Here is a 63242-nt window from a genome sequence, read left to right as displayed (position 1 = left end):
GTGTGCTCCCCATCATAATCAGGAAATAACGGGAAAATCTGTTGTCAATTCAGTGTTTATAGAGAATCCTAACAAAAAAATACTATAGTAAACCGTACTATAGTACCAAAGTTAAAACTTTGAAACTTTGATTTACTATGTTGAAAACTTTGGAACTTTGATTTACTACAGTAATAACTTTGGAACTTTGATTTACTATAGTAATAACTTCGGAACTTTGATTTACTATGATGAAAACTTTGGAACTTTGATTTACTTTAGTGAAAACTTTGGAACTTTGATTTACTTTGGTGAAAACTTCGGAACTTTGATTTACAATGGTAAATACTTTGGAGCTCTAATTAACTATAGAGAAAACTTTGGAACTTTGATTAGGTACTATAAAAGCCGTGGAATTATGTTTTTGCTTTCCATTTTGTACATTGTATGAAATTTCAAGTTTAAAATTCATAAAAGCCTCAGAGATCTTTTAAAACACCCGACCCGTTCAATAAAAGAATAATGTACAAGAATTTATTTTTTTTTTTTTTTGTAAGAATTGTCCCTTTCACCGATAATAAGCAATATTTATTCAATTTAAATGTTGTGCAGATTAAACATAAGTCTTATTTATGGAGACAGAAAATACTCTAAGATAAAATTTGCGTCATTTAGAATCAAAATATTTCCTTCATTAGCTTCAGTCAACATGTTAAAATTTATTTAAATGTTCCAAATCCGCTACCGCTTCTCAAACATCTAACATCCCATTCGGGGTCACATCAGAGCGACCTTTCGATTATGAATACATGTACTAGTAAACACAAACACTTTGGCTATGTAGATTCAAGCCTCGGAAAACAATTCTCAAATTAATTCCACGGCTACATATCATCATTATTGATACTGTCTTACGTTGAATTAAAGTAATTTTGGAATAAATTTCATGTATAGTCTGCAGTCTGGCATCTGAACGTGAATAATGCAAACGAAAGAGCGCAAACTATACAAGATACCCCACACGTCATACATGTATAACACAACTTTTGCAATGCATATTTTGTTTACTACAAAACTCCTCGGGTGTTTTGGTTCGGTGGTGAAAACAAGAAACCCATCTGAACTATAAGCCAAAATTTCGGAGGAACCATTTTCTTTGGCTAATCGAAGATTCACTCTTACATGACCCCAAATAGGATGTTGTTAGATGTTTGAGAAGCAGTAGCGGATTCGGAACATCTGATTTTAATTAGATAGCATCCATCTGTGACATCAGTTTGGAATGTTATTGGTTTTACTATTAAGTAAAGTATTACAAAAACAGAATGTCTGGTTTTTTTTTCTCTGATGGCATTGGACAAAGATATGCATACTTAAATATCATTTCATGCACTTTTTTCGGTACATATTAGATGAAAGCATGCTAACCGCTTTTCAGTACTTTCAGTACTTTGATTATTGTATAATTTAAATACCTATGTGATACGCAATAGACTGTATGATGAATCTTTCACTTAACTATGCAGGCGCAGATCTCCCAGCGCACAAAACGTCTGACAACTTCGACCTTAAGCATAAAAAGTTCTGAAAGTCACGTGACTGCAGTAAAACGAGATAAAACTTTTTTTTTTTATTTTGATGTAATATCTTAAAATGTTGCATTGCAGTTCGATCATCGTTTGTAACGTTGAGTATCTAGCAAATCACTTAATTTATATTCATGTATGGATCTGTTTCAGGGTTTGACGCAAAAACGTTTACGTTTTTCTTGAAAAGGCGTAATCTGCAGGATTGTAAAAAGGTTTTATACAGAAATAAAATTGACTGTCTTCAAACATTTTTTGAACTAGACGAAGAAAATTTAACATCATTTGGTCTTGATTATGTGTTAAAATGCTTACGGGCGAAAAAGACAATACAAACAGAAAGTACAGTTTAAATGTTTACAATGCATATTTATTTAACTACTGTTTTACATAAAATAGTTTTGGCCAGTCCGTTTGTCTGCTTAATTGATTGTTTGCGAAAAACTTTGCCTATCCCATGACTATAGATTGGTTTCCGTTAGGGCTTATAAGTCTATGCCTTTTCGGAATTATAATTCAACATTTTGATCCCTTGACCTTCACCATGACCTGCCATAGGGGGAGATTAGTGTTTTACAAAAACATATGTTTTGTTTGGTGTGTTCAACATAAAAAAATACCTGTGTATTGTTGGCAAACAATAATTATAATAAAATGCATTTAGTACTAAAATTGTGAATTCTTTTATAAATTTTCATTTTCATATAGAAGTGTATTTTTTCCATATCAAATATACACTGGAGATGTTTTCACATTCTGTGTTGTTATACTTTTTTATTGCGCGTCAGGTCGAAGTGGCTACTTGCAATTACAACAGGATTCCCACTATAATAAACAATTTATCAATACAATATATGCAAGGACCAAGTTTGGAATATCATGCACTTGGTAGACCTGTCAAAAGTGAAAATGATCCTAAGGTTAACCACCAATTCACAATCGAGTCGATAGATGCATGCTTAATTTAAAGTACGCCTGAAAAAACAATTGTGTACAAATGACATACCGGTACACAAATCACTGAACGTGAACAGATGATGGTGTGGAGTCAGAGCTCTTCCATTCCAAATTTGATTTTCTTCTTTATATTTTACATGTAAATTATTTTATCAATACCACAGATTTATTCCTTTTAGTTCGTACAAAGCACGTACGAAATTTATTTTATTTCTGTTACAAATGAGATACTCATGAGCTTGAGTTTTTTTTTTTTTTTTTTATAATAAAATATCTGATCAACCATGCCATAAATAGTTTCTGTTTGATAAATCTGCGCGTGAAATGTGTCTGTAAATTTTCTTGGAGGAAGTCTGTTCCATTTTAAAGAAAGTGATCATACCGTTCACAATTAAAAGAATATTTAGTCATTTATCTTGTTAATGATGAGAATAATATGAACTGTTACCAACATATAGGAGCTCCAAGTTTTACGTATGAAAAGTCTTGATATTACTTATCAGCAAATTTATTAATCTCAGCAAAATTCGTCGAGACTAAATATTATGTATGGACGTCTCTAAACTCCAGACCATTGCAACACAAATTGATTCGGGAATCCTGTCAGAATTAAACTGAATGAAATGAATTCCCTGCCCGCTTCAATTTCTCGCTTTTAACGCCCTTTTATAACTCTTTCTCACAAAAAGCGTTCGTGCCTTATCTTTTAAAGGATTCAATGCTACCCATATTGAAATTGTTGATTTTTCATACAGTAGCTTTGATATATTTGCTGAGACCTCCGACGCTGAAGAACAGAAGAGTTCCCGTCAAGGTCACAATTAATAATTAGTCTGCCTCAATTACCGGTACTTGGTACTATGTTTCATTCTATAGCAAATTATAGTAAAACGACGGTAAATAATAGAAGTAAAAGGAATCAAAGTCGAAAAGTTGAAGAGGGCAAGAAGTAACATTCAACTCGTTTAGATCGAGACGATCTTTGTTCCAACAGGCTTTCCCCAGTGACTCTGTGTCACACTGCCATATGATTCGGCAGAAACATGGGTAAAAAGTTTAAGTTTAGACGAATAGAGCCGAGATCAAAAATCATAATCAAATTTGTATGGAATCATCATCAGATAGTAATGATTCATTTTTTTTTCAAATCATGACTCTAAGAGGAAAGATAGTGCCACTATGGAAAAATCAAAATTTTACATACGAGGAATACGTATGTATAAATGTAGGAATGAAACATATGGAGATAACGAACAGTATTCAAGATCAAGAGTCCATGAAACAATAAGATATTAAAAATTCTTTTTCTAAGAAACACCTAAGTCATAATTCACATTTTATTGTAGGCAATCTTTTGTAAATTAATGCTTGTTCTAAATACCATGACCCCATGGGGAGAGGTTGGGGTATGTTGGTCATCAAGTGTTTCCTTCTTTAACCGCTTTAGATTTTGAATTAATTTTGCTTCATTTTATAACAAAAGGTCTGCTACTTACGGAATAACGGGGCGCAATCAATACACATTGGAATTCCGACAAATTGTTTGAAGACATTGTCTCCATATTGTCAATCAATAAATCGAGTAGCTTTTCAATATCAACTTCAGAGTACTTTTGTGTCAATCAGAGAATGTGAGTATTTTATGAATATATTTTTGCAAATGACTAATGACAAGGTATGTAAATATTTTAGTTGCAATTTATTGAAAAAGCAGCTGTCAATGATTTAAAAAATCTTGTTTTTAAATTTGGACCAACTTATAGCAATGGTTTTGTCTGGTACCCAAATATCTTACAATATATTCATAGCAAGCATTTCCATGGCGCTTGGAAATTGCCGAGTAAATACCGAAACAGTTTGTTAGCTTGTAAATGAATCTCAGAATCACACTTGCATATCTTGAAAGATGTGTGCTTATGAGTAAAATTTAAAAGATACATTAATTTTGTTTTCTCCAATAACAGTGTAATGTCCTATAAAAAGTATTAATTTATTCATTGATAAACTAAACAGATTGTCGAGGAAAATGTATGTAAGAAATTCATTCTTATTTCTTATGAGCACTTCATCATCGGTTTGATCAAATCTCGCTTCGTTGTAATCCTTCTTTAAAGCTATGCCATAATCCAAGATCAAATATGAGAAAAAAATATGTTCATCAATAGTTTTAATGTTTCTTCATTGACGGTCTGGGCACCAGATATGTGTCATCTACTATATATTTCTGTTGTCCCACTTCAGCACTTTGGTCTTCATTAGCCGGTATGACGTCATAATCAGTATGACTAAACATCCGAGAGATTCGAGAATTTCGGGTATCCCTGGAATCATCCCCTTTTGTGAATTCCTGTATAGGCAAGTACGTGTTATTTTCTTCGAAAGGTTTGGCTGTGTCGTAATACACTGCATTGTCTTGAATTTTTGTGACGTCCAGGGGGTTTAAATCGGCGTACATGTTGACTTCCGGATGTGACCTTCGGATGATCTCGTATGTGTTCATTTCCTTAGCATTAAACATCGGATTCTGTATTCCTATGTTAGTACCCTGACCTGCAAATGATCATGTAATAAAACGTTAGACGGGCTTATAAATATAAGAGCATAATAAAGGGACAGAGATAAACTTTAAAGACTTTTCAATCGGAGAAATATAGGCAGATTGATTTGTTTACTGTTAGAATACATTAGTGTTTTAAATGTCATCCTTATTCGACACAAAGTGAATCCAATAGTTATTGGTTATTTATTGGATATTTCTTGATTTTTACATTTCCAAATATTTTTCCTTAAAATTCTTTGCAAATTTGAAAGGTTTATTATTTTCTAATGAAAAACCATGGGATGAGTACTAATATTTCCATTGCTATGTGATTGAAGTCAAAAAATAGTGAAAACCTTTTTTAAAAAAGGAATCGTTGAGCGACATATACATGTATTTGTGGAAAGTCATCATGAAAATGGTGTAAATATGAGTTAAAATTTTATTTTAGTGAAGATATATGAACTACAACGCTTCACACATGTATATTATCATGAAGGGCTAACGCGCTTCGAAATATATGCAAGCGTGATGCGTTGTAGTTTATTTCCTTATGAATTCTCAAAAATTATATTCCTCACTTAAATGAATGTTTTCTTTCTTTTGATTTCCAAATGCCAAGTTAAGAGATCAGTCTTCTAACCATTGCAAACACATTAAAATATCAATTTACGTTAGATACACCTAGTGAATCCCACCTTTGACGATCATGATATAACTTCCGGTTTTACAAGCATGGTTTATGAAAACTAAATCACATTAATTTTGTAGCTGTGTTTACTGATCGAATGATTATATTTAAGTTTCCACTTTAACATACAAACCTCGTGGTCTGTGATACCTCCTCCATATAAAGACGCCGACTAAGACAAGAGCGATGACTGATAGTACTCCTGTAGTGACCGCTACAGTGACGTCACCACTACTTCCGGTCTCGGATGGTCCCTTTATCACCGGGGCCTGCTGGAGATTAGCTGTAATGTATACGTATAACGAGGTGAAGGAAATGTTGGTTTCATATTGGCTCTAGAAAAAAAACAGACTTTTGATCTCGTGCAATTTCATTTTTTACAAAGGGAAAAAAATACAGCGGGAAAATAACATTGAGATTAAAAGTAGGATCGTTGAACTTTTATGACCCCTCATTGGCGTCGGAAGCAAATTGAAAGTGGGGGGGGGGGGCTAAGTGTAAGAGATTTTTTTGACCTTCTAAAAAACCTGACAAACAAAAAAGGGGGGAAACTACGGGAAGCCCGTTGGTGCCATGTACGAAAAATATTTTATCTGGCGGCTGCCAAATAATAAGTGGCGGCCGCCACTTAATATATGGCGGCAGCCACATATTTATCTCGCGGCCGCTATATAACATCTAGCGGCCGCCACTTATATATCTGGCGGCCGCCACATAATTTATATGGCGTCCGCCAGATAACACCTGGCTACCTGATGCGCACGCATGTTTTAACGTGTGATTTCAGAGGTGGATACATTTTAAAAATTAAAATAGCGACATCAATCAACCAAACTTGTAAGAGATTTATCATGAACCAACACTCCAATCCACAATTCTATCTACATGTAGATATGTTTTTGCATAGAGCACATTAATATTTGATTTGAATTGTGCAAGTATCGGTAGAGTGTCTCGGTTATTAAGAAGCCTCATCAGGGATCACGGACATAAATCAAGGTGTTAGTTTTAGGTGAGACCGGGTTATCTCGTCACCTATATTCTTGTGTTTGCTGAAAGCTATGATTGGTTTAGAAATAAATAAAGTTTTGCATTTTGGATTTCTAAGAATGTTGTTCCAATATTTCAGAATTCGTTTTTTATCATTAACTTTTTTATCGATAAGCAGCGACTGTGTCAACATCCATCTTCTTAACCCAATAACACTCACCTTTTGCAAAATAATTTATGTGGCGGCTGCCATATAAATTATGTTGCGGCCGCCGGATAAATATTTGGCGGCCGCCAGATATTATATAGCGGCCGACAGATATTATGTAGCGGCCGCCAGATAAATTATGTGGCGGCCGCCATATATTTAAGTGGTGACCGCCACATAATTATTTGGTGGCCGCCAGATATATAAGTAGCGGCCGCCAAATAAAATATTTTTCGTACGTGGCACTAACGGGCTTCCGTAGTAAACCATTGACCCAGTGCGAAAATCCTATTTCGGTTGGGGGGTTATTTCAGTACCAATTTTTTCCAAATGGTATACCAGTTTTCCCATTCTTATTCTAAATTGCGTGTCTGTGGAAAGTGTGTGTGTGTGTGTGGGGGGGGGGGCTAAACCTTCGCCGCAATGTTTCATGTCTATACCAAGTCTACCTTGGCTTACCCAAATGTGCAGTTTCAAAATATTTCATGAGGTAAAACCTTAATGTTATTGTAGTTCAAAGTTGATTGATAAACGCGAATTTATAGAAATCGATTACTTAAAAATGTTGCATGTTAATACAAAAATAAAATGTTAGAAGTTTTGATAAATAAAATGGAGTTATTTTGATTCATGATAAATTTGAATAATATAATATGTTAAGTCTTCTAAATGTATATAATGTATTTGTTAGAATGTTTATAGTTCTTTGACTCTTGTTTGATAAAAATTATTTAATTTCCTGTTTTTCATAAAGTATAACTTAAATGAATTACTTGAAGACAAAGGACCCTTTGTTGTTGTTGTTGTTGTTGTTGTCGCTGTTGTTGTTGTTGTTGTCGTTGTTGTTGTGGGACTTTCTGTGGTCGCTCTTGGGTCTGAAAAAGATATTAAACATTTATTAATACACGTATAATTTCACTGATATAGACTGGGAAAGATATCAGACCCTTCAAGGGGATGGGGGTGGGGGAAGAGGCTCTTATTCCGAAAAAAAAACAACCCAAAGATACATGTAACATGTATATCCAAGCTTAAAAATCCATTAATAAGCTTAAATTATTTTTTAAATAAATAAAAAAATTTTCATTGCAAAAAATTCTAAATAAAAAATTTCTTCACATTAACCGTGATGAAGGTAAATAGGACTTATTTATACTCGTACATTATTATACAGTCTTGTATTAAATATTTCTTCTTTTATATTATATGGATTATTTTCTTTACCATGCATCATGCTAACACAGGCAGTGAGTTTGATGGAAAGTTAATTATCAGCACTGTTTACATGTTTGTACATATGATTTTAAACATAATGACTGTTCTTATACTTTAGAATTATTTTTAGCAAACATATAGTTACATGTATGTAAAAACAAACCTTCAAAAATCCATACTCCGGATGCCCCAAAGCCGGTGGAGATTCCGATCTCTACATCAGAGAGTGGACGTCTAAGACTGAAACTGAGAATAGCGTCACCTATCCCAGAGTCCTGATATCCGACATTTATCTCTTGGTTAGCCCAACTGACCCTAAACGTCTGAAAGTTTTGGCAATCCAGAATCTGTCCACTGTGCTCTGTCCGGCAAGACCCTTGAACCCTTGTCCGGAAACAAGAACGTGAGTTGCTCCATCCCCCGAGGACTATCTCCAATGGTCGTCTGCCGGCAGACCTCAAGGCCACATGAGCGTCATTACAAGCCTGAACTTGGAAGGTCAAGGACGTCGAGTTCGTAACGGGAATTCCGTACTCGGTCAAGTACATGTATTTGTACCTGTTTGGTGTGGAGATTTTTATTTCATTTTTTCCATGAACTTTGTCTGGAAAATTAAGGAAATATATGATCCTTATTTTAAGAGGGCTGGTTTGGTTTTGGCCATCTTTAAACTCTACTGATCTCCTCTAGAAGAAGAGCCCCATATAAAGATAGACAAAAATGATGAGATTTCAAAATTAAAACGTTTGAATTTTTTCTTGATTGTTGACAGCTTAACTTAGATATCATATCTAAAAAAAATTAAGCTATATCTGATGGTTAATTAATTTGTCCCTCCCCCCCTCTAGCCTTTTTAAATGACTTTCAATAATATCTTGAATGAATATGTTACATGTAGTCTTTTTTCCAAATTTTTTTTTCATATAATAGGTGAGATTCATCTTATAAAATGTTTCATCTTATTTGTTTCTTTGTCACTTTTATATTATATTAATTCTTTTTTTATCCTCAAAGAATGAATAATATGGTCATGGGTCTATCGGAATATTTCCTTTTCTAAAATCTCGTTTTATATGAAATCGATATTTTTTGTCGTTATATCGATTATTATAAAGCATTAACTATTCTAAAAATGATTTTAACACTCCTGATATATGTAATAATTATACGGATAGTACGTAATCGTGCACTTACCTATTGTATAAATCATCAGTAGTAGAAATATATCTTCACGCCAAATCAACATATTTTCAGTTTGTATCGAAAGAACAATGTTAAGCAAATCTTATCTACATTACAAATACACATCATCAACATGTAATCGTTCATAGAAGATCCGGCTTCTCTTACATAAAATGTTTGAGACTATGAATTACTTCCGGAGAAGACTTTCTATAATCCTACATGTCATCTCGATATAGCTGTTTACAATTAAATATCATAGACTCATACGACCTGATTAGGATATTATTAATCACGTAAACAACCCACATTGTCATCATGGTTTTATTTTGAATCTACTGTATACATATTTACTCCTTTTCATGCATCACTGTACATAAAAAAATGTGAATCTCTCTCTCTCTCTCTCTCTCTCTCTCTCTCTCTCTCTCTTGCATGTAAAGCTTGTTTATTTTATAAAGTAATTGGGTGTCATTTAAGCAAAAATATTTTAGTTACATTAACTTTATAACCAAAAACAAAACGTTTTTCTGTGTATATCATTTTCTCATGTATATTGATATCCCCTTATTTCACAACGATTACGTTACAATCCATGACGATAAGCAATACGGAGGATTTTCAAATAAATGGTAAAGTAATAGAAGTATTTATTGTGCAATCGATCACATTTGTTGTGTGAAATAGAAAAAAAAATATATAGCGGTCTCAGAAACAAAATGAACAAGACATGATGCAAATAACTGTTAAATAATCATTTATTTTGGTCAAGCAAGTTTTAAGGTATAGATCATTATTTTTGTACCGTTTTATCTATGTCACTTATTCTTAGTTTACCATATTAGAAATGAGGTATCGGAGATCGAGTCTATCGGAGATTCAAGTTAGATCAAACTGTGGTAGCTCAATATATATCTATCTGTAGTGGATAATATTCAAAGAAGCTCTAGCATGATGGCTTAAATTATGAATTTTAAAACAGATCCGTATTAAGCAATTTTTCTCCAAGTTCAATATGGCGGTGCACGCTCAACCATATATTTTCAGTTGGGGGGGGGGGGGGGTATCACAAAATCCTTCACAAGCATAAAATGGTGCACGAGCACATAGTAGCAATATTTTCTGTTGTATACTACCGGTATATAGCGGCAAAATTAGGGCGGGGGTAACATAAGATAATTTGAGTTTATAACTTACATGTATAAGCTCTAATATCTTAACAATTAAGTAAGTAGCAGTGAAAATTTAGCTGTTAAATCAAATACAATACATTTAATTTTTTTTTCTTTTAATAAATGATTCTTGAAAAGCTTTATTTTGATTTTCATTAAAAATTTTATTGCGTACAGAGTTCGATTAAAAAGTCATCGGGTTCGGCAGTCAAAAAAATATCCTGTCGTCTGCTTCGACTAACGAGAAGGTCACCTGTCACCGATCAGGATCTGAAACAAAGTCCAGATAAACAGGTAAACTGACACAAGAAATCAAAAAAGATTTATTCATTTGTGTTGCAGTGCATCTTTAATAAGACATGCACTATTTAAAAGTCAAAAACCTAACAACTTTTTTTTTTGCATTGAGACAAAATCCGGCGCTGAAAGCAGGCCTAATGGCAGTAGTGCTCTTGGATAGGCCTATAGAGGGGTCTACCTTTGAATAATGTCAGACGGATTCAATTTTTTTTTCAACAAGAAAATGTTTTGTATCAATATTACTTTATGTGTTTAACATGTTCAATCGGCTAGCCGCTTAATCAAGCCTGATTCATGGTTTTTGGAGGGGGGGTTAACGTACCATTCCCAATGGTAAAAAGTTTAAGTATGTGTTTTTCCCAATTTCATAAAAGAAAATTCTCAAAAAGAGAAACGAAACCAACAGATATGCCATCATAATTATGGTAAAAAAAAAATACCAAATTCAGTAATATGAATATTGAAAATGTCTTTTAGGCCAAATATCTAAAAAGCAGTCTCCAACTACTGATTGACTGCAAATAAAATAATTCAATGAAATAGGCTGATCTTTGCAAATAATAAAAAACACCACTTATCTGGGCAACCAAACAATATTTTGAAGATGGCCTAAGCCAGTATATGAGCATGACTGATGAAACAAATATAGTAAATGTTTCTAGCCTGTTTGGAGTTTAACAATTTTTTTAGTTACAAAGCTTTGAGGCAATTTCAAATGAAAATCATATACATTAAATAAAACTCGTTTAGATACGAAAACGGATATTGCTACATGTAATTACATGTAATAGATAATATAGAGAAGTTATCTTGGATCTCAAGCTAATCTATAAAAATTTAACGAATTTCTTATACAGATATAACGAATTACAGATCTAGTGAAGTTATTTCGTAGGTCGGACTGACCAAGTGACTTCTGTAAAACTGAGTTTTACCGTATACGGTGCTCTTGTAAAACTCAGCTGAAAACATTAGGAACAGCCAATTCAGAAAATTTGTGTTCCCCGCTTTACGGCTTAGGCTAAAAAAGAAGAGCATGCATAGGACGGGTAGGGGGGCGGGGGTCGTATCCCCCTTGAATTTGTAGAATTATTAAATGTTTTCATGTATATTAAAAGCAGGGGACAATTAGCAATATTTTCAGTTTTAGGAAACTTTGCCAATTGGTAAAATCATATAAACTAGACATTATTGATTATCTATGAAATAATTATTGAGTTTCTAGTGGTTGTAATATCACCTAATTTTTTTTAATTTTAAATACAGAGAAATATTAATAAAAAGTTTATTAACTGGAGCTTATAAATATTTCGAGAAGTGGCAAATTAGAAAATTAACACAAAAATTCAGTTGATAGAAAAGGTACATTTGTAGCTCACCAGTGAGCTTTTCTGATCAAAAATTTTCCGTCGTTGTCGTCGATGCCGTCCTTAACTTTTAACATTTTCATCTTCTCAAGAACCATTTGGCCAATATCAAGCAAACTTGCTACAAACTATCCTTGGGGAAGGGGATGCAAGTTTGTGCCAGGAAAGATGAAGCAAATTTGGAAGCAGTAGTGTAGACTCAAGTTTGTTCAAAAAATGACGCCCGGGGGGGGGGGGGGGGGGGGGGCCACAATGGGGGATCAAAGTTTAACATAAAGGAAGACATAAGAAAAATGTTTAAAACTCTTCTTCTCAAGAACAGCAAAGCCTTGTCTGGTCATAGTTACATGGAAGCATTCCTCTGTTAGTGTAGATTCAAATTTATTCAATTTAAATCATGACCCCTGGGGCAAGGATGGGGGCATTATGGATGATCAAAGAATCGAAGGATTACATAAAAAAAATCTTTAAATACTTTCTTCTTAAGAACAGGACAGCTGTGATTGGAAATAGTTATGTGGACGCATCATCATGTAGTGTAGATCCAGGTTTTTCAAATCATGACCCCCAGGGAGAGAGTGGGCGGGGCCACAATGGGTGATCAAGGTTTCATGTAGGAATACATGGAAAAAATTAAAAATGTTCACAAAGTCACGATTGATCATCAATTTAAAAAAAATCAAAAAAGGTAATGTCGATTAAAATTTGTCCAAATCATGATCAATCAGGAGAACAGAGGAACCATTTAAGTTGATCATAAAAAAGGAATAAACATGATAAAAGTGTTGTTAAGGTTAGCAATGTGGTCCCTGGGACTCTTGTTGAATTAGGAATCGAATAGGGCTTTTATACGGCCCAAATTGTAGGAACAAGGACCTATTTTAAGTTTGCCTTAAGTAAATCATGAAATACATTTTTCAATTTCTTTATTTATTTTTTTTTTTTGTAGAAAATGAGAGGTTGTGTTATATATCAAAATCTTTGAATTTTATTTACTTTTTGTAGAATATTGTTCAGCGGCAAAACCAAACATGGAATTCCCCAGTGATGAAGTGATCAGAGAGCTGGAGAACAGAGAGTATAGTATAGAGGGGTACTTCTCCAAGGCTGAGCTGGCCAAACTCTCTAATGTGGAGCTGCTGAGATACAAGAACATGAGGAAGAATTACGAGATAATGCTGACTGTTGGTAGGTTTAACCTAAAGATTAAAAGAAAATGATATTTCTTACAAAGATTACTTGACAATGATGATTTGAAGTTGCCGCAAAAGGGGGAACAACTCCAGGCACTGTGTATCATTGTCCAATGTATGTTTGATGCTAAAATACTAATGCATCATTTAGCAATTTCTTAATTGGATAGTAGCTTTATCACCTTGTATTCAATATAGCGAGCGACGCCAAACGACGCTTTTCACTGCGAGCTCTAACAACAACACCTGGGCGAACAGAAAATTCGAACTACTGCAAATTTATTCTATAGAATTTTTTCCGCAGTAACTTTGGACCCACAGTGCAGGGGTCGAAATTCATCATATACAACGCGCAATATGCGAGTAAGAATATCCAAATTGCAAGTAAAATATTTGTAATTCGCAAAAATTTCGAGTTGATATATATATTTTATTATTTATATCTATATTGTGTAATTTGATATTATAGCTTAAATATAGATATGATATTAGCTTTATCCAACTAGTTAAAATGGAGTTTATTTGCGAGGCTTGCCGAGCGAATAAACCCCATTTCAAGGATTTTGATAAAGTCAATATCAAATCACACAATTATAGATCTATGTAAATTGTTCTATTTATCTCATACGACTTTCGTTTTCACCAAAATTTTGAGACTTCCACTGTGAAACTACATTAATGATTTATAACTCAAATTGATGACGAAAACTTGATGACGTGGCACTGTTGAGTGTTGATGCTGACATGCGGCATGCCTCGAAAGAAAGTAGATCGGGTTCAAAATTTAGAATTTTTGCTATCTGGGTCTTTGAAAACATTATGTGACAATTGATGGAGCTTTACATCGAACGAACTGGGTAGGCATACGTTTAAAGGTCAAATATAAAGGAAATAGATACACTTTAAAATGATATGTGTTGTACATAATAGCTAAAAATAGGTAATCAGAATATTTGTAAAATTTTAAACCTCATTGTTTTCTTTGTTTACCTGTTTAAAAATCGCTAAATTTAACAATGATCATTAGAGTTATTTCCCCTGTACGTGACGTCATTAGAGACAATCAACATCAGAAACCGTATATTGATATATAGTAAATCGTATTCTCGATTATTGTAAAAATGGCAAATTCTAGCGACAGTGATGGTGATATATCAAAGATAGACCTTTCTGTGAAGATAAGGCCTTACATGTTTGAGCCAATCAAAGAAAATAACGTAATACAGATTGAAAACGAATCCTCGTCCTCTTCGTCCGATGGTGAGCATGGGGAGACTGGAGATGAAAATATTACAGCTGACCATAACGTAGCGAATGCAAATGACTGGTAATTAAATCATTTTACTCACTTTAAATCCTTAAATAAAAGTTTCAAGAAAATTGAGTGTATGCCTTCTCATGATAGGATTATACCTACTGTAGATCTTATCGCAACTTTTTATAAATACGGGGACGCCCCTGGTATATACACGCAATCATTATATTTTATAGACTCTTTTGCACGGTAGTAAAAAAAAAATACCGGGGCACGGAAATTTTCTTTTTGTAAATAAAGATTGTCCGCTCAATAAATACTACCAACTTTTTGTCAATTATTTTGCCCCCCCCCCTCCCCAATCACCACCAAATTACAATATTATTTGTAATGCCCCCCCCCCCCAACTGATTCCTACCGTCCTGCATATATATAGAATAAAATCATCATTTACCAATTTCATGCAAAAATACTTTAAAATTAATATCACACTATTAATTTTTTTATATGAAAAATTGTTAACGGTATTACGTGTATTTTCTTGTAACAGGTGCTCTTGTGGTAACTGCGTTACGATGCCGACACCTAGAGAAAACAAATGTTGCAGAAAAACGAATATTGTGGACGGTAAAATTGAGGACCAATCACTTACGTGCATAACTGATCACGAAGGTTTTATCGTAAACTGTTTAAATAAATATGTTCTGGAAACATCTTACTACGAATACATCCAGGAAAACGGACAATTAGAGGAAAATGAACACATTCATGAGTAAGTCATATATTACTTGACTATACAAGAAAGGAAGAATCACCAAGTCCATAAAATAATATCCGAGAAATTAGTGTCTAGCATGCACGAAATATTGGGAAATGCGCTGCATTTCATCTTACGGCAATCTGCAAAGAAATTTCCAATTTCTTTAGTTTCCTTTACAACAATTTTGATTTTCGATTCCGTCATTTATTTCTTTTCGTTTCCGAAATTTTGGAAATTTAATAGTATTATGTAAACCAGGTAGATGTAAATGGAATTTTAATAGAATTTTCAATATATAAATAAGAACATATAAACATGTACATGTAGCACGAAGTCCAGTTAAAAAAGTTAAATATGCCTGCATTTTTTTTTTTCATCACCATGTATGTTTACATGTACTAAGTTAAATGTAAATGACTGAACCAAACTTATGTCCAAGACATTTAATATACTAAATTATATCTTATGAAATTAAATTTTTCCTAAGTATATTCTTCAAACTTGCTTTCATTACCTAAAAGCACTACATGAAAAATATCGACAATCTCAAAAATTCCGGAAATGAAATGAAATGCAGCCGGGAGTTGGATGCCCCCCCCCCTTACTTTTTTCATAATGTTTTTTTTTTTTGGGGGGGGGGGGGTTGCTAAACAAAAAGAAGCTGTGAAGGCTGGTAACTAGCCTACTCCCCCAATTCTTGGAGTAGTCAGTACGATCAACCTCTCAAACCTCAATATTTTCTAGTCAGAAAAAGACTAACCCCCTTTCCAATAGTTTTTTAAAAATTGATTTCTGATTTTTTGGGGGGAGGGGCAAGTCATTATGGTATATCAGTCATATTTTCAGATTATCCGCATCTCTCTTCTCTCTCCAAGTGTACTTTTATAAATTGTCTCTTCTACAACATTTTTTTTCTTTGCAAGAGAAACATCCATGTACATCATGAATTAAAGTATGAAAATTGTATTTCCTTTGTCATTTCAGGCTGTACAGATATCTTGCCTATCGCAGATTTGTCAGATGGATATATCAGCGTCTTGGAAAGAAGAACAGAAGAATTCTTCCGTCTTGTGTTGTGATCAAAATTCGAAAAACCTTTCCCTCCGAAGAGTATTGTGGCTTTAAATACCCAAACTGACAAATTCATATCCTGTACATAGAAAATTTTGAAATAAAACCATGAACTACACTGTACGTGAATCATTGTGTATTTAATTAAATCTAGATCTATGTGCAGCCACAATATCACATTTCCTTGCTCTTGGTTCAGACTGGGAGATTGGCACAGGTCTCTCTCTCTCCTCCATCGCCCTTGCTCTCCTTGCCTCTGCAAAAGAACTGTGAACCTCCCTCCTAAATACAAGCTCTTCATTCAGTTGGTCAATGTAATCTGTAATTAGAGCAAATGATATTTATTAACAATGAAATTTTATCAAAAAACTAAACATACAATGTTTAACATTGTTTTATGCCCCATATGGAAGACTGGTGATATATTATTTTTTTGCCCTGTCCGTCCATCTGTATATCTACAAGAACTTTAACATTGCTCATAACTTTCAAATGGTTGGAGCTATAGCTTTTAAAAAGATTTCATATGTGTATTCCTTGTGAAAGACCTTTTTTGGGTACCATATCATATTTATTTACCGGGTACCTTAAAGTTTGGTCCAGTTTTACAAAATTTTACCGAACTTTAACCTTGGTCATAACTTTTGAACAGTTGGTGCTAGGGCTTTAACACTCACATGTGTAATCCTTGTGACAAGACCTTCTTTTGAATATCAACAACTTCGACCTTTTGAACTTGACCTAAAAGTTTGACCTACTTATAAAAAACTTGAACCTTTTCCATATCTTTTCAACTGTTGCTGCTAGGGATTTCATAATTCACAGGTATGTTCCCCGGGACAATACCTTACTTTTGGTACTTTTATAATAAATATTTGATTTGCATTTGAAAAAGTTTAACCTTTCCTTTAAGATGCCATAGTTCACAAACACATATATGCATATTCGTTATTGTTTTTTTTTTCCATTCAAAACATTTTTCATTTATTCAGGTCAAAAATTTCTTCTGGACAAATTTAGTTATGACCTAAACTTTGCAATACTCACTGAAAGTTTGTTTTACTTTCACTTCCTTAGCCACTCCTTCACCTTTCCTACTTTTTGGGAAAGACACCCTATACATTGTGTCACCTTGTCTGGTTGTTGCCTGCTGTCTGCTTGAGTTTTCATTAAATTGGAGGACTGCTAACTGTAACCTGTGAATGTTTAAATTGGTAGCAAAAAAAAAATAAGATGTGAACAGGCAATATTATACATTTATTGACTGAGTTCGAGGGCAACATACATTTTGTCGGACCCAATAACTAAACTGTACGCCTGAGGCTGTTAGGCAAAATGCATTTTGCCTGAGAACTCTGTCAATAAATGTTTTGTAAAACCTTTCAATTTATTTTATATTTTGCCATACATGTATTTTGTACTGTCTTCCTTGACGTAACATCAAGTCAGTCACTGTTGAACACCAATGAATGAAAATGAGATTAAGGTCCCCCCATTCTTTGACGTAAGCAGTCCAACATCTCATCGACTTTTTTCCGTATAGATTTGTAAAGGAAAAAAAATTTTAAAAGTATAACAATACTTTTACAAATTTGTTCCTATACAAATCAATTTACGGAAAAAAGTCTAACATTTCTAATGTTTTCCTGAGCTGGCATAAAAAGATTCAATGTTGGACTGCTGAGTGAGATGTTGGACCAGTTGATGAGATGTTGGACCACTTGCGTCACAGAATGGGCGGAGCTTAATCTCATTTTCATTCTTTGGTGTTCAAAAGTGATGGACCTGATGTTACATCACGAATGACAGTACAAAATACATGTACTGGTATGTAAAAAAAAAATTAAATGAAAGGTATAACAAAACATTTATTGACTGTGTTCTCGGGCAAAATGCGTTTAGTCGACTCTCAAACCAAGTTGTCTGCCTTCGGCCTAAAAGCCTCAGGCAAACGGTTTAATTGGTTCTTGGGTCCGACAAAACGCATGTTGCCCTCGAACTCAGTCAATAAATGTATATTGTTAAAAGGCCACTTGACCATTTACTCACCTAGCTTCCATTTGTGCATGAAAGTAATGGACCAGTTTTGGTGCAAAGTGACACAGAACTTTGTGGAATGCTTCCAGACCAGATGTTTGTTCTGCTGGTGAGAGTTTCCTGATGTCTGTCAGTAGCAATCGTCCATTAACAATTTTCTCCAATTCAACATAAGCTTTAGAACCTGCAGTTTAGAAATTACTGAACTAGCTGTTTTATAATTGCAGTTGTAGGATACTTTTATGCTAATCAAATTAAAAAAAAAGAAAAAAGAAAATGTACAAAATATTTAATTATGAGTCATTCTGCCACCAGAAATTGAGAGCATTATTTTAGATACCTTTCCTGAACCATATTCGGTCATCATCAAGATCACCATGCTCACATCTTGGAAACTGTGAACCATGCCCTTCATGTATGTTGCAAACATGGTTTAGAATGGAACACCATTTCTCAAGTACTAGCTCTCCATTTCCCTCACAGCTCATGGCACACCAGTAGGTATGGTTACTGATTGATCTTGCCCACTGACCAACAATCTCACAATTCTTCTTTTTAGCCACTGCTTCCAACTTCTTAAATACACCTGAAAGAAGACATGTAACTCATTAATAAAATATGCTAAATACAAGATTTAAATTGTATAAACAAGGTATAAACCGTTCAAATTAAAATTACCTTTAGCAACATGCCAGCAATCAAACCAATGAGTAATTTCAGGTTGCTCTTCACGCATATACTTTTTAATTTGAGAGTGGCGATCAGTCACCAGATGTGACACTTCAACCTGCTCCTCCTCTAAGAATGCCAAACCTCTTTTCAAGCCCTCTAACTCCATGGCGTATGAATTCCTTACTTCATTTTTCTACAATATTAAAAAGTTGTATGTACAATTACAAGAAACTTGTTCAGTATTCACTTGCTGATGTGTATAAGAAAAACATGACATCAAAATAGCAATATGATCTTGAAAATTTATCAAAGTGTACATCATATTCCACATGTTCCAATTGAGTTTTCATTAAAAAAGTGTTTTAATTTAGTTTGCTCTAACCTGTACTAGCTGTGTGTCTACAATTTTGTTGGTTTGAAGATCCATCAGTGTATAGGACAGGTACTTTGCTGTATGTCCTGGGGAGCAGCATCTACCGTCACCGCCCAGCCTCAAGGGTTCTCCTGCTTCCCGTGCTGCAGTTAATAGATGCAACTGTTCTCTCTGCCATACAGTTTCTATTGTAGGGACTAGATAAAGATTCTGAATGTTCATATAAGTTCCTATACTAAACATCTGTATTGATGCATGCTGGCACAATGTCAAAAATTTACTGGCACTACTGCCCGAAAATAAAACAGCTCCTGCCACAATCAAATTGCCAAGTGGCATTGAATTTGATGTCGGCTGACTTTCCTATTTTTTGACTAGGCAGCAGTTTTCACAGAGGCTAGTAACCTGAACGTAAGAACCAACTACATTTTTGGTGACTTTGCATGTGGATTCACAGTTGTTACAAACTACAAACAAACTTTCCAAGCAGGATTCGAATACTATAAATTTTCTCTCTTTTGCTGGACTTATCTCTTGTTCTGTATTATCAAGCTGATCATTGTTTTCATCTGGTATCCAGTCTGGATCTTCCAATTCATTATCATCAATGGACATATACCTGGTGTTTAAGTCATCATCTAATCTACTCTCATCCGTCTGAGTTCCAGTAGAAACCAGGATTGGTCTCACAACAGGATCAGGTGTAGTCTCAGTTTGAACCCTGACATGACGTCGCTTCTGAAATTTGATTTTATTTCCTCATTTAGTTATCATATGATAAAAACACATTCATATGCATAAAATTAATTCAAGTATTTACAATTTTAAACCCCGAAACCTGTATTTTCTACTTAAATTTTACTTGAAAAAAAAATCAAAATGAATAAACATGATAAATTATTATCAATGTTAATACAAAAAAGAATATTTTAGTAGATAAAACAGTAACATATAAGTTATCAATTAAACTTACAACTAAACTATATGTAGTTTGGGTCAGTTTGGAAAAGCAGTTAGAGTCATCCTTTTCCCCGATTGTATCAGCTGCTGCATCGTTATCCTGCACTAGTAGACACTGGTCTATATTGTGTGATGTACCAGAGTTACTCTGTTGGCATTCCCTGGGTAACACCATATCAATACCCTGAAATATTTTGTAACTTCTTTATCTATATGTAGTATGCATGTATTTATTGAATTATTCTGAGAAAAAGACCCATAATGAATTAAAAACACAAAACTGAAAAATGAAAAGTATACTTACCAATACTAATAATTAGAATTTTAAAGTATACAGTGAACAGCAGGCACAGAGCATTGTTACAGTACATGATGAAGGGGGGGGGGGTCTTGGGTCTTACATTACTACATAACCCTTTCACTGTATGCTTCAACAAAAAGTGAAAATTTCAGTGGCTTAGTGGGGGAACATCTTACCAAGGAGCATTCTTTATAGAATATTAAAACATAATGTTTTGAAAAGGGGGACATGCCGGTTACCCCCCCCCCCCCCCCTCTCTTCTAACCTCCGTGTTTGAACACTACTGTTTGTATATAGTTATATCACGATGACCTACCGTTAAGCGCCTTTTCTTGCGAATTTTCTCCAGTGCTGATGATTTTCTGGGAGTCTTAGCAGGTGTTGGCGAGTACAAATCCTCACATTCTGCGTCACTCGGTCTTTTACAAGGTCTAGCTGGGCTTGAATAATCAAAAATTGTTGGGACTGCCCCAGGTTTCAAAATTTTATATTTCGGTTGAAAGCCAACAGAAGCAGCTAAGCCTGGATGTACAGTAAATTGACCCTCGTCAAAGTGAAGTTCACAGAGCTTTGTGTATTGGGTCGGTTGAAATCCATCTCTCTTTAATTTAAGAGTCCAAATTTTCTTTAGTTTAGGGTCTTTTGGGAACAAAAACATACTTTTCCCTTGTCCAGACTTAACTGTGCAATTGAAAGCTGCACACTGCACCATATTGTCCAATAAAAGGGATGTTCCCCACACACCGCCAGCGTCTTTCAATTTCTCGGTGTCTCTAATGACGTCACGCGACAAGGGAGATAAGCGATTCACAATAAACGCTCCACTGGTCACACAGGTAAATTTAAACGGCGATTAGCGATGACAGTTGGTGACACGAATTTTAACAGACATTCGAATCTGATCGTTATTGCACCAAAGACTGATAATCACGAATAATTATGTCTTTTCAAACAATCATTATATTTGACCTTTAATAATAGAAGAAAGCATTGTTAAAGATGTTAAAGGAATCTAAAAGTAATTAACTACTTACACGTAGGCTTTAATTTCTACGAAAACGATTTAAAGGGGGGGGGGGTTTAACATCCGTCTTCAAGTAGCCAATACAGATATCTTGATGAAATAGGACACTTCTTTGACATATACGAGTCATTTACTTGCTTTTCAAGTTGCTTTTCATTCATTTTATAAGGGCAAGATATTCACAGATAAAAGTTTCAATAAAAAAAATCTTGAAGCAAGGGTATTGATAAAGCATCTATCAATGGATAAAGCATAAGTTTATCTCATTTGGAGTATCCCCCACATGTATGAGTTAAATGACTGTATTATTAATTTTAATATTTTCAGGATTACCAGCAGTGATGTCTGAGTTTATGAAGGGACCCAGGTCTAGAGCAAAAAGAAAACTAAAGAAAGTGGAATCAGACAGCGATGAGGAATGGACACCTTACAAGTCTACGAGGGGTACTGCATGAACCTTAATAATCTACTCTATTTCTGCATTCACTCTGTTCTTACATGTAAATTGCTCCCTTTTCTCTTTCTCTTGTTTTTCATAGTTCACTAGCTCTCCTTCATTTACCACGAGTTTGCTCTCTTTTAGTCTATTTTTTTCACATGTATAGCACAGTATTTCATGGACTCAGATACATATATTGCTGGAATGAGCAGTTTTATCACTTTCACCAGTATACAAACTATATTCATTTGGTATATCTTGATTTTTTTGTTGCTTGATACTTATTGAAAATGAAATATGGAGACTGAAATAACGGTATTTTGAACAGAATTCAATATTCTGGAATTAATTTATTCATTCAAAGTTTAGAATTATAAAGTTCATAGAAGAGCTGCATTGTATGCTGTGATAAATATATAATTTTTTGAAAGAAATCTTTCATCCATTATTAGATATCAATAGATATTGATAATGATATATATACCATTTCATTTTAAAATATCAAGGTTATTTTTTTTTTATTTTGGTTTCATTTCTATAGAAAAGAAACAAACAGTTAGGTTAACGGTCCCAGTGAAGGAGCAAAAGGAAAAAAGACCCAGAAAAGTAAAGGTAAAACAAAATATCTTAAAAGTGAATAAAAATGTAAAGTTTATGTCCAGTCCACCATTTTAAAGGAAATATATACATGTTTAAAAACGTACAGTCATTCCTCTGGTTTTAAAAAAAATTAATACCAGACATGTGATGTTTAAGATCATAATAAGAAAAAGAATATCTCTTGTTCTCTCTTGTTTTTAACATTTAGCAATAAAAAGTCAAACTCTGCAAGTAGCTCCGTATATGCAATAGTATTTAAACAAACATGGACTTAAGGAACATTTAAATCAAGCTCAAAAGTCTGTTGAAACTATTCAAGTTCAAAGCAGAGCATGAATATATGAAATTTATATCAATACATGTGGTAGATTTCATAATATATGCAAAGCAAAGAGTAGCAATTTTAGCATACTAGTAATACAATGTACACGTAAAATACAGAAATACAGAATTAAAAGTTGAGTGATGCTAATGTAGACCATAATTACTTGATAGATACTAGGTAGTATTATACATGTAATTGTTCTTTTTATTTTGGAATAAAATAAATAATATCCATTATATATTTTTTAGACTGAAAAAAACAATTAAAGAGACCAACAAAACAGAAGTGCGTACATATCCACTTCGAGTACAACAAAGACTGAATTACATGGATGTTGAAGTGCCAGATGATGACGATTTTATATGTAGGTCTTATTAGTTTTAATAAAAGCGTATTAGTTAAAGGAATAAGGATTCTATGCTGTAAACGTTATGCTGTATATTTGAACACATATGTTTTTAATATATTGCATGGCTAAATACATTGACTCCCAATAGAAAAAATTATTTCAGAGACGTCCACCCCTGTAAATAAATTGTCAAATGGGGAAAGCAACAGGGGATGATTTCATATGTTTCTGAACTTCTGCTACACATTAAACCCAAATGGTGTAAGTGGTTAAGAAAAATAGGTCCACTAGATAATAAGGTTGTGATATATTGAAAGTCTCTTATTAGTTCACTTGAATAAAATCAGGTGACCCATTGCTATCTGTTTTTGTCTGTCATCATTCGTCGTTTGTTAAGAGCCATTCTCTGTAATGACTTGAAATTTTATATAGGAGCTGTGGCACGCATAGTCTCAGAATTTCTCCAAACTCTCTATGATAAAAGTCATTGATACCCTAAACTGAAATCAGGCAAAAATTGGTTGCTATGCTTTATAGTTACCATGGCAACATGTCTTAAAGTTCGAAAAAAGACATTTTTTAACATGTTTAGAGCCCCATAGTTAACATTTGCGGCAAAGCAAACTATTGGCGATGACTGTTTCCAAAATTAGAAGGTCAGATGTCTCAAATGCATGATAAACATGTTTGGTAAATCAACTATTACATACGTTACTATGGAAACAAAGTATTCAAAAGTAAAAAAAATATTCATTGAATTTTATAAAGTCATACACGTAAAAATAAAAAGCAATTATAGGATGAAATGTGACCAAATAACAGAAAAAAGAGCCTTGAAACATATACCAAGAACAAAATATGATATTTCATTTTGGTTGGCAATGGTTGCCAAGGTTTTTATACCACAGAGAGCCTTCAAAGTAACATTCTGTATGTTTAAATCTGATCCTATCTTATAAAAAAAGCACATTTCCTCATAACTAATGATCAATTTTTAAAGATGTTGGTGTGCTCCTAGTTTTCCCATTTGAAAAAATTCAGATCAGATTCTTTAACTAGAGCATTGCTATGGAAATAAGCAGAAAATATATGCTAAAAAACCTTAAAAATATTTTCTTTCCTTGGATACGTACCCTCAAATGTAGATTCCCAAAACTTTTATGATTGATATTTATTAACAGCTTACCTGACTTTTAATTTTGACTATCATCCAATCTCTAAGTGGATGCAAGAAGTTGGCACACGGGGTTTAATATTGATATAAAGTTCAGAAAATCGAACATTTTCCCTTCTTGGTAACCATAGCAACAGTGTTGTTTTCTTCATCAAATTTTATCAATATATGATATTCAACTTCAGTTCTAACAGATAAGTACTACTCAAGCTGAGTCCTTTAATTTTTTTCTTGATTAAATGGCAATTTAATTCTCAATGTAGAGAAAAATAATTCACTTTTAAGCACTGGTACTTTGTTTCCATGGTAACACTGCAAAGTAGTAATTATACCCAATTTTTCTTATGGTTTTGGTGTTGCACGGTCCTAAGGATGCATATTTGCCAGTCTTGAATTTTCATGTTTTTCCTCAAGACAGTAGCATTAACCCAATCTTAGTTACTAGTTTTGCATGGTTACACTGTGTTACCATGGCAACCATAAAAGTTATTTATAGAATAATATTGCTTAAACCTATATACTTAAGGTCAAATATTTTCATTGTTTTTCTTGAGTCGTTGATTAAGTTTGAGCATATAACACCTACCATTAGTGAATACGGAGTGTTTTTCAGCATATTTCAGCATTTTAAATGTATTCCAAATGTACCCTTGGTTACCACTTACTTACAGTATAAGTGACATCAAGGTGTCATGTTTTTGTGAGAATGGTATGTTTCCTTTTTCTAGTTTTTATTAAGCCACAGTCAAGATTTAAAGTTGCTGAAAATCTCGATTTTTCATAATTTTCCAGCTGTTGCCATAGCAACCGAGACACATAGCAACGAAATTTTGTTTGATGTTTGTTTCTGGTGTCAAGTACTAAGCATGGGTGAAGTTTCATCAAAATCGGTGACCATGCGTGGCAACGAAGTTCAAGTGGTTACAGAGAATGGCTGTTAACATTTAAACATTTCAGCTTCTTCTCTGCAACCACTCAAACAGTTTAAATTAAGGCACAAAGCATCTTTGTTCGTGGTCTATGGCATGCACCCCTGGGGCCTCAGAGATCAACAAAACCTCAAAAATTAATGCAATTTTTAAAAATATTCTTCTATAGATACTCCTGGAAATCAAGCAGTCAAACTGTTGGCATGATTGTAATCAGCATTGAGTCTCTACCAAAATTGCGAAATTTATGGCCCCAGGGTAGGCGGTTCTGGTGAAGGGACATGACTCTATTTATTAAACATGTATATTAGAAAATGTGTTTATACTTTAAAAAACTTCTCTGCTCCTGGGCAATAAATAATTTAGCTGTGTACATACATGTACATGTAGTTATGTAGAATAAGACTGTCTCTTTCAAATTGGTGAATTTCATGGTCCCTGGGTCAGGGGTTCTGGTGTTAGGGCAGGGCTCTAATGATTATATTGTGAAAATGCTTGAATTCTTTGGAAATCTATTCCTTTGCTTCTGGGTATTATGCCAATGATCTTAGTAAATATTTATGATGAAGCAAAAAACCTTTTTCCAAGTGATTAATTTTAGGCATCTGGGTCAATGGTACCAAGAAGATGAGGGTGTTATATGAACATAGTCTGAAAATAGATTAATGTTTTGAAATCTGCTCTTTTGTATAAATCAACCATTTATGATGAAATAAATTTATTATAAAATTTCCAAAATTTTGATATATGTAGCGCCAGGGTCGGTGGTTCCTGTGGGATAGGATGCACAACTGGTGGTAATAAGATGGGAGTGCATTTTCTCTTTGTTACTCTCTACTACTACAGTACTTCTGGGTAATAAGTAATCTAAAAAGCATGCTAAGTGTAAAGTTATGATAAACAATGTTGCCTCTATCAAAGAACTAAATGCGGTATATTACATATATTTGCCCCCACAAAAGTCAAATTTTGAAAACTTCCTGAAATGTGCTGAATTCAATAAATTGTTTGAGAAATATAAATTAACAGAAAATATTATAGTGTCAAAGCAGTGTATTCACAATTTTTGTTTTTATGACGTCACAAACTAGTCCGATTTTATATCCTTTTTCAGAAAGAGGACAAAATGGACAAATTCTCAACAATTTTAGCTTTAAAATTTAGAGAGCGCATGTGTGTTCAGGAACAATATTGACATATTTCATTGATATTATCATTCTACACATTATATCAAAATATTGATCCTGAACACACATGCGTTCGGTGACTTTTACTCAAAATATCAATGAAATATACATTTTTCTGTAAAATTCATAAAAAACTGAAATTTACGTCATGTTTGTGACGTCATTACGTACATATGGCGTCATTACTTATGAAAATATTCAGTGCTTTGAAGTCAGCATATACTCCCCTGTTTAAGAACTTAATATAATATATCTCCATCAAAGTTTGATTTGGGGGGCAAATATTGGTTATTACCGAATAAAGTTCTTTGTGAATTTCATGGTTTTGGGGGTTAAAACAACCAAATTCAATTGTTAGAAAGTAGTTACATGTTACTCAGGTGACCCATAAAGCGAATGGGTTTCTTGTTATGTTTTAATGCAGACTGTGAGGAATGTAATAGGGAACATGAAGGGGACTGTCCAATGCATGGTCCACTGTTAGTGATCACTGATACAGAGGTAAGATATAGAAATATGAAAGGGACTGTCACTGAATCATGTACAGAGGTAAGATGTAGAAACATGAAGGGGACTGTCCAATACATGGTCCACTCTTAGTGATCACTGATACAGTATTTAAGGAACTGTCAAATACAAGGTCCGCTGTTTGTGGTCACTGATACAGAGGTACGATTAAGGAACATGAAGGGGACTGTCCAATACATGGTCCACTGATAGTGGCCACTAGTCCCTATTACAGAGATAATTTTTAGAACCCTGCATGATGCGTCTGTCCAGTGCATGGTCCACTGTAATGATAACTGATAGAGAGATGAGATATAGGAACATGAAGGGGGTTGTTCAGTACATGGTCCACTGTTAGTGGTGACTGATGCAGAGGTGCGATGTATGGAAACATGAAGATGACTGTCCAATACATGGTCAATTGTTGTGATTACTGACACAGAGATGTAAGAACATGAAGGGATTTTCAAATAGATCGTCCACTTTTAGTGGTCACTGATACAATATTTAAGAGACTGTCAAATAAATGGTCCACTGTTAGTGGTCACTGAAAAAGAAATAAGATATAGAAACATGTAGGAAATTGTCTATTACACAGTCTGATGTTATTGCCAGTTGGGTACTGACACAGAGGTAAAAAGGATATGGAGATAAAGAACAGTATTCCATCTCAAAGTCCATAAAACAATACAAAACACGAGCAGAGCAAATACGGACCTCCGAAAGATAAGAGATAGGATCAGGTGCCTGGAATGGAGGAGTGAGCCTCCCCTGCTGACAAGTCACACCCGCCGTGTGCTCATTGTCATGATCGTGAAAAAACGGGAAAAAAAATCCGTCGTCAATTCAGTGTATAAATAACGGACTATCAATTGGTATGAAAAACGTCAGTCAGCATTTGAATCAATGATAAATTGTATTTGCTGACAAGGTTATTGTATCGACCATAGAACTAAAGAAATGAAGACATTAAACGAGACTGCTGATATAAGGTAAGATATTGGAACATGAAGAGAACTGACCCAATACATAGTATACTGTTAGTGCTCACTGATAAAGAGGTAAGATATAAGAACATGAAAGGGACTGTCCAGTACATGGTCCATTGTTAGTGGTCACTGATACAGAGATAAGATATAGGAACATGAAGATGACTGTCCGATACATTGTCCACTCTTAGTGGCTACTGCTATAGACATAGCATGTAGGAACATGAAGGAGATTTTTTAATACGTACATGGTCCACTTTTAGTGGTCACTGATAGTATTGAAGAGACTGTCCAATAAATGGTCCACTGTTAATGGTCACTGAAACAGAAATAAGATATAGAAACGTGAAGGAAATTGTCCAGTATATAGATAGGATATGTAGGAACATGAAGGAGATTTTTAAATAGATGATTGTCAAATAAGTGGTTCACTGTTAGAGGACAACAATTCAGAAGTAAGATATTGCATTGCTTAATATTTATAGAGTTTTCAAACTTAAAAACTATCTTTTCCAATTTCCTTCTTACACATTTATAAGTATGTTTGCTAATTAACTGGCCAGCTATGGAGGTTCTATTTAACTGATTAATTTTTAGCAACCCCAAGGTATTCCTGACAGAGCAAAGAAGACGCTTCCAGTCGGCCTCTCAGTAAGAGAGTCAAACATTGTCAATGCTGGATTTGGGGTATTTGCTGATAAATTTTTCCTGAAAAGAACAAGATTTGGTCCATATGAGGGAGAACTAACTGAAAATCAGGATGAAGCACAAGAAACTGGATATGCTTGGCAGGTATGTTGTTCAAAGTCCAGGTAAATTAGCTAACTAAAAATTTGTAGTTTGCTGGTCTGAAAAAAAAATGGCTACATTTCATTTCTGGAAGTTTGTGGAAATTTTTAACTTTTCATTTATGACATTTTATAGATTTCGTTTTCAACATTTTAATCTCCGGTAAAACTGTTTGGCAATGAAAGGGTGGTTGAAGATTTCACCTATAATTTTTGGGAATTGAACTATGTTCAATCTCCCATGGCCATCACGTATTTAACATGCGCAGGAATTTGTGTTGATTATATAGAGCCGAAAGCGAGGCTACTGTGTCGCCCGATTTACTCCGATGATATTCAACAGAAAACATACATAAATATCCGCCACAAATAGTTCATGTCATTTTCTCCTGAATTGATCTAATTATACCCCACGCAACTAGTTGCGGGAGGTATTATGTTTTTGACCCGTCCGTCAGTCAGTCAGTCCTCTTTTTTTGTCAGCGCAACTCCTCATAAACCGCTGCACAGAATTTCGTCAAACTTTGCAGTATTTAGGACACAATATGTAGATGTGCATATTACCTGGAAATTCCGATTCCATTATTTTTTTCCGGGAATTTCCGCACTTTTTAACTTAGGCATTTGGCCATACCTTGAATATAGAGATGAATAGTTTGTCAGCGCAACTCCTCATAAACCACTGCACAGAATTTTGTCAAACTTCGCAGATATTTAGGACACAGTGTGTAGATGTGCACATTACCAGGAAATTCTGATTCCTTTATTTTTCTGGGAATTTTGGCACTTTTCAAATTAGATTTTTGGCCATACCTTGAATATAGAGATGAATATTTTGTCAGCGCGACCCCTCATAAACCGCTGCACAGAATTTTGTCAAACTTCGCAGATATTTAGGACACAATGTATAGATGTGCATTTTACCAGAAAATTCTGATTCCTTTATTTTTCTGGGAATTTTGGCACTTTACAACATAGATTTTTTGGGATATCTTGAATATAGTGGTGAACAGTTTGTCAGCGCAACTCCTCATAAACCGCTGCGTAGAATTTCATCAAACTTTGCAGATATTTAGGACACAATTTGTAGATGTGCATATTACCGGGTGGGGGAGCGTGGGGTATGTGAGTCTGCTCACTTTTTCTTTCATTTTCATAATTTGAAATGTAACTAAATGTAATGATAAAGTAATCCTACTTTGAATATTAGATTTTGTTAAAAGTAAAACTAAATTATAAAGAACCTCAAAAGTTTTTCGTAATGGAACTCATTTTCAGTGTAGCGTCATACACTGAAAGAGATACGAACGACAACTTTACTGACAGCAAGCGGTGAATCTAGTCTTCTCGACGCCCGGGGGTCCCGGATTTTTAGCAATATCTTTTTTACCGGTGCAGAGAATTTATTCAAACTTTTCATGAACATTTCCTTGGTTTAAATTAATTCATTAATGCATTAAAACTTTAGGAAATATGCGTATTTATTAGTAAATCAGCAGTATCACCTTCCAAAAGCGTTACATCTAGTACTCTGTTATAAATGTTACTAGTAAAACCAAAAACGGACACCCATGTTTTCGTAAAATCGCGATTAAAAGCAACAAAATGAAGTATATTTTTTTAATAAAAGGAAAACCTCATTTACATACCAGATAATTTGTACGCTCACAAACTCTCACATATACCACTGTTTTTATGTTTGGTCATTAAATATTTGTTTTTAACTTGGTATTGCTTTTTTCTTCACAATATTAAAAAAGATTAAGTTCTGACGTACTCCATGTATAATGTTCGTGTAACTGAAATACATTTATATTCACAGAGAATTTTTATATATAACAAACCTGTTAGCTCTTAAAAGGATGCTGTGTTAAAATCCACATTATATCAATATTGATATTATTCCTGCGAAACTGAAATTTTCATAACACATGGGTAAAGGTGCCAAGGAAAAATATATAACAAATTTGAAGACTGCATGTGAGCAGTGAATTCTATAAATGATCAACCGCCTCAAATATGAATATGTTTTGCAATGGGAAACCGAAATTATGTGTAGGATGAAAAAGTAATAGAAGGTGCACAACGGCAATATGTAATAAAGATTCTATAAAAATTTCGTTCAGTGGTGTAAGAGGAGTTACGGATAAGAGATGGGTATACCTAAAGCGTAACAAACAGATGGACGGAATTCCAGATTAATAAATATCCTCCCGCTTTTCAAGCAGGGGGTAAGAAATACTCACTTAACCTCCCGATCAAAGATTTTATTATACACCATGTTCAACTCCCATGAGTGCGTTCAGTACTTTGATTTATGGAACTAAAATTGAAAAACAAATCATGAGTTTTGCTAAGGTATTAGTGAAGAAAAAAAAAATGTGATTTTTTCCCATTGGGCACATGTAAGTGATATAAATTAAGTGTTACAGTATTTATGATGAAAAAAATTGCATCTTCAATGAACTCTTCTAACTTGAGTTAGTGCATAAAAGGTATCCGACTCACAATGAAAAAAAAATAGTGATATTTTTATGGCATAAATTTCTTAAATATTTCCATTTGAATGCATTTACTCATTTATAAAAAAAAAATACCAAAGAAAATTTTAAAAAGGCACGTTCTTCATTGCCTCCCTTTATTTTTTAGAAATCTATCAATGGCCTTAAAATTGATTTAAAGTGATACAAAATAATTATTTTTACATAAATATATTTATTTATATAAGTAATACAGAACAAAACTAGAGGTACTGTGAGCAGTGAGCTCACTAAATAATACCCCTACCTAGGCTCCCATATGAATATAATGACAGTATCCATGTTTTGCTCTGGAAAATCCAAAATATATTTGCAGATCAAAAAGTAAAATAGGAGGTGCACAATGGCAATATGTTATAAACATTCTGTGAAAGTTTCATTAAATTTCCTTCATTGATATGAGAGGAGTTGCGGATAAGAGATGGGTACCCCAAAGCGCAACAGACGGACGGACGGACATACCGATAACTTTATACCCTCCCACCTTTCAAGCGAGGAGGGGGGGGGGGGTATAATAATACAATGTTAATGAAAAAAATGACTTATGGTAGGATAAACAACCGGACATGTAATGTCAAATATTATTACCTGCTTCTTATTTCTACCAATGCATAAATTCAGAACAGATTTGTCATAAAAACAGTAATTTTTACCAGCTTGAAGAAAAGACATTGTACAATATACGTGTGTTCAAAAATATGATCCAAATATCTAATTACAAACACATCATAGCATTGTAAGAATCCAGTGCACACAAGGCAAAAACCATGACAGTTATGAATTGTACATAATTCCGTTGCACTTTACTATTGAACATGCTTATAAAATAATCATTCTGTTGCTCTTCGCTATTGAATATGCTTATACAATAATCATAAGGATAAACGTGTTATAATGTGATCCATATATTCAATTTACAAACACATCATAGCATTGTACATATTGTAATAATCAAGTGCACACAAGGCAAAATCTATGACAGTTATGGATTGTAAATGATCATTCTGTTGCACATCACTGTTGAACATGTTTATATAAAATTATGAAAATACTTATAAAATGTTGTACATAATTATAAATTATGAACATGTTTGCATATTCTTGTTTCATCAATTTGTTTATCAATGACTATCCTTGTTTAGACAATGTTCATACGTGTATAGCGTGCTCTTGCATTATATCAAATCAACTGATATACTTATGCATCTTGGTTACTATATTTAAAAAAAAAATAATGCATAAAACAAATTTTCATGAGGGATATAAACCATCAAAAATGAAATTAGGTGTAAAAACTCTATATCTGAAAATAACAACATAGCTTTTATCCCTCAAGTAATTGCTTAACTTGAATAACCCTTAGTTAATCTATACTGTTCTTTGCATACAATACATTTAACAAACCATCTTCACCATTTCTTTTCCATATAAGATTTAAATGATGAAAATTCAAACCTGAAGTAGCAATGTTTTCAACAGTTGCTGATTTCAGTACTCCACCTGCTATCAAGCAATGCAATGAATCAACATTTCTTGATTTTGTAACAATAAAAACCTTGCAAAAATGATAATTTGCTGAATGAGATTGTTTTACAAACTCTGACTTTGTCATGCAACTCTGATACAGATTTTTACCAAGTTGAACATATATACATCATCAGTGACATTACGTGAGTTATAAATACGATTCTTTGCAGAAGTACTCTGCCAAGTACTCCTGTTTATATGAAATAAGTTTTAGTCCTTTAGAGTACAACATTGCAATGAAATATTTTATTATTGAGGCTTATACGTACTAAATTAATATCAATCAATAATTTTAATTTTGCCTGAAAATGAACACTTCTTACCTAAAAGTCACCTTCTATCATAAATCTGCCTCCGAGATGTTGAACCGACGACATTCATTGTTAAGAATGGGGCCTTCGATATTGAACGCTTGTATTCGGATTGTTTCAGGCATACTTATATACGTATTACAAATTAGTTAGTGTTCAATAAAATACCAAGATATTGAGCGCTAAAATTTTCTGGATTATTATTAGTTTTTTTTGTCTTAGACTATTTATTAACTATATAATATATAAAAGCATATATTGGAGGCTTATTGGCCTATATGCACATTTTATATTATCTCAAATTTTGACTACAGTAAAACGAAGTCACTGAGACCTGGAAAATATTTTTATCCATAATTCGCTATATCCGTATTAGGATTTCGTTAAATTTGCATAGTTTGGGATCCAAGATTACTTCACTATATTCGGGAATATACGCAATACCTGTGTTCTTACTAAACGAGATTTACTGCATTTCCTTTACAACTTCTCAATCTCACAGTGTTATTTCTTGTAGATATATAAAAAGGGCCAACCAAGTCATTTTGTGAATGCTTTTAAAGAACCCCACAGTAACTGGATGAGATATGTCAACTGCGCCAGATCAGATTCAGAACAGAATGTTGTGGCATTTCAGTACAAAGGACAAATATATTATAGATCTTTTAAAGATATCCCCGCCGTACGGTCATGATTACGGGAAAGAACTAGGTATATATCGAGAAGAAATGGATGCCACTCCAAAAATTGTGAAAGGAGAGGGTAATAAATTTGTTTGTGTGGTTTTTGTTTGTTTGTATGTCTATTTTTCTTTCTTTCCTTTCCTTTTTCTTATTTTCCAAAGAAACATGGACATCCATAGATATCAACCATTGAATGGAAGTTATTGTTTTTATATCATAAAATACCCCTTTATTTAAATTTCAAAATAATATTTATTATACCCCACGCAACAAGTCGCAAAATAATGTTTTAAACCTGTCCGTCAGTCCTGTTTTTTTTTTTTTTTGTAATCACAACTCCTTAAAATCCGCTGCGCAGAATTTCGTCAATCTTCGCAGTTATTCAGGGCACATTGTGTAGATGTGTATATTATCAGGAGATTCCGATTCCTTTATTTTTGTCCGGGAATTTTCGCACTTTTAAACTTACATTTTTGGCCATATTTTGAATATAGAGATGGAAATTTTTGTCAGCGCAACTCCTCAGACACCGCTGCACAGAATTTCATCAAACTTTGCAGATATTTAGGACAAAATGTGTAGATACATGTACATATTACCAGAAATTTTGATTCCTTTATTTTTTTGGGAAATTTCAGCGCTTCGACTTTTGGGGGAGCGTGGGGTTTGTGAGATTGCTCACTTTTTCTGTCATTTAAGTTTCAAACAATGTCTGTTTAAATTACGATAATGTCACTATGTCAAATGATTATTTGTAGAAGTGTTCTGCTGTCCTTGGTGTCAAATTGGATTCAGCAGCAAAGAATTCATGGGAAACCACTGTAAATACAAACATGGATACAGTTTGTTCACAAATACTAAACCATATACAGTGCCGGATGGTAATTACGTCTAAATTTATTTACTCTTAAATTGTCATAAAAAGCTGCTCTTAATGCAAAAAATCTTTTGAAATGGATAAATGTTCTCAATATTAAACAAAACATTGGGGGATCAAAATTTCCCTCATAAAAATACCTAGAACATTAATGCAAAAATATGTCTTTTTTAATGCAGATGTATTTCCTTGCCAATATTGCAAACTCTGCTTCAGTACCTCTGACTTTCATAAAAGACATGTATTGAAATGCCGAAAGAAAGGAAAAGAAAATGTTACCTATCCAGATTCAGATAGATCTGCAGGATATCAGGTGAGTTTCAAACTACAGTCAAACATTGTTATCTCAAACTTGATGTAAAACTTCAAGATAGCAGATGTTTCAAGATATCAAGAGTGCAAATCTTAAAGAATAAAGGAGTGAGATAAAATATCACTTTGATGATAATCTATGGTATTCGAGATATCATTGTTAGTGATATAAAATGTATTAAAACAATTTATAGAAATCACCGTCCTTCCATCTTATCTGGTTCATATCTTTCTTGCGGAGGAACATTAGAATCTAATATTTCAGACAGAGATTTCTCATGACCATAGGGTGTGCCATGACCTTGACTCAATTTTTTTTTGTCTATAATTTTGCCTTTTTGGTTCGATTTCAGAATCTTGTATATCTTTTGTATATTTTATGTTAGTTGCGCGGATTTTGGGGACAGACTAATTAATTACACATCTCCTATCGGGATGATGACAATTATCAGAGACAGGCACCTGTTCCTGTGTCAAAGATTTAAGATCGTTGTAAATTCTCTATCTAGAAACTTAGTAGAATTAATGATTTTATTAAAGCAATATCATTAAGAAAAGCTAAAATCTCCTATATATTCTTTTTCTACAAGAGGCATGTATAAACGATTTATTTATTCTTGTAATGAATTTAAAATAATGTCTTTCAAAAACTAAATATCCTGCAGTTTTGACAATGACATAATTAAGAAATAAAATTGATCAGTAATACTTGCGATCTTCCAGAAATGGTTTAAATAATATGAATTCTGTCTCATCAATCAAAACTATATATTTTCATGAAAAAATACACGTATAGCACTATAGAATGTTATGCATTTATTTAAATTTTGAATCGGTTATCATCATCATTTTTTATCACTTGAAGAATTTTTGTTTTCTAAATGTAACTAGAAAATTAAAAATCATTTTGAAGAAGTCTCACATATTTTATAAAATTATAATAATTACTTAGACATATTTTAAGGTATCCGATTTGATCACGATAAGTAAAAAAAAAACAATTAAGATTGAATAATAAATCTTTATTCAAAATATTGCTTCCTTGTTTAGGAAAAATATCTGATTATAAAATAATACGCTAGTGAAAAAAATGCTAAATTGAGACTTAAATATCACTGAAAGGTGGCGGAAAGGTCACTGAAAGACGACAGAAAGGTCACTGAAAGTTGATGGAAAGGTCACTGAAAGTCGACGGAAAGGTCACTGAAAGTTGATGGAAAGGTCACTGAAAGTTGATGGAAAGGCCACTGAAAGTTGATGGAAATGTGTCCGCTGAATGGTGACTGAAAGGTATCTGAAATGTGACTGAAAGGCAACTGAAAGGTCACTGAAATGTATGTGCCATTCAGTGGCTGAATGGCCACTGAAAAGTTACTGAAAGCCGCCTTTCAGTTTTAACTGAAAGGTCTTGTTTCTTCCTGTGATCATGTCTGTTCATTTAGAAATGGTGAAAAATTGTTAACATCATTGAAAAATCTTCTCAATCAATGCCATTGAGCAGGGAGGGATCCTTTTCATGCTAGCACCTACTGCCACAAGGGACCTCAATTTATACGGTCATATCCACAGGACTCCACGGTGGGATTCGAATCTGCCACATAAGGATTGACTCCTTACTTCGCAGCTCTTGAGCAGACGCTCTGACCAAATATATGGAATCCTATGATTATCTGATAGTGTCGATTCAAATTTGTGCAAATTATGATCCCTCAAAGGTATGAATGGGCCACTATTATGACAATTCTTCTATTTAAGAGCAACAAAGCAATGATTTGACATTTGAAAATGTGAAAGCATCCCCAGGTGGGTTAGATTCAAGTTAGTTTAAGACATGCATGCCTTCGTGGGGTAGGATGGAGTCGAAATGGTTAAACAAGTTTAACATTGTTTAATATGGAAGTATAAAGGAAAAATCTTTACAAATTTTCTTCTCAAGAACAGAGGAACACACTTTTGTTATGAAGATTCAAGTTTGTTTGTTCAACTCTTGACCCATAGGGGTAAACGGGGCCACGATAAAAGTTCAAATTTCTTGGAAAAAAAAGTTTCATACTGAGTTGTAGCTAAAATTCCTGGCTTAAACATAGGGATAATGTTTTCATCAAAGAAAAGTATTTTAATATCTTCTAAGCAATAATCTTTATAAATTTATGTCATTTAATTAAATTAACCAACACAATTATGTTAAAATAGATTTGTATAATAAACACGATATACTGTATATATAAAAGGGAAAATAAAATGATTCACAAAATTTACAAAAGGCCAGAGAATTGTTTAAAAACTTCTGACTGTGAGATTTGTGTACAGTTGTAATGGTTTGGGCCGTAGATATCGGCCTTGCAAGAGGACCTGAATAATGATGAAGCGTTCAGGGTTTTATTCCCGGTCCAGCCATACATTTTCTTCTTACCTGTTACAGATATGTTGTCCACTCTGAATTTGCAGACCTGTCAGAGGCTTGTTTAATAATAAATACCGGCCGCCAGGAGGCGGTCAGTTATTTGATACGGAAAATTTAAGGTGCCTTGCGTTTCTGCGGAGTTAGAACAATTTAAATGTAAATTTAAAAAAAAATATTAAAATTCATTATAATAGAAAATTTAATAAGAGTGTCTAAGTGTTTAATAAAAAACGCACAATAATAATAAAATTATAATTTTTACAGGATTTGTTATATTTTAAAATAACGTGTAAATATAAATATGCAATGTAGATTTCATACGGGAAAGAACAGGGTACAGTTTCAGAACAAATTAAGCCCGGAATTTTTCAAAAATATGCAAGTGATAAAAGAAATTAAATTTTATTCTTTTTTAATCATTGGAATTCCATGTAGCAAGAATACACAAATCGTTTTTAGCTCTACTGGTCAGAGACCAGAAGAGCTTATGCGATAGTAATGCGTCCGGCGTCCGTCCGTCTGTCTGTCTGTCCGTCTGTAAACAATTTTTCAAAACGCTACTCCTCCTACAATTTTAGTCTGATTTCAATATAACTTGGCACACAAGTAGACTACACTAAGATACATAGAATAGTGCATCGGTTTTTGATTTCAATGAACGGTGTTGCCATGGTTACTAAAATAGAATTTTCTGTGAAATTCCTTAAAAACGCTACTCCTTCTAAAGTTTTTGTCTGATTTCAGTATAACTTGGCACACAAGTAGACTACACTAAGATACATAGAATAGTGCATCGATTTTTGATTTCGATGAACGGTGTTGCCATGGTTACTAAAAATAGAATTTTCTGTGAAATTCCTTTGAAACGCTACTCCTTCTACAGTTTTGGTCTGATTTCAGTATAACTTGGCACACAAGTAGACTAACTAAGATACATAGAATAGTGCATCGGTTTTTGATTTCGATGAACGGTGTTGCCATGGTTACTAAAAATAGAATTTTCTGTGAAATTCCTTAAAAACGCTACTCCTCCTACAGTTTTGGTCCGATTTCATATTTAGACTACACTAAAACATAGAATAGTGCATCGGTTTTTGATTTTGATGAACGGTGTTGCCATGGTTACTAAAAATAGAATTTTCTGTGAAATTCCTTAAAAACGCTACTCCTTCTACAGTTTTTGTCTGATTTCAGTATAACTTGGTACACAAGTAGACTACACTAAGATACATAGAACAGTGCATCGATTTTTGATTTCGATGAACGGTGCATCGATTTTTGATTTCGATGAACGGTGTTGCCATGGTTACAAAAAATAGAATTTTCTGTGAAATTCCTTTAAAACGCTACTCCTTCTACAGTTTTTGTCTGATTTCAATATAATTTGGCACACAAGTAGACTACACTAAGATACATAGAATAGTGCAATGGTTTTTGATAAGTACAAACCAGTAGAGCTACAGTCTCGACAGAGACTTCTGGTTCTCATATGATTTCCTAAATGCTAATTGTGACTTCATTAACTCGTGCATTTTCCCGTATTTTCTTAAAAAGTTGCAGAAGACATTAATTTTCAGTGGAATTTTCTTTCAGAAAACATATTATGCCACAGTCGCCCACAAAGATTTCTAAATATGTTATTTTCTAAAGCAGTTTACATAATATATCCAAAAATTCATGTGGGCGACAGTGGCAGACACTATTTTCTGAAGGAAAATAAGCACAAAAATGAGTCATTTTGAGGCTTTTCTGCATTAAACTTAGAAATTTACCAAATTAGTGACGTCATATTTCCAGAATGGTCCTCCTTTATGCCATATTCTTTTATGATTTTTCATATTCATCTACTCAACTATTGTTAAAGCCAATTTCATAACTTCTTATGAACATGAAGTTTAAAATTTTTAGGGCACAATAAAGTCCAAAGCCTCTTTCATTACTCCTCACTGATTTTAATTTGTCGTGGGGAAATGTTGTGTTTCAAGTTGAAAAGTCGTAAGTTTTTATGCTGGTGATTTTTGTAAAGTCTTGTGATTTCAAATTGTCCAAGAGTTCTTTAGAATTTTTAAGTATCCACATCTGATTCACACCACTTCTTGAATATATAGTTGAACAGTACTCTTGAAGTTTTTCCTTCACTACTGTCAATATCATAGTGAGGAGTAATGAAAGAGGCTTGGTTGAACATTTACTGGAACCTGCAATGTATCTTTGTTTGTAAGGATTCTTATGAAGTTTCGGAATCCAATATATATAAGGTAGTTCAAATTCATTTTGGTTCTGTGGAATATTAAAAGTATTCAAAACTGACACGTGATTTTGAAGAATTTCTTCCTTAGAAAGGGAAGTATGAGTATAAGTAGGATTACCATTTGTAGAATTAAATCCAAGTTCTTCTAGAATGCAATTAACGTAATGAACCTTACGAAGACAATGTTGTTACCTGCTTTGTTGGCAGGAACCAGTGCGTACTGATCATGTATCGAATTCTTTTTTCACTTCTGGTTTATTGAACACAGAAGGATAGATGGTTTTCATTTTGCCCCTCAATCTCCTAATACGCGACTTCAACATAGATCTTATATATTTTATCCATTCTGACAAGGTGTCAACGTCTTCTTTCTCATATCGTCTGGCGTAATTTTCAACAGAATCCATAATATTTATGAAATTCCGACGCCAGTTGAAGGATCGGGGTTCCCTATATTTAGGACCTTTTAAAATAAGTGATCTAAGGTCCTCGTTATTAACTATATTTACGTCACCTGTAATAACGTGTCCAAGAGGACTATAGTTATAGGGCAAAGAAGAATATGAACATGAAGGAGGATTATGTTTCAGATAGCCGGTATCCAGGCCATGTAAATTGTTTATGTAATTGAAAAGTTTGGAAGCGATGATCGATGTGTATTTGTAGGAACTACAAGGTGTAGTCTTTAACTTGAAATATGGTGGAATACAAGACTGGAGTCTTTTGTGATTAAGAATACTGCTTATATTTACCGTAAACAATAGCTATGAGTAATTAGTTTTTTAAAGATATAGAGGACTTCTCATAACTGTAACGGTGTGTGCAAAAAATATTCGTAATGCGCTAACACGAAATAACTACTCAAATTGTTTGCACACACGTTTGCAGTTATAAGATATGAAATTCTTAATTGCAATGATATATCTATGATATCTATAATATTAACATAGGTTGAAAGAGAAGTGAAAAGATTTTTTTTGGATATCCTTACTGATTCTTCAGTGTGCAAGAACATCACCATATCTGACAGTACATCAAAATTTGCATGCTCTGGTAAAAAGCATACTGATATAGAAGTTAAAATTCATGAAGAACTAACAAGAGGTAAAAGCAAATGATATTCTGAAAAATTATGTTTTATCGCAAGAAAAAATGTGTAATATAGCTCTTGTAAACAATATTAGAATGACAAGATTCTTAAACAAATCTATATAAATGATATACATGTGTTTATTCAGAGTAAATATTCATACAGGCACATTTAATACATACAGGTGATAAGATATATGAAGGTGATGTAACTGGAAAGGCATTCAACCATTCAAGTGACTTACAGAAGCACATGAGGACACATAGTGGTAAAAAGCCTTATAAATGTGATGTGTGTGGGAAGGCATTCAACAAGTCGTATAACTTACAGACACACAAGAGGACACATACAGGTGAAAAACCTTATAAATGTGATGTGTGTGGGAAGGCATTCAACAAGTCGTATAACTTACAGACACACAAGAGGACACATACAGGTGAAAAACCTTATAAATGTGATGTGTGTGGGAAGACATGCAGCCAGTCAAGTGAGTTACAGCGACACATGAGGACACATACAGGTGAAAAGCCTTATAAATGTGATGCGTGTGGGAAGGCATTCAGCATGCCAGAACATTTACAGGGACACATGAGGACACGTACAGGTGAAAAGCCTTATAAATGTGATGTGTATGGGAAGACATCAAGCGACTTAAGTGCAATGAAGAGACACAAGAGGACACATACAAGTGAAAAGCCTTATAAATATGATGTGTGTGGGATGGCATTCAGCGGCTCAAGTGAGTTACAGAGACACATGAGGACACATACATGTGAAAAGGCCTTATAAATGTCATGTGTGTGGGAAGGCATTCAGCGGCTCAAGTGCATTTTAGATTTACAAGAGGATACTTACAGGTTTAAAGCCTTATAAATGTGATGTGTGTGGAAAGGCATTCAGCAACTCTTGACTTACAGAGACACAAGAGGACGCATATTTTTTAATGTAATGTCAGTGGAGAGTGATACTTTTGTCGGTAATTAGATAATATATACTATTAGTAGAGTTGTACGAGGATACACACAGGGAAAAAGATAACAATTCAAATAAACATGTCCTTAATGAGGACAATAAAATGCATTTCTTACAGGGACACTTAGAAATCTAATGTAAGTTACAGCTAGACGAGTTAATAATTTAATTCTGTTTGTATTCTTGTCTCTCATTGGTTGATTTCCAAAAAGGAACGCATAACATTTTGTATAATCTGGTTTGGTATGGGGACACACCCCCTTGACAACCAGCTGAATCATCTGTATCCATCAATCCCCTCGATCATTTCCAGTCCTTTGGATTCATGAAAAATTCCAGATTTAATGAATGTACCAACCTTTAACTTCAAACAGTTGCTCGATCTTACCTCATGTAAACAAGCATCATGGCTGCTAGATCTATGTATCAGTTTTTACTTCCCCTTGCTTCCCATCACTTCCGTTACTACGGTTGTATTATTGAGCGGCAAATTCGAAGTTAAAAAACGACACAATTTTACATCCATAATTGTTTAATTATTTTAAAATTATAAGGAATGACTGTAATTCTTGGCCAAATTATCGAGTATAATATGGTTTGGGTCAGTTTACGCTTTTTTATAATCCGCTTCGCGGATTATAAAGCGTAAACTGATATTATACTCGATAATCTGGCCAAGAATTACAGTCATTCCTTAAATAGTTAAGTAACAGGTCTTGAGCTTATATTAAAATGAAATAAATGCATGTCATGAGAAAACTCTTTAAATTTTTATCGGAGTTTACTTTATACATGTTGAAGGCTTTTGAAAATTAGGACTGTATGATTTATGTTAAAATATTTTTTCCTTTACTCGTACTAATATTAATAATGAATGAGAAAGACACTATATATTGACAAGATTATCATGTTTATGCAACTGTTTAGGATTTAATAAACAATGAAATATTCTTTTTGTTTTTTAAGTAACGTTACACTGTATTTTATTCCTGAAGAATCATTGGGTAAGTTTCCTTTCTTATTTCATTTTAGCAGGTAAAATTACAGCATTACAGTTTCATGTCGCAGAATTTATATCATAAAATAAAATTTGTCATCTGGAGTATTAACAGGTTTTCAAAGAACGATTTTTGGCCATTATTTGTGCAAATTTAGGAAGAAATACTTTTTTGATTGGATAAAATAATTTATAGATAGCGTTGCTCTACAAATAGAATTTTATGCGCGGTAATCAGCAATTCCATTCCGAGACGTAAAATCGTACATCGTTTTAAATTTGATCCACGTTTTGCTCTTCCTTAAGGTTACAGCGCAGCCAAATCAAAACTAAACATGGCTAAAAGCATTTGTTATTAATAAAGGGTCTCTCAAAATTCCCAAATTATTTAATTAGTACGATAACCAAAACTGTGCAAAAGGGCAGCACGACATAAAGCTAATACTTAGGTTTTTAAAAACCTACTTCAGATAGCTATGTTGAAACCGCTATTGAAATGACGACCACTATTGAAATAATAATTTCAATAGGGGTTGAAAGTGTATTTCGTTAGCGAACATAGCATGCAACCACCATTGAAATACGACCACTATTGAAATAATGATTTCAATAGTGGTTGAAAGTGCATTTCATTAGCAAACACAGCATGCATCCACTATTGAAATATGACCACTATTGAAATCATTATTTCAATAGTGGTTGAGAGTGCATTTCAATATCGAACATAGGTTGTAACCACTCTTTCAAAACGACCACTATTGAAATAATTATTACAATAGTGTTAAGTTGTGCATTTTAATACCAAACAAAGGTTGCAACCATTATTGAAATAATGGTCACTTTAGATATAAAGATTTCAATATCAATTACTTAAAATATAGATTTCAAAATTTAAAGTGATTAAAATAATTATTTTTTATTGTTTTTATGCTAATATCACATTGCAAGACTTGTTGAAGAAACTTAAATTTTAAAAAATACAAGGATTAATTGTTTTTTAAGTTCTCCTAACATTTTTAATTCATTTATTGAATTAACTATTAAGATTACGACTACTTGTGAATGATTATTTTTGAAAGAAGTTGAAATTACGTTTCAAAACATCGTACCACCACATTTTAAACACTATTGAAATAACACATACCATTGAAATAAACCTAATACTAACTTCACTGTATTAGTATTGTAAATGAATTTATCCCGCTTCATCACAAATTTGTAGATTACTGATTGGATAAAACCTGATCACATGACGCCCTGAAATTTTCCGTATTACGTCTCCGGCAAGGAGTAATATGAAAATCGGACACGCGAAGCGTTGTTATTGTAAATAAAAATGGCAGCTAAGATACGGTTTACGTATGTAGTTTAGTTAAACTTCTTGTTACTGTAACGATATTTTATGTTGATTGTTATTGGATTAAAACTTATTTTTTCATAATATGCAGAAATATTTTTTTATGGTGAAATATGCTCATCAGCGGGATAAATTCGCAACACAGTCAGTTAGTGACCTAATACGGATTCATACAGGGTATGAAATGGAAATCCGTATTGGGACTCAATACCAATACGGATTTCCATTTAACACCCTGTATGAATCCGTATTGGTCACAAACTGACTGTGTAACTAATAGTGTAATTCATCCTTATATTTCTTTTGATATTTAGAATGCTTACAATGTATTGAAATCATTGTCAGCAGCGATTAATTATTATACCCCCGCTCCGAGGGAGAGGGGGGTATATTGTTTTACCCATGTGTGTGTGTCCGTCTGTCTCTCTGTCTGTTTGGGTGTCCGTGTAGCTGTGTGTCTGTGTGTCCGTCTGTAACAAATTTTCGTCAGAGTTTTCTCCGCAACTACTCATTGCAAATGCTTGAAATTTTCATACAATCTTCTCTGAGGCATGCCATACGTTGGAATACATTTTTGCTTGAATCTGTTGTCAACTTCTTGTTTGTCTGTGCATCTGTCCGTTTCATCCATTACATTTTTTGTCGCAGTTTTCTCAGCAAGTACTCATCACAGATGCTTGAAATTTTAACACAATCTTCTCTGAGGCATGTCATATGTTGGATTTTTTTTTTGTTCAAACCCGATGTCAACTTCCTATTTGTCTGTGTGTCTGTCCGTTTCATACGTAACAAATTTTCGTCGCAGTTTTCTCGGCAACTACTGATTGTAGATGCTTGTTTTCTCAGTAACTACTTATTGCAGAAGCTCGAAATTTTAACACAATCTTCTCTGTGTGTTGGATTCTTTTTTGTTCAAACCCGATGTCAACTTTTGTTTTTCTGTGTGCCTGTTCGTTTCATACATAACAAATTTTCGTCGCAGTTTTCTCAGCACCTACTTATTGTAGATGCTTGTTTCCTCAGTAACTACTTATTGCAGAAGCTTGAAATTTTAACACAATCTTCTCTGAGGCATGTCATATGTTGGATTCGTTTTTGTTCAAACCCGATGTCAACTTCCTGTTTGTCTGTGTGTCTGTCCGTTTCATACATACTTAATTTTCGTCGCAGTTTTCTCAGCAACTACTTATTGTAGATGCTTGTTTCCTCAGTAACTACTTATTGCAGAAGATCGAAATTTTTACACAAACTTCTCTGATGCATGCCATACGTTGGGATTTATTTTTATTTAAACCCGATGTCAACTTCCTGTTTTTCTGTGTGTCTGTCCGTTTCATACGTAACAAATTTTCGTTGTAGTTTTCTCATTATCTATTCATAGCAGATGCTTAATTTTAGAACACTCTTTGTGGAGGCACTTCATATGGTGAGATTAATTTTGAAATGAATCTGATGTCAACTTCAAATTTTTCTGTGCATCTACCTGTAATTGAACTTAATTAAATTAACATGCATAGGCGTAGTCACAGAGGGGGGGCTAGTTTCAGATCGGGGGGGGGGGGGGCAAGAGTATGTCTGTGCCCCCCTCCCACTTTTTAATGAAGAACAAAATCACAGCTACTTTGAAATAATATTAAACCTCATTTTATGACAATTTTTTTTTTTATTTTCAACAAATGAGTAAGCTTTTCTCTTGAAGTAATAGTTGTATAATATAGTAATGTATTATAGTAATTAAATCTGTCAAGACCTCTTGTGTTTACCAGTTTGGGATAGGGAGTGCGGTTATAAATTTAAGTTTAGACGTTTCTGTTTCTCTCAGCATCTGTTAGACAAAATTAAATGTGAATCACAAGCTACCCATTGTGTTGACATCTGAAAGTCATTATTTATTTGCTGTATCCCATTTCTTGTATAACACATAGTCTAAAAGTAAGTTTTGTCAAATCTACAGATTATTAATTATTTAATATTGCTGATTCATTAGCACTCATTTATTTTTACATACATGTACTATAGCATTCTAGTCAATCCAAATCTCATCAAAATAAGTAATTTCTACAAGATAGCTGCAGTATTGGAGATTCTAATTTCGGTATACCTGTGATGAATGTCAATCAACTTTAAAAACACTATTTGAAATCCTCTCATTCAGCTTAGACAGGGGTTTGATATCACTTTGGCTAGCTGATTTAAGGGGGCGTGAGGGACGCACACCCTAAAAATTTTTAAAGTATGATATGATTAATATTATTAATGCCATACTTTGATACATATCTAACCAATGCCACTATTTTTGTTTCTGGTTTTACTATTAAATTACACGAAAACTCAGGAGCTTCGCCCCCTAGGCCCCACCATTTAAAGTGTGATATGACTAGTATTATTTCATGCCATACCCCTGTATTACATATCCTGTACTCACCCATGGATATTACATGCACATCTTAATATTTCTTTATTTAAAACATGCGGCCTTAAGGCTTTGGAATTGGGGGTTGGAGGGTTGCAATTGGCAATATATAAACTTAGGTATTATATGCTGGTGCCCACACATTAAAACTGTCTGATGACCTTTTTTTTTTTGCTTGTCAAAGAATTTCTGGAGTTGAGCCCCCCTCCCCCCCCAATTTTAAGTTTATGACTACGCCTCTGACATGATAGTTGTTTACTTATCAGAGCGAGGGTATTACTAGTGAGCGTTGGCTCATAGATTTCTTGTTCAATATCTTTTGGAATCATTGTTTCAAGCACTATTGAGAACAATATTTCAATCAGTCACTCTTGAAATCTATATTGTAATCACCATTGACATCTTTATTTCAAAATGAGCATTATTTCAATAGTGGTTGCAACCTATGTTTGGTATTGAAAAGCACTCCCAACCAATAATTATTCCAATAATGGTCGTATTTCAATAGCGGTTGCATACTATGTTTGTTATTGAAATGCACTGTCAACCACTATTGAAATAATTATTTCAATAATGGTCGTTATTTTAATTTAATAGTGGTTGCAAAATAGATATTGTTTTTTTTACTACTTTTTAATTTATTTAAATATTGTTGTCAAACGCATGGATGGCACAATATGATAATTTCAAATTTCGTAATACAGGCACAATTATGATGAATATGACAAAGATTTAGTAGAAATTGATTCCTTTTTTACTTAAGATATGCACACATTTGATATCGGTCACTAATGGTCGTAAAATATGTTAAGATTCTATAATGTTTGATAATTACGGTGCTGCTCTTGCTGATAAATACTGATATTTACTGTTATTTTTGCTGTCGTTGCTGATAAATTTACTTGTTTCTGATAAATACTAATAATTACTGTCGTCTTTACTGTTGAGTCTGATAAATACTGATAATTACTGGCGTCTTTACTGATAATTACTGGCGTCTTTACTGTTGAGTCTCATAAATACTGATCAATTTTGTTGATGTGGCAGATTTACTGTCGATGCTGATATTTACCAATAATTACTGTGGCCATTGTTTTTAATCTGGGGAGGGAATAAAATAGATTTGAGGACTATAAAGGCTTTCAATTATTTTTTTCTTTTAATTGAACTATCACGAGATTTTCATATTTCGTTAATATTTTGCTGGTTACAAAAATTACACTGATCTCAATTACTACAATACGGTTGTGAAAAATTTGACAATAAAAAAAATGAAACCTCTCGCGTATATTAAACGAATGTTTTCTACAAATCTGTGAAAATAGTTAGTCTGAAAGCATGATAAATTAAATTTTCTTTTGCTGAAGATTTGTTATCGACGTACTGTACAAGGGACGAAAATAAGTCTATCTTTAAAAAAAAGATTTATTGCTGCATCTCCTAACTCTACAAAATTGGTTTTGGAGGTCGATGTTGTTTTTTTATTTATAAGGAATAGTTCTTAATGGCTTGAAAACTATGGGATCAAAAAATTTCCTACAGGTTAGGAAAATTCGATTTCACTCCGTCAGCTGGTCTAGAGAGGGCAACATATTCTTTCATGTAGCTTTTTCATAACACCGATCTTTATGTGAGCGGATCAAAGGATCTGATTTTAATGAGATTGTTTTTAACATAACCTTTCATATAGCTGGATTTTTTTTTGGGGGGGGGGGTGGAGGGTGGGGGGTTCAAAGATTTGTTTTTATTTTTCACCTTTATAATGTTCAGCTTTCTGGTACTTGTCAAAATATTGAAAATTTGCTCGAAAATCAAAATTTTAATGCTTCTTTAAGTTTGATTGAGAGATAAAAACAGGTGAATAAAAATGTTCTCTTTGCACAGATTTCTAAACATATATACATTTATTTATTTGAAGTGAACTTAATTAATGTAGGTCTTTTAGATTGTCCCAGAATATCCCTTCTACATGTACACGGTACACACATGTACAACTGGCAAATGGGGCTGATTAAGAATTAGTACATTAGTGGAGTTCCTGCATGTAGTGTCAGAGCAATTCTTAGGTACACGTGTTAATAAGATACGGATGTTGGTCTTTAAAATTTCACGGCAAGGAACATTTTTATCCAGTAATTTTTCAAATCTCATCATTCTTTTATAAATCTAATTTAATGGAATGTGAAATAATAAATGAGACCTTGTATAATATGATAATAAAGTATATCATCAAATGGATGGATTTTAATCTTTTTCGGTGAAAAAGAGCATGGACTACACGTTTAGTTTGATTTTCGTTGATCAAAAATCCACTTCTGATTTGGCTTCATTGTGTACATGTCTTCGGAGCCGGGGTAGAACGGGATAAAACTTTTATATTCCAAGTAAATTGTATTGGTCCACGTAAAAATGGCCATAATTACCTATTGTTCTTCGTCTGTGGCTACTGTACACACTACCTACACTGTAAATGTACTTGCTACTTTGAGCAGGAAAATCTTTACCTATGCTCTAATGAATAAACGATTGAAGACGAACTTTTTTCCACGGGGTCTTAATTCCGCGGAATGTCAATTTCCGTTTAATCCGCCTGTTGAAAATTACGCGGATTTCTTAGACTGTCACTATATCAGTATATGCCTTGCATTTATATTAAATATGCTTGGACAAATTGCCGCGGGAAAAAAATGTGACCGTGTATATAGCGTAAATGAATACCACGCGGAAAAAAGTGCTTCTACAGTAAATTAGACATAAACATGAATTCTTTATGAATTAGTTTTGAAATTACAGATAAATGTTGGAAAACATTTTTTCTTCGGGGGTGGGTAGCACAATTAGGTTTACTGAGAAATATTTAGGACAATGTTGACACATATAATTCACCGATTCTGGTCGCATGATTTGGTTTCACTGCAGACAGGAAGAGAAAGAAAGATCGAATCACTTTGGAGCTAGAAACGAGGCACGCGGCAGATAAGGCAGGGCATCACGCATTGGATCGCCGTGGTAATAGACATGTCAAATATGATGTATATTTTTATATTTTCTAGATACATGTTAGTATATCTGTGCTACCGTGTAGAGTGTGGCATTTTTAGGAAAATCAATATATCACTTTAATGATGAGCCACACTCACGAAATTGAACAGGTTTTCTCAAGGTAATATATTTCTTTCTTTTCTCTAACAAGATATTCTTTGGAATGGATTTTATTTATAATTTCTTAGCATTTAAACACAGCTAGTAACAGTTGCTCAAAAAAATCACTGATAATCATAACACGCGTTGAGCCAAAGGCTCAAGTGAGCTTTACTGTTCAAAATCTGTCCGTTGTCTGTCGTCGTCGTCGTTGTAAAATTTTAACATTTTCATCTTCTCCTCAAGAACTATTTGGCCAATTTCAACCAAACTTGCCACAAAGTATCCTTGGGTGAAGATAATTTAAGTTTGTTCAAATGAAGGGCCAAGCCCTTTTCTAAGGGGAGATAATTATGAGTAAGAGAAAAATTAATGGCATTTTTAAAAAATCTTCTTCTCAAGAACCACTGGGCCAGGAAAGATGAAACTCATGTGGAATCATCCTCAGGTAGTGTAGATTCACGTTTGTTCAAATTATGTCCCCCGGGGGTATGGTGTGGCCAAAATGGCCGATCAAAGTTTTACATAGAAATATATAGGAAAAATCTTAAAGAATCTTCTCAAGAACCACTGGACCAGGAAAAATGAAACTCATGTGGAATCATCCTCAGGTAGTGTAGATTTAAGTTTGTTCAAATCAAGACTCCCGGGGAGTAGGATGGGGCCAAATGGCCGATAAAAGTTTCACATAGGAATATATAGGGAATCCTTTTTAAATCTTCTTTTCAAGTACTTCAAAGCCATGCTCAGTGATATTTATAGGGAATCATTCTCAGGTAGTGTAGATTCTAGTTTGTTCAAATCATGACCCCTGGGGGGTTAAAATTCAAGTGCCCTCCCCCCTCCTCTGTAAACTTTCAGTTGTGATCTGAATTGTGTTTTTTCCTAGCCAATTGTTCAGGTGAGCGATGTGGCCCCTGGGCCTCTTGTTTTTTCCGTTTGAAGATGCTTGATTGGGAGATTGTTACTAGAGATTTTGAAAATATTGTGTAAAATAAAAATATGATTATTGATAAGTAATATTTTTATAGTTATCGTTCCTGGCTTAAGATCGGATATCCTTAAGGGAACAAAACTACTATACTTTGAGCAATAAGAACATGTACAGTGTATTATAACATAAATGCATTGATAATAATTAAGACACTAAGCAAGTTGTTATATTGTAATCATTCTAATTTGTGAATATTTGATTAAATTCTCCTCCCTAGACATGGGACATTTGCTGAAAAACGACGTTCACGGAGTTCCAGAACTAACAACTTTCAGATATGAAGACATAGAAGATATTTTAGAGAGGCGCGATGTTAAAGGATGAAAGGGACAGGGAGTGGTGGCAAATATCCCTTACAAATTACGAACATGATGGTAAGTATTGTCTTTACACAAATCCCACATACAACTACACACACGTATATATTTATTGTATGCCAATTTTATATCTTACTTTTCCAACGGATGTAGAAGAACGTGAGTGGCAAATGAACACTTTATTGGATGGAAAGAAACGTAAGATCCGTTAACGTTTAGCATACTAAAAAAATTCCCACTGTATAACTTTTAAAGATTCTTTTTGGATCTTCTTTCGACTTCATATCATGGCAAAATTTTTGAGTAGACTAATAAATTGCATTTTCAGGACAAGTTGAGGGAAACAATGAATTACATACTAATTCAATTTTCGATTTAGAAATGGAGGGCTAAAATGCGGAGGTTCGAAATGTAAGTCAAAACTTACACATCTCAGCAATGAAAATGTATTTAAAAAATCTTTTTCTTAAATACAAGATACACAATAATCAAACTTAAATATATGACAGGTCATCGTTGGAAAATCAACAGATAACCAAAAAAAAAAAACCCCTGTAGGTGGGAGATAACGTTTTTGTGGACCTGCCGAGGTATTCGGTTGAGTGGACTTCCTGCGTACCGTGTGAAACTAGAATATGGAGAATAAGAGCCGATGCATACTGTCAAATAGATTTGTTAATCTTAAAAAATTAGATTACTTTTACTGCTTGGACAATTTAGGAAAAATAATAAGAAATTTTATTTGATACAAATATCAAATTATTTGATACAAACGTAGAACGTTTCAGTGACTGTATGACACAGTATAAACATACATGTACTACTCAAGGAGGGAAAGTGACTCTGCACTGGCAGAGGGGTCAAGGACGTCGACTTGGACATCCTGTTCCAGGAAAGTACCAGGCCAAAGGGGCAGAAGAGAACCCTGGACAGACATATTCTCCGCTGCAGAAGTATGATCAGAAGGCTTTACTCGAGCTCCGTCAGGGCACCTCCCAAAACGATGGAAATATTGGAAAATAATGACCATTACTAGAAAAGGAAATCTTTACACGTATTTAGAGAAGTTCTTTATTATTTAATTACCCCGTATCTTTGTTACAATTTCAATGCCTTATATTATATGTATAAAGGAGTGTAATATCGGAGGCGGTAAAAGACCGCTTAGTATCTCTGGCATTTTTATACTATTGGAAATTCGGGGCGTATATTGTTTTTGTCTTGTCTGTCTGTTTATCCGTTTGTCTGTCTGTTGTCAAATTTAACTTTCGCCATAACTTTTGAACCATGAATGAGACTTCACATTTTGTTTAAATTGTGTACACCACTAATCAAGCTCTTTCAAATGACACCAAGGTTAAGGAACTTTTGACCTTGACTGTGTCATATATGTTAAAATAGCTTTTTGAGCTTTGGCTATAACTTTTGAACCATATGAGATATAAACTTTATATTTAGTATTCATACTTAAATACATACGCTCTTTCAGAATGACACCAAGATCAATTACTTTATGACCTTGACTGACCTGTACGCTAAAAATAGCTTTTCTAAACGTTGGCCATATAAGCCATAGGAGATAGAGACTTAATACATGTATTTAGTATGCATACTCCACTAATCAGGTTCTTTCAATGATCAAGATCAATAACCTTGTGACCTTGACTGTGACCCATATGCTAAAAATAGTTTTTCATACTTTGTTACCGCCGGGCGCCTAGTGTTTTACAAACACATCTTGTAACAATTTTAATGTCATACATGTATACCAGTCTGAGAGGAGTGTTATATCAGGGACGGTAACAGACCTCTCCGTATCTCTATCATTTTTGTTACAATTTCAATGTCATATACATGTTCTCGATACTGGAGGATTTACGATTTTAATTTTAAATTCAAATACTTGCATGTGTTCTCTCATATGACTATGGCCATTCTCCGCATGAATTGAATTAGGTTTGTTATTGGTATCTGTAAAACCAAGATTTGTTCTTTTCTTTTATACAAAAAAATATATATATTGCAACCATGGTATTTTACCAATAAATCATCGGATGCAGAGAACTGAAACTTAAGTTTTGCATATTTATATATTTTGCATTTAATTTAGTACAATCACCAACTTTCACTTTTGAAAATTCAAAACAAAATTATCACTAGACTTCGATGCATATCAATTAGGTCTAAAGTATATTCGGAGTAGCGATTGATTAAAAACGTGTGATAGCCAGTGGTGTTGAAATGGCTTCTGAGATATATAATACAAAATATACAAAAAAGCGAACACTTAGAACTTCTCAAGGATTACACGAGTTGTTTTTTTTATTTTGGAGAGAGGGGTATCTTGGAGATGAAATTTACTCCCTCCCTAAATTCAAATCCTCCCTACTGTCTTTTCTTGGTATACTTTATTTTATCAAATAAAATATACAATATGACTACGATACTACCCTCATTTTGGGTAGTTTTCACGTGGAAAATGAAAAATTTAAACAAAATACTTGTACATGAAAACGAAAAAAGGGTATATTACATTGTTATGAGAAACTAATTCTTCCGTATTTTTTAAAAGATAAGTCACTATGCCTTATCGATTTTTTAAACATCGAACTCTCTCTCTTTCTCTCTCTCTCTCTGATATTGTATTCAGTTTACAATGATTTATACGTGTAATTTGATATAATTTCAAATAGTCGTAAAAGTTCTAATGGGTTATGATAAAATTAAAATATTATATTCTTAATTATGGAAGGGCACTTCAATAAATAGTGAATTTAATATTATTGGTATCTTTTTATCAAACATTGCCTCAATAATGAACTTTTCTTGTAGACCGAGTATGACCTTTCCCCTCTAAAAAAAGGGAGGGATCCTATATTCGGTATTCTGACAACTGGGAAAAAAATCAAGATAAATATAATATAATGTGTACAAATTAACTTTAGTCTAAAAATCAAGTTTATGTAACGTTTGAAATAATTTTGTTTATAAAATTATCCATGACACATTCCCTGTATCCCATGCATCATCACTCAGTTATACAAAAAATACTGAAATAATAAAAATATCCTGTCTTATTCCTATTCATTTCTTTAGATATATTTTCTTTTTACAAAAGTATACACAGATATACATGTACTATAAATCACATTTCTTCATAGTTTGGTTGATTTGGAAACTTCATAATCTGTTTTTTGTGGGTCTTTCGATCTGTAAAAAATATTTGTACAAGTATGATTTCAAAATACAAGCGCCATCAGTAAAGACATTCACATACATTTTTTTTTTTAAAAGACAGACAAAAATATTTTTATTGTTCATTCTTACTTGATCTGAAAATTAAAGATCAATAAACCTCAGATTTTCTCCGATAATAAAACAGCTTCTTGCCAAGTTAAGTGTTTCTATCACTTTTTGATTTATTTCTTGGCTTTAAACACTCACAAACAGCCAATATAGCCAAACAATTAGTCAACATTGCGAAAATTCCTAACTGTTACGACTCAGATTATTTTGAAAATTTGAGATACAGAGACGTTATCAAGGGCGGATATTAACATTTTCCTAATATATAATCCCTTAATTACAGTCATTTCCACTGGAAAAATACTGGCAAAATGTAGATGTTACTCTTTTGAGTGGATGATAAGGTGATTTGTTTGTGGACTATATATACATGTATCTGAATCTAGGCTCTGGTTCAGTGTACACGTGTTTAATATCCTATAGGGAATTTACATTTAAATTGTACATGTAACTGTAATTGATCTTATTTCTTTAGAGAAGAAAATTAATCTCCTTGAGACTCTTCTGTAAAACTAAAACCTGCATATAATAATCAAGCTAGGTTCGATTATATGTACTTGCTTTGATAGGTAATAAATGTATTTAACCTCTGTTGAAGTACTGAACAATGACGATTCCTGTTTCAAATCCCAGCTCAATTTTCTTGTTAATAAAATTACTTTTATTTACCTGCCAAACTTGACACCGTCCTCTATGGTTTCTGGTAAGGTTTTGTTCAGAGTTTCCGGTAGTAGTAAACAAAGCAGTCCCGCAGTCACTGAGGTAGCACCAAAAATAACCAATGGAAGAGCCTGTCCAAATTTACCCCCAACTAAATCGCCCTGAAAATGCATTTAAAACATGCAACTATGATAAATTTCATTTAATCGGTTTTCGAAGAGTTTGAACTACATTTCACAATATCGATACATGCATTTTAAAAGTATTTACTAATTGAAAAAAATGGAAGAAAATAGATTTTTTTTGTTTATTATGCTCGATCCTCTCTATCCGTTTTCTTATGACTATGCAGTGATCTTACCGATGAAGCGACATAAGGCGCTAGCATGCCGCCGATTCTTGCGATGCAGGAACTCGAACCCATACCCGCATTACGCACTACTGTAGGAAATAGCTCCGCTGAGAAAACATAGACCACACCAAATGCACCGGAGGATCCGATCTTGCCGATGATGGCTAGTGTGAGAGTTATAGGTTGCAGAGCTGAAGGATAATATTATTTTATTTAATTCTTTGCTACTTTTTTCGAAAATTGAAACCCGTCTAATAAACGTAAGTAGTAATATAAAAATTTAGCACTTGAATATAGCGAAACTCACATTCATCTCCGAATAAGACGGAAAATATGGTGGACAGACAAGCAAGTCCACCCACCACCATGAAGGCACAATGAAGCTTCTTCCTGCCAACTTTGTCCAGGAGGAAAACAGAGAGGGCTGAGGCGGGAAACTCCACGACAGCCAATAGAAAGAAGTTCAGATAAAAGTCCCCGCCCATATTCCCGGCATGCATTGTGACTCCGTAATACATCATCGATACTACGGCCCTTCGAAGGCAAAGAAACCAAGATAATTATGTTTTATGAAAATTTAACATTGGGATCGCTTAATCCTGTACATGTTTGAATTTATATCTTAAATGATAAAAATAATATTGATTATTTACGCCAGAAAACATAGTTTTGCAAGTTATAGGAAGATGCATGAGTTAAGGTCATAGAATAGGATGATTCCTGTTGGATCCGCTTCCCATTTATTACTGTCAGCGTGCAAAATTCTGAAGTAACTTTGTTTTGAAGTTTTGAGCACTTACCAATTGAAATAAAGAATGAGTGTTCGAATCAATAAGACCCTGTGACTGAACAAATGCCAGATCCGCGCCTCTGTTGATTTTGGTTCCTCCTTTGTGACCTTGAGAAGTTTTTCATCGATGTTGACCTTGTTGACCTTGGCCACTTTACGTATGATGGCGTCAGCGTCTGAGTGTCTCCCCTGACTAATCAACCATCGGGGTGACTCTGGGACAAACCTAGTGAAGTTCAAGGTTAGACGTTAGAAAAAAAATCACAGGAATTTAGGTAGAACTGTTACAGTAGGGCATCTCGTTCATATGTTGATTTATATTCTGTTTTTTTTTTTTTATACATGTATTTAGCTAGAGAGAATACAAATAATTTGGTGATTTTAAAATTATGAATAACAATGTATGTACATTTAAAAGCAAAACAGTATTTTTTCTATAAATGAATAAAAAACATCATAGATGTATAAAAATGATAACCGTGAATGAACGAAAACGTTTTATATTTAAGTATCTAAACATTTTTTTTTTCGCAAGTATCCATTTAATTTAAGAAGAACTCAAACATGCACTTATTCATACTTTAAAACTCTTAAGTTGGAAAAAAAAAATCAAGGGCATTTTAAAAGAATTAATGAATTCAGGAATACTATGTGGTTTACTTTTCAGTAGCCTTCTTTTGATCTACGTATATTTTACTTTACCACCAGTAAGTCAGGTATAGAGCACAGGGCGCGGCGACTGCTATACTGATGTACTGCCAGTCCCTCAGAAGGTACCCCACGCCGGCTAAATATAGCAGACCAATAGTAAAGAAGACGTGAATCACGATCCCCGCCCACACACGCTTAGATGGGCCAACCATCTCCAGACCTGTGAAACATGACGGTAACATTACATCTAAATTTCTAAAGAAGGTCAGGAAAGGTAAGGTATTTGTGAAAGCATCTAATTGATTATTGAACAAGCAAAATTAAACTTTATATTTAATACTTGATCTATTAACAAAACATTGAAAACGGCCACAATAACGAGTTAACAGTTCTCACAACATACCATATGTTTGTTTAAAATTCCACAAAAGATGCCTATCATGTAGAATGAAGGATGCCTGGTTTTAAATGTAAATCTTATTTTTTTATGTATGTATGTAAAAATCTTCATACGACTAACACATGACTGCAACTCCCTTGAATATCTAGGACTAACTTTTAAACGAATTGACTTATTATGAAAGGAATTTTAATATAATGTTTTCTGAATCAAATACTTCCTTACCCAATACACAACAGATCATGAAGGCCCCGTGGTTGGCGGCCCCGATGATGAATTCCAGGACGACAAAACTGATGTACTCCGGGGCCCAACATACACCAAAGGCCGCAGCCACCAGAATAACGAAAGTCAAGTACAGACCCTTCTTACGACCGATACTTTAGGTGAGAAAATAAAAGAAATATGCAATAAAATGACAAATTATAACAGTTAAGGGTTAGAATATATTGAGATTTTCAATAGAAATAAAAATGGGATTTAAGAAAAAACAAAGAAAGAGGATCATGATAACCCAATAAGTACATCTCGGCCGATTTGAACCTCATCTTAATGAAGTTGACGGAATCGTTCGAAGTTTTCCGAATGTATGATAAAAATGCAGAGATCAGCACGTGACTTACATATCAGAGAGAACTCCGAACCCGAGATCACCGACCAACACTCCGAAGTAGAAAATCATCTTAGCATGAGATGTAAGTAAAGCGTCATCACACACTAGGTCCATCTAAAAATGGAACATATTTCATATTTTTATCCGTTCGAAGTCGGATAAATAATACAATTATCAATGCAATACTTCAATTTTTTTTATCAAGAAGACAAAAAATAATGATCAGTTTTCAGTAGTTAAATGTAATTAATACGCAAGTTTCGAGATTATCTCCCTTGGTGCGCTCTTTTTTTGAGGAGGGGAGTTTTGTTGCCGCGTAAACAAAAAGGTGGGACAGATATTTGATACTGTGTATGTTGGATATTTTGCATCATCGATATACCGGTTTATCATAACTACACGATTGTCAGGATGCACTCTACAACTTGAGAATAACTTAATTAAAGTAAAGGCATCATTTCTGAAGCAAAAAAAAAATCGAAACAAAAAAGAAAATATCAGTGGATTTGAGACTTTTCGGACGCGGGAAGAGATATGGACCTCTAATAAATAGGGTGCACATGCATCTGATTACGTCAGGAATCTTAATGACATATTGATTCTTTTCCTTGTTATGACTTAAAAAACGTTAAGTTTTCAGAAAATGTTCGTACAATCAAGAAAATTGGTTACCTTTTATAAAGACTACGACGTTTCTTTCGTTTTCAAGTACCCGAAAATTAATAGTAGATTTGTTAATATGCATAGTTGAGCTTGATAAATCATCAAATGCATCACTGCTTAACATTTTTATCTTTCTATAACATTTAATAAATTTTAAGAACCATAATATCATTCTTTTATTAATGCAAGTTTGTATGTACAGAGACAACCTGTCCCACCTCCATGCTGGAATGGGTACTTTTTGCGCCTCTATCGTAGGAGAATTACAATCTCACAACTCGCGTATTGTAGTACCCCATATTTTGAATTTTATAACAGTCATGGCAATATTTAAAATGAAAAAGGGTTGAAAGTGTGAATGCAAGAATTAAATGCTGACTGTTTTTCTCATTGATTCCAAAAGCTTTTTTATATGTAGAACTTTAACAATACAATAATTTATCATTTTGAAACTAAAATTGTCGTTATACCTTGGAAGTGAACGTTGACTTAAATACGGAGGTCTCGTAAACCCATTCTGTGCATTTCTCTTTGGTGAAGTTTGCCGAATTTGAATTCCCCGCGTCATTTCTAACATACATATAACATTGACTGTAGTCCAAAGTCTCGTCATCAGATCTCGGAATGGTCAAGTTAATGAGATCTTGGTGAAAGGAACTCTGTATTTCATACGTATCATTGGGATACGACAGAATTTTACACCTGAAACAGGGAAAGAAATAATGTTAATTGTTTTCTCCTAGCAAATCTGGGCGCCCGCATGCCGCAGCTGTTAGAGTGTCTGCTATAGAGTCGCAAAGTAATGAGTCAATCCTTACGCCGTGGGCTCGAATCCTACGGTCGCACGTGGAGACCGATCCTTCGGATGACACCATGAAAACCGAGATCCTGTGTCGCAGTAGGTGCTGCTTAATGGCCCTGAGTACCGAGCATAGGACAAGATTTGGTTTATAAGCGTCTCAATTGTTTTATAACAAATTAAAAGCTTTAGTTCTTTTAAAATTGTAGCATATGTATTTTGAAAATTATCATATATATATATATATATATATATATATATATATATATATATATATATATATATATATATATATATATATATATATATATATACTGTACATGTACGAGGGGCTATCAAAAAGTTCGTGAACTAGCGCCATAAAATTAAAACCGCTTTAGGTACATGAATGAATTTTAAAATATCTAGTTTGCATCATCTTTTTTATCTATAGAATAAACCACAAATAATAAATTTTATATTTTAATAAATTAGTAATGTTTTTGTAAGCAGTGGTATGTCCATGCGGCGCAACCTCGAAAACGACGTTTTTTTCGACCAACATGCAACTAAGAAAAACTATTATGATATGAACATTTGATATCCAAATATCCCGTTAATTCAGGTATGTGTTGGGAGACTATTGTTCCATAAAATATTAAATTGTTACCTCATTCTGGAAGTTCTATGAAATTTTTTCGTAAATTTTACATGGAGTATCCAAACAAATATTGCCTTGAAAATGACGTCAAAAGGGGGAGGGGTTTCCTTTTCCAACATTCTATAACGTTTTGCCCCTAGAAAAACTGGTACATACACCTAGGAAATGTTTAAACTGGCTACGGAGAAATAATGTGCAACCAGATTACTTGTTTTTAATGCCAAAATAGATTCAGAGAGAAAAGGAATGCACAGTTAATGTCGATTTGTAGTTAGGTGTGAAAAATCAATCACGTCAAAAAATGACGTTGATCATGTGTTGTAGATATTGAACTCCAAAAAGCAAAATATGCTGGCACAATCAAGCGAGGATCTCTGCCATTGTATAAATCTATTTGCAATAGTATATGCATTGAAAGCCGCTGTTCATGACATTGTAAAGTCTTATAAACAAAAAGGATTGAAGTCATTACTCAGCTCCAGGGAATCTCATCAAAATAAATGTATGAGGTAGAAAAAACAGACATTGAAAAACAATGACGCTGTCGGACGTCATAAAAATAAACGGCGACGGCGCCGGGTTATGATATAATATCGTTTTTATTTCATAATAATTTGGGAAATAATAAACATATCAAGCTAAAATTTTCAACATTTCTTTATTTTTTGTTGTTTTATGTTCCTTCAAAATAATGTAAGCTCAGATTACATAGTACTAATTTTATAGACTTAGTCCACGAACTTTTTGAAAACCCCTCGTATATATAAATGTATTATTATCGGAAGAATTGTTTTTCGAGTAAATGTTGGACAACACTGTTCAAGTGATTCTAATTAAGACAAGACAATCTGGATGTACCTTTTGTTCTTGTTCATTTCTTGTTTTTATCTCTTAATTTTTTCTTTCCTTCGTTTTTTTTTTTTTTTTTTTTTTGGGGGGGGGGGGGGGTGCGTGTGTTTTAATTGTTGCTGATCTATTTTAGATTAATTTGTTTCGGTCTTTTGTTCCCTACCGATGAATCAGGAGGAGACAATGTCTGTCTGTATTTGTTTAAAACTTGACTAGCTTCGCATATTTTCTAAAAGCTTATTAATAATCTGTAAAATTTACACTTTAATCTGTAAAATTTACACTTTAATCCGAAAATTTACAGATTAAAGTGTAACTGTTACACTTGAAAACTTGAAAGCGTACAATTTACAGATTAAAGTGTACAATTTACAGATAAATTAAGTGTAAATTGTACAGATTTAAATGTAAAACTTACGGATTAATGTGTAAATTTTACAGATTTATGTGTAAAATTTACAGATTAAAGTCACTGTGTAAATTTAACAGATTAAATTGTAAAAGTCACAGATTAAAGTGTAAAATTTTCAGATTGAAGTGTATAGAATATTAAAGAAAAAGATTTGTGTCCAAGTGGCGCTAATATGCTTCCGTATGCAGGTATTGAGATAATTTTGGTTATCCGAGATATTTTAATGAAATTATTGCATCTTTTAGTGGGAACCAAATAACATCAGCCGGTAGAGGATTAGTATTACATGTACTAAGGCCATACACTCACAATGCATGGGTTCTCTGGTTCCCTTTTAATAAGATTTTTTTTGGAAAACGAAATGATGTCTCTGGAGTTGTTTTTTTAATCTGTAGATTATTTGGATCTTTGCGAAAACAATGTCAAAATTGAAATAAAAATATATACCAGGTATATATGCAATAATAATCCACGTGGGGAAAAAGAATACTCTTTTTTATTAAACATTATGATTTTGTTTATCTTTTTGAATTACAGATCTCTTTAGCCTTTTGACGTCATACTTTTGAAACTAGAATCCAGTTTTTATTCTATGACGATTTTATCGGTCAGCAGATAATTTTAAGTACGAAAAATGGGTCGAATTCTTTTGTGAGGTCAAATTTTCAAAAGGAACACAGGTCATCTCAATATATAAAGTGTACTTGAAACTGACAACGTGGCTCATTGCTAGGTAAATAAAATAATTCAGTAGATACTTCAAAACACCAAAAATTAACATACTCTGTATTTTAAGCTGCACATATGTAAATAATCAAATTATACAAACTCAAATCTGAATTCGGCACGTTTTTTTTTTATTTACTTTAATGTCGATCTATTGATATTCATTTTTAGCTACATGAATTAAATTATGAAAATGTGATTTTTCTTTATTTCTTGCTTCTTGAAAACATCACAAACCTTAATAGTATTATATTGATTAAATTGCGTAATTACCATGCATTTTTTTTTTTCGATTTGTTTAATTTCGTATTCTTTATTGCCCTTAAGAACTTGAGATGAAAGTTATACTTTTTTTTAATGAATAAAAGAAATGATATGAACTTCTCATTAATTTTTTTAAAAAGTTTATTTTGTCAAGGAATTCATTGAAAGTGTTACTAAGAAAATCTTTTAAAATTATTGAAGTGTGAAAAAACATTTTCTTGAATTTACATTTAAGGGTATTAAGAGAAAGAGCAATGTATTTAAAATGCTGAATATAGATGCGCTGAAATTTTTCTTTTTAACTTGAATTTGATTTTAGTTATCAAGCATTGTAATAGCATCCTTTGAAGAAATATGCTATTTATAAATCCTTTCTTTTTAATTGGTATTTTTCATTATCACAGAACTGTTTATGTAATAATGTCTTGTTACATTTTCTTTAAGCTGTCTGTACGTTTTCTTATTCATAAGAAGAATATACCGTAAATCAAAGTCAATCACTTTTAATTTGATTTAGAAATCTTTTCCTACCCTTATTTTTATTGTCAGTGCCTTTATACAAATTCTTTTAGCTTACTTCTTTTAAAAACTACTCATTAACAGCATAGAATAAGAATGTTAACTTTTTAAAATATATATATATAGGTTTTTTTTTGATGGACAATAAATGAGGAATTTAGATTGGCAATGTTTTTTTTTTTCGTTTTTTTTTCAATCCTTGCACATGAATTAAAAACTTTCAAAACAATTTGAGATAGAGAGATAGAGAGAGAGAGGAGCGTAGTTACCTATGTTTGGGAGTTTCCATGATA

General features: G+C 33.4%; 5 protein-coding genes and 1 pseudogene across 7 annotated transcripts in view; 2 read left to right on the top strand and 4 right to left on the bottom strand.

Moving 5' to 3' along the window:
- Nucleotides 1-4626: 4626 nt before the first annotated feature.
- Nucleotides 4627-9501, bottom strand: LOC134248371 (uncharacterized). Of its 3 annotated transcripts, none has more exons than XM_062730776.1 (6): nt 9360-9501; nt 8329-8769; nt 7800-7825; nt 7724-7766; nt 5886-6035; nt 4627-5072 (listed from the first exon to the last, which is right to left on the bottom strand). In XM_062730776.1, exons 1-6 carry the CDS (start codon nt 9409-9411, stop codon nt 4690-4692), a joined length of 1095 nt encoding a protein of 364 aa, XP_062586760.1. In that variant the 5' UTR covers nt 9412-9501; the 3' UTR covers nt 4627-4689. The 3 variants fall into 3 exon arrangements, with proteins under 3 accessions (XP_062586760.1, XP_062586761.1, XP_062586759.1); XM_062730777.1 differs by having other exon boundaries at nt 7724-7760; XM_062730775.1 differs by having other exon boundaries at nt 7724-7825; nt 9360-9500.
- Nucleotides 9502-14454: 4953 nt separating this feature from the next.
- LOC134248368 (P2X purinoceptor 7-like) lies at nt 14455-16532 on the top strand. Its single transcript, XM_062730771.1, has 3 exons — nt 14455-14706; nt 15185-15406; nt 16379-16532. The coding sequence occupies exons 1-3, from the start codon at nt 14501-14503 to the stop codon at nt 16530-16532; spliced, it is 582 nt and encodes a 193-aa protein (XP_062586755.1). The 5' UTR covers nt 14455-14500.
- A 73-nt stretch (nt 16533-16605) lies between these two features.
- Nucleotides 16606-19982, bottom strand: LOC134248367 (uncharacterized). Its single transcript, XM_062730770.1, has 6 exons — nt 19557-19982; nt 19181-19367; nt 18843-19088; nt 18515-18686; nt 17513-17661; nt 16606-16784 (listed from the first exon to the last, which is right to left on the bottom strand). The coding sequence occupies exons 1-6, from the start codon at nt 19884-19886 to the stop codon at nt 16606-16608; spliced, it is 1263 nt and encodes a 420-aa protein (XP_062586754.1). The 5' UTR covers nt 19887-19982.
- On the bottom strand, nt 19911-21520 carry LOC134248366 (uncharacterized). Its single transcript, XM_062730769.1, has 3 exons — nt 21125-21520; nt 20521-20691; nt 19911-20285 (listed from the first exon to the last, which is right to left on the bottom strand). The coding sequence occupies exons 1-3, from the start codon at nt 21518-21520 to the stop codon at nt 19911-19913; spliced, it is 942 nt and encodes a 313-aa protein (XP_062586753.1).
- A 147-nt stretch (nt 21521-21667) lies between these two features.
- LOC134248365 (zinc finger protein ZFP2-like) lies at nt 21668-42233 on the top strand (annotated as a pseudogene).
- A 12151-nt stretch (nt 42234-54384) lies between these two features.
- The window catches only part of LOC134248370 (organic cation transporter protein-like), a 9045-nt gene continuing 187 nt past the window's right edge, over nt 54385-63242 (bottom strand). The window contains exons 1-10 of the mRNA XM_062730774.1: nt 63219-63242; nt 59211-59442; nt 58088-58191; nt 57690-57844; nt 57116-57284; nt 56424-56639; nt 55931-56157; nt 55633-55814; nt 55281-55432; nt 54385-54515 (exon numbers count right to left, since the gene is read on the bottom strand). The exon at nt 63219-63242 is cut by the window's right edge and continues 187 nt beyond it. Coding sequence (XP_062586758.1) covers nt 54461-54515; nt 55281-55432; nt 55633-55814; nt 55931-56157; nt 56424-56639; nt 57116-57284; nt 57690-57844; nt 58088-58191; nt 59211-59442; nt 63219-63242 — 1516 coding nt within the window. The 3' untranslated portion in view covers nt 54385-54460. The remainder of the gene's footprint in view (nt 54516-55280; nt 55433-55632; nt 55815-55930; nt 56158-56423; nt 56640-57115; nt 57285-57689; nt 57845-58087; nt 58192-59210; nt 59443-63218) is intronic.

Source organism: Saccostrea cucullata, unplaced genomic scaffold, assembly GCF_032062105.1.
Source record: "Saccostrea cucullata isolate Sc308-1 unplaced genomic scaffold, CSIRO_AGI_Scuc_v1 ctg2024, whole genome shotgun sequence".
Taxonomy (NCBI): domain Eukaryota; kingdom Metazoa; phylum Mollusca; class Bivalvia; order Ostreida; family Ostreidae; genus Saccostrea; species Saccostrea cuccullata.
The sequence above is the reverse complement of the archived record's forward strand: the minus strand, read 5'-3'. Positions and strand labels throughout refer to the sequence as shown.

Coding starts and splice junctions, on each gene's coding strand:
- LOC134248371 (XM_062730775.1), bottom strand. CDS start 9,411: ATGTTGATTTGGCGTGAAGATATATTTCTACTACTGATGATTTATACA. Junction 7,826..8,328: donor CGGAGTATGGATTTTTGAAG/GTTTGTTTTTAC, acceptor TATCTTTTTCAG/ACCCAAGAGCGACCACAGAA. Junction 6,036..7,723: donor AAAGGGTCCTTTGTCTTCAA/GTAATTCATTTA, acceptor TATACATTACAG/CTAATCTCCAGCAGGCCCCG.
- LOC134248368 (XM_062730771.1), top strand. CDS start 14,501: ATGGCAAATTCTAGCGACAGTGATGGTGATATATCAAAGATAGACCTT. Junction 14,707..15,184: donor GTAGCGAATGCAAATGACTG/GTAATTAAATCA, acceptor TTCTTGTAACAG/GTGCTCTTGTGGTAACTGCG. Junction 15,407..16,378: donor GAAAATGAACACATTCATGA/GTAAGTCATATA, acceptor TTGTCATTTCAG/GCTGTACAGATATCTTGCCT.
- LOC134248367 (XM_062730770.1), bottom strand. CDS start 19,886: ATGCCACTTGGCAATTTGATTGTGGCAGGAGCTGTTTTATTTTCGGGC. Junction 19,368..19,556: donor TAGACACACAGCTAGTACAG/GTTAGAGCAAAC, acceptor TTAATATTGTAG/AAAAATGAAGTAAGGAATTC. Junction 18,687..18,842: donor CCGAATATGGTTCAGGAAAG/GTATCTAAAATA, acceptor TCTAAACTGCAG/GTTCTAAAGCTTATGTTGAA.
- LOC134248366 (XM_062730769.1), bottom strand. CDS start 21,520: ATGGTGCAGTGTGCAGCTTTCAATTGCACAGTTAAGTCTGGACAAGGG. Junction 20,692..21,124: donor GCAAGAAAAGGCGCTTAACG/GTAGGTCATCGT, acceptor AAAATATTTCAG/GGTATTGATATGGTGTTACC. Junction 20,286..20,520: donor AAACTACATATAGTTTAGTT/GTAAGTTTAATT, acceptor ATCAAATTTCAG/AAGCGACGTCATGTCAGGGT.